Consider the following 72,089-nt stretch of genomic DNA (forward strand, 5'->3'; position numbering starts at 1 on the left):
CAGCGTGGTCCAACTACTTTTAACTTACGGGCCACTTTACAAAAACGTGACAACATGCGGGCCATTTCCAATAAAATGATAGTGGGTGCGTAATCAAAATTGTTAAAGTTGTTAAAAATCGAAGTTGTTAAAATTAATAGCAAATTGAAATTTATTTCAAAGCTCTATCAGTGAGATGCCTGTGGTCGAGGTTTCTCTGATTCTATCGTTTCTACATCAATTTCAATGTTAGTGGTAGCAAGTCGGAGACTATCTTCCAATGTTTCGTCTATCGTTCGATTTCTGTTTTTAGGCTTGACTTGCTGAATTCTAGAAAATGTACTCTCACACATGTATGTGCTTCCAAACATTGAGTGCATTTTTAATGCAAAAATTTTCAGTTTGGGAAATCTATCCTTGCTGACTAATTTCCAGAAGCACTCTGAGGTTTCATTTTGCCCCTGCAAATTTAGGTTTAACACATTCATGTGCATTGTCATGTCTGTAAGGAAAGCAAGATTGCACAGGAAGTTTAGGTACATAAGGTACATATCAGCCTTTAACACTAGGTACATATCAGCCTTTAAGAAGCCCAGTTGTACTGACGAGACCTGATAGGTTGAAACAGTATAGGCCCTGCTGTCTACAACTTTGAATTAAATTTTTGACACTTTTTGTCCAAATGCTATCTACTTGTTCTAATTAAAATTACTTTCTGTAACATAAATACAAATTAAATCAATACTGTGAAAGCTCGCGGGCCGCAAAAATTCTATCCGCGGGCCTGTAGTTGGACCACGCTGACTAAATTATAGACCTTCTGTAATTTTTTTGATATTTTGTTATTCCCTTCAACATGAAACAATTGCAGGATTTCTTTGTAAATATTATTGGTAGGGGAAGACGAGGCAAAACGGGACACGGGGCAAAGCGGGACATCGCGATTTCTCACGTTTTGTATTCTTTGGCTCCCTCTAACGGAAGCACTAGTTAGGCAACTATAAACTGTATTTGCTGTGAAAAAATGGCGACTGGCAGAGCACAACGCGTGTCGTGAGGAAGCAAAATGTGTTTTGGCATGGTTTGTTATAAGAAAAAGATGGAAAAGTAGCTACCACATTCGTTAGCATAAGCGAATTTGTTGGTAGCTTGGTTTTTATCTTAGACATTGAGACAGTATTTGTTGGTAACAAAAGCAACTTTTACCTAAAACTTTACAGCTTTCAGCAGAGATGTTGTTTTCTAAAGGCTATACTTTGGGGCAAAGCGGGACAGCTTTATTAGGGCAAAGTGGGACAGTGCATTAGGGCAATATGAGACTCTAGAAGTCTAGATTGTATCTGTGGTTCTTCTGTTGATTGAATTTTTGTTTATAACTCTTTTAGCCTTCAAGATTGTAAAATACTTATCAGCATTCATTTATATTGTACCGGTAGGCCTACGCAATTTAATTCTGACAATGGTTCGTCGCTATAATAGAAAAACTGAAATAGGTAAATGGACGGATAAGCTATCAATATTAAGAATGCAATAGAAGATGTGAAAAGCAAGAAGTTGTCTTTGAGAGAAGCGGTTAAACAGTACCAAATCATGCAAAAATGAAGTGTCCCGCTTTGCCCCACGGCTGGGGCAAAGCGGGACATTTAAAAAAAAAAATCTTTTTTGATTTGTACTAGAACAGTAAAAAGATTCCGCTTGATCTTCGAACCAAATATGCTGACCAACTAAGGCTTTCGATTAAAAAAGAAATTAACTAAATCCAACCATCACTGTTGCTGAAATTACGTTTTTACGAAAAATGTCCCGCTTTGCCCCGTCTTCCCCTACAATACATGTTATTTAAGACTATTTTCAACCATACTTTGGTTTGTCCGAGATAGCCCCATACCTTGTCCGAAACTACCCCCTCATTGGGGTAGGTTTGAACAATTCAGTGATGTCAGCATTTTAGGAAAATTAGTAAAAAAAAACAAATTTTTGAGAAATCTATGCTGTGCACATTTTTTTTCAAGAAAGACATAGCTATAAGTTGACATAAAATTTAAGCTTCAAACAAGTTTAAAAAAATGTTTACGCCAAATTTCAAAAAAGTGTCCGAACCATCCTCTATCGCCAGTCTAGAATCACCATCGTAAGCAGAACCACTTCGAACACTAAGGTTCTGATTATTTGTCAGTGATTGAAGATATGTCAAGTTAGAAGTGATTACTCCATTCTTTGTTAAATGTGGCGTTAAATTTTATTAGTTTGAATTATTAAAAACAAAGGATTACCTTGAACGATTATAAGTGGTAGTTGCCAGAGAATTATTCCATTCACTAGGTGCAGCTGAATGGAAAGCAGTTCTGAATGCGTTGCTCAAGCGCACACCCCGAGAGTCGAACCAGCGACGCGTGATCTTGAGCCCGGCGTGTAACCACTCAGCTGACGGGGCGGACTATGGTAAATAGTAGGCCTATCATCAATCAGTATTCCTAATATTTCACTTGTCTGACAAATTTAATTTGTGTATTGTACAGCCGCATGCATAGAAAAGTCGAAACTATAAAATTGCGACATTGATAAACCAACATTGATAAAAAATAATGTCATGTCTACTGTAAAGGCATAAGACTCACACACATCCATAAGTTTTTGGGTACCTTTAGCACTTGGACTAAATACACACAAGTCATCTGCAAACATTAGGTCATACCGCCACCATTTGGTGTCACTGCGCAAGAAACTCTCATCGCGCGCTGCACTGCTCAAGCGCTGGCAGGCTTCAGCTGGGGGCGAGGGCTGACACTTTGCGTATAGCAGCCTTAGCTCTTGTCCACTCTTCAGCAGATTCACGACTTGTTAGATCTCATCAACCTAGTCAGCATTCGATAAAACGCTTTAATATCATGTAACTTATAACAGTCAATGATAATAAACAATTTATTTTAAACCAATCAATGTATTTGAATCAGTTGCAAAATTGCAATTGCATTTGATGAATGCAAAATAGCAGTACCATCAATTGACAGTGGTCAATAAATGTGAGTAAAAGACCGATGGGGTACTAAACTTAACGTATCGTCGAAAAGATGTGACCTACAAACTTTTAAAACTTAACAATAGTTTATTCGCAAGTCATTACAAAGTCAATGTAATCATCACATGTGACATTGTTTGCTATTGTATGCATGATTGAAAATTAACGTCTGTAGAGAACACAGTAAATTTTTATGTTTTTACACATAGAATTTTGAATTACAATTAACAAAAGTACTTTTTACATGCCAAAAATAAAATAATTTACGGCACGGTATAGATAAAACCCTACTCCAGAGCATTAAAAGCAAAAAAAATGTATTTCTAATTCCATTATGTTTATATATTTGCATTTACCAATACAATTAGCTATTTTACAGTATATCCAATCTACAGTAACATCTAGGCTACCAACGAATTTTTTTTTGCTAATATTACAGAACATTTAACAACTTGACTTTGTACACAAATCATAACTTTGGAAAAAAACATTCCTTGAAGTAAAGTAAGAAAATATTTCTATATCTCGATATTGGGTTAGGTGGGTTTTATCAGTTGACAATCATGTTGTTAAGGGCCATAGCGTAATTGGAACGAAAATGTAACCCCATAAATTTATTTGAATCAAAGTAGCCTAATGTGGCACAACGTTTCTAAAAACAACACTAAATACTTTTCCAGAAAACATTTCATCGTTGCATCTATTAAGTTTTCAGTTACACAACCGAGTGGTGTAAAAGCCTCTGTAGGACGTTCGGAAGTATAAAGGCTCGATACCCGTTTGGAAAGGTTTGATACCCGTTTGGAAAGGTTCGATACATGTTTGGAAAGGTTCGATACATGTTAGGTGCAGACGGAGAATCGCTCTTGCCTTTTGATCTACTTGAGCCATTTTTTTTTTTACTGACGATACTGACGAGCCCAGCCTCATGGGCGAAACACGGTGTCTATCGCTGTCAATTCTTGCTACAAATCGGTTGCCGAGAAACATATTGTTAATTGGATGGTCTGAATGGCTAGCGTGGAAGCTACACCGTTATGGTTGGCGAATCGCAGTTGCTCGCTGTACTAGTGAGTGCTCAGCCTTGTGCTGATAGCCGGGAAGAACGCCCCCTAAAAGGGCGGTGGGATGGCGCAGCGGATAAGGCACTCGCTTTTCAATCATGCAATCCTGGTTCGACTCCCGGCTTCAGCTGGTTGTTGAAAATCACCGCTCACCTCTACCCAGGGTGTAATAAATTGGGTGGGCGTAGTTGCTGAAGCAAAGGCGGCCGAGAGAAACGACCTGGCCTCCCAACTCTCGTTAGTGTCGAAGGCTTAGTATAATGAGAACCTTATCTTCTCATCCCTCGATGCTTGGCTCAAGTATGGGACTCACCTTTTGTACAAATACTTGAGCCAAATCTTCAACCATCGAGCTTTAACCATAAGTTTGAATATAACGACAACGATGAGAAGGTTCAGCACAGCTCCAAATTGTGGTTTTGTTTCGAAATTTATAATTGATGCAAGATTGTCTTTTACACTTTTACACGTTTTTTAAAATAATTGAGTTTGTGGTCGTTGTTAGAGGGCATCACATTTATTGACTTTGAGGTTTCATTGTTGTATACCCTTCCTCACCGTGACCAGCTGTTGCATCCTGTCAACATGTATCAATAATAAAATAATTAGCATATGATTTACACAGGGGTTGGACCATGAGTCTGTGTCATTCGGTACGTTTTTGGTAACAAAATATAAAAAGTATGCGTTTACACAAAAAAGGTGAAAACTTTACCCTACTAATTGTGGAGCTTTAAAGAAGTGCTGTGAATAGTCGATCAATTGGTACAAATCATGCCCAACTTAAATTGAACAAAACAAATTGCTATAAACATTTAAACAGCCTGACAAATTATAGTATTTCGGCCACTATCAAACGTGTTTTAAAACGCTGTAAAGGATTTCTTTGGTAGACATGGACACAGCTGGCAAGTTTTTGGACTTCATCTAAAAACCTCAAAGTCAAAAAACTATTATAATAACGGTTTAGGAATATTAGTTCAAATGGGATTTCTTTAAACATTCAGTAAGTTATCATTGATCTTTCGCAAAATAATAAACCAGTTTAAATCATTTGAGTACACAGCTCACATGTGAAAGGACCACGTTTTGATCAAAATGATTTGTTTTCCTGTGTTTGGAAGTGATTTCTTCATAGTTGTGTTCACCTAAAAAATGTGTTTATAAACAAAACAAAAAAAAGACCACGAAAGTTGACAAAAAAATGCTGTAATCACAATTTAGCATGCTAATGAAACAACATATTTCTCAAATATTCCATATTAATTGTTTGTAAAATATCTTACTTTTATGGTAGTTATTATACTCTCTAAAACCTTTTTAGAAGTTTTAGAGAGTAGTATTTATATTTGATGTAATTTGCTCTGCTTGGCTTTTTGCTTGGCATTGGGCACTTTTTGTAGTAATAATAGTATTTAGCGGTTACTTTCATGGTACCTACAGTATGTAATTATTATCTAAACTTTATTTCAATTGTTGCAAAAGTTTGGAAATTTGCAACTTACTCAATTGCAGTGAAATCAATAGACGAAGCTATGCTGATTAATTTAAAATACAACTGCCATCAACTAACTTATATTTCAAAGAATGTGTATTTTTTTTTAACTGCATTCAATGTGTTAGGGATTAATAACAAATATATGTTTGAACACATAACATTAATCATTATGAATCAATTTGAATACAGTTTGCCAGATGTTGTTTCAAATTTTACCTGTTTTTTGAGTTGGTGACAGATTATGGGAAGGTACTTGGGCTGCAATAGCCTATAAACGGGATGTAAATGTTGTCTTGTTAAATTTCAGCAAAAGTTTATTATAAAGATTTTATAATGCACTTGTCAATTTGCAGTTAAGTTTAAAGTTTACTAAACAACAAAATGAACATCTCGTCCTCAAACTGTAGACCTAATTGTAACCATATATCGGCCAATGCTTGTATAAAAAAGATATTGCAGCTTACCATAGATGTTTTCAAAGCTTTACGAAAATCAACATAACCGTCTTTATCTGAAATTAAACAAGTTCTTTTTTATCATTTTCGGTACGTTTTTATATTTATAAACTGAAAATTATATTGTACTTCATCACTTGATCAAGTGTACGCGCTCACCTTCTACGGCATAAGCATAAGCAGCATTGCTTGGATCATTTTCTGAAACATTCAATTTGGTGAAAATTTCAAGAATAATTTATAGAGTACCACGGCCTACTAGAACACGGCCAAATATGTTGCTATTTGAGGAAATTTCTAAGAGTCTGAATTGTTGCAATCATAGCTATGACAAACCTGTCATTTTCCCATTCCCAGAAGTATGTAAAATAAGCATTATTTGCATCTAGACATCTTTTTGGCTTGTTTTGCCGGAGATTTACATATGTATGTTAAGCACAATTTATGCAATAATAATGTAAACTATGTAAGACTTTCCAACTGCATCCTGGAGGTAGTCTTATCATACAGTCGTTAGGTTTTTTGTATAGCAGGATCTTTCGCCAAAAGCCATATTTTACTTTCAAAATTAAACTTGGCGAAAAACAAAACGAATTAAAATTTAAATTGGCACATCAAATGAACAACTTACAACATGGAATCCACAAAAAATCCCTGATATTTTAGATGAAACATGCAATTGTACCAAACGATACTACCTCCAGAGTGCAGTTGGAAAGTCTTAGATATTACATTATTATTGTGTAAACTGTGCTCAACGTACATGCCTAATCTCCAGTTAAACAAGCCAAACATATGTCTAGATGCAAATATTGCTTATTTAACTTACTTCTGGAAATGGGAAGATGACAGGTTTGTCATAGCTATGATTGTAACAATTCAGACTCTTAGAAATTTCCTCAAATAGCAACATATTTGGCCGTGTTCTAGTAGGTCATGAGAGTACGTTTTCTATTACAATAACAATACTACATATAGCCTAAATAACTTTACAATGATCAAATGAAAAGGTGCAAACACACCAATTATCTCTAATTACCTTTCATTTGGTTTGTTGCTTTTTTCTTGTGCAAAACCACACCAATAGCAACCAATAATATTACCAATACACCAACAGTCACACCCAATGTTATCGCGACAGTGTTGGTTGTTGGCCCATCAGATAGACCTTTTACAATGACATCAAAAGTAATGGTGTGATTGTAAGGTTCAACAGTGGATTGTAGATACAATGTGTAAGTTCCATTGTCACTTTGCGTCACCTGAATATATTTTAGAAACACTTGTTTTGTGGAAACAAAATGTCAATTCAAGTTACAATCTATCGTTGTGTAAATTACAATAAAACTCAACATGTCAGTATCGAACAACCTTGCCTGGTTTTATAGGCTATGTTCTAATAAGGCAATCGCATATCTACAAGTTTTCATGTAGTTTGGTTGTAACAGTAAGTTATATAGGCTACTCATGAACTGATGTGAAAATGAGAATAGTTCAAAAAGTACAATTTTTACATTCATAATATTCAGTCTCTCTTGATCAACCAGATCTGTTAGCTATGCTCACTGAAACATGAAATAAAGTTACGAAACAAACCGTAGCTTATTTTTTGTGAAAAATATTTAACTTTAAGACTGCTCTTGTTTATGTATTCTATCATAAAACCAATAAAACATACTACTCTGAAGTACCTTATAGTTTTAAAAGTACCTGATCTCTTACAAATAGAAATGTTTGAAAAAATCCATCATCAATTAAACTTCTGTATTCCACTTTAACTTCTAAAAACATCAATTACGTTGAAGATTAAATATCAAGCATATTTTGTTCTGTCAAACGTGTAATTGTCACGTGATTTCATTAGTATGGATAGTATAGGACTATAGGTGGATGAAATCATTGGTAAGTGTACATATTTTTAAGTTTGAGTCTTTTACTTTCCATAAGCATATCAGTATATCACTAAACTAACTCAATAATTTATACGTAAACACGTTGATGCTGTTTATTGCTAGATCTTGTTTGTTCTTTGTCAAAATCATTGCGTTTTACTAAAAAAAATTAGAGTAGACATCCGCTCCAAGACAAGAGAGCATGCTGATGATCGAGCATGCTTTTACTGGGGACAGGAATATTTCAGACACAATTTGATGTATCATGTTTCGATGATAACAGGCTGCAAGTAGCTTGGCATTGAAAGTCGTTGGCAATTCACTTATTCACAATGTTGTTTAGATAAGATCACAATTTTACCAAGGTGGATTAAGAACCGATGTGTCATGGACATGGTTTTCTTTGCTGCTTTAGTATTTAAAATTTGTTACCAGAATTGTTTTTGATCAAATATTTAAATTCAGCTTGAGGATTTGACATGAATGTGACGTCACACGATCCAGATTGGTCTAAATCCCAGAAACACAAAGTAGAAGTTTCTTGAAAAGGTGCATCTGAAATTAATGAATTAATTGAAAGTTCGATACTGTTTGTGTACCCAATGAAAGGCAAAGAATAATAATTTATGTACATTTTATATGCGACAAAAAACGACTTTCACTTTGCAAATGTGCACAATACTGTAAATTTTATTACACATCAAAATATTTAAACATTGCCTTACTTATACCCTACAACATCTATTTATTTCGTTTGTTTAACAATCAGCTTTTCTAATTAAAGTAATTTGCGTTCTTCTGGTGACTTTTTACTAGGTTACCTCCTGATGTTAAAGATGATAACTAGCTTTTTGTATTTCCGACGTTTCGTCAGTCAGCACGTCTAACTTTATCGAGGTGGCTAAAACAGGTCAACACAACCTGTTCAGCAACAGGTTGATTCTTGCTGCTTTACTTTATTCATTCTATCAGTATGTTTTTGTGTTATGCCATCTTTGCTGAACAGGTTGTGTTAACCTGTTTTAGCCACCTTGATAAAGTCAGTCGTGCTGACTGACGAATCGTCGGAAATACAAAAAGCTAGTTATCATCTTTAACATCATGAGGTAACCTAGTAAATAGTCACCAGTAGAACGCAAATTACTTTAATTATCAAATACCTGGTGAACAGTCTCTCTCTGTTTTTAATCAGCTTTTCTGCTATGTTTTATGGAGCTAAGTGTGTGATAAAGTGCTTGATCATCGTTTTAATCTGTTGTATTAACATTGCAAAAAGAATTAATATTTTTCAATAAAACGTTTAAAGTTCAAAATTTTCTCGCACTTTGCGTTGAACATTCTTATTGATTTTTATTTAATTGAGATGAAAGTTATGAGCCAAGTAAGTGCATAATAATAAAACACTGGAGTGTCGCTCTGAGAATTTTAACTTACATATAACATTAATGTGAATAGTTTTAGTGAAATGTCCAAATACATCATCTGTATCGCAAGAATAACTCCCAATGTCAAATGCACTCAATGAAGGAATATTCAAAACCGGACTTGAATGTATTGTCATGTTTGGATCAGTCCATACATACGTAGTGCTCAGTTCAGTGCCATAACTAATGCTGCAAGTAAGAGTCAAGTCTTCCTCTCGTCGAACAGTTAAAGTTTTGTTTTCGATGACGTTCATAGCATTGGTCAAGATTACATCTCCTGTTGGTTGAAAAAACAACATCTTAATGTAATTATGACATGGATAAGATTTTCTCTGGTTCTGGTTACTTAGGTTGTAACAAAAATATCACTGCATGCATTAACACAATAAGCTTACTTACAATAAAGTATTTTAAGCACGAGTGTCTTACAATAATAACATATTAGCTTTCATTTTGTCACCGAGTTGTAGAATTTTACATTTAATTTTTTTATGAGCTAGATTGCATCACACTATGTTAACAAACCCAGATATATATAAACTAACATTATTTAAGTTCAGTATATCTTGAAAAGTTAGTCCTATTCTAATAAGTAACAAAAGCTTAGTGTTTGGAGAAACTTATCTTCCTATTTCTCGAATCTCAGTAATTGAGAACAACACCACATTTACCGTAAATGACAATGTTTCGAGCAGAACTTGTCAGAGAGAAACTTCTTCAACGGACTAATAGCCTATGGCTACTGAGGTGCTTGCATTTCAAATATTATTGAATGCAATGGCGTACCTGGAGATATCTTTGTTAGATTGGTTATTTGCAAAATGAAAATAGTTTCACTTACTAATTTCTGGAACTATTGCAATGTTCTTTACTTTACTTCTACGAGATCCAGCATTGTTAACAGCCAAGCAAGACAACGAACCACCAACACTGAGAGGTTGACTTATGAAACATTCGTTGATAATGTTTGTGATGTTTTCACATTCACCAGAACAAATAGTGAATGCACATTGAGGTGTAGGATTGCCTTGACTTGAACAATTCATTGAAAGATTTTGATCAGATCTCAATAAATATCCACTGTCAATATCGATCATATATTTTGACAAAAAGACATTGTTGACCACAAGTGAGGAAATATCTGAAACAGTATTCAACGAGTGGTATGCAAATAAAAGTTTAATCAAACAAATGCAGCACTTTCAACAGTCAACAGTGCATCCTATACAATCCCTTTTGAACTTGGTGCAGAGAATGTTGATCATTGTCATGGTTGAACCTTGTTCTGCATAATAACTGTAACTGCAGCAAGTAAATTGTCAATTAATCGATCAACAGTCTTGTATCTGTAAAACTGTCAGCAATTTTATCTACCAATGATCTAGAAACTTAAACTATTCAATAGTTATCAAGTTAGATTCAGTTTTCGCTTTTCATACTTTCACACTTTCCTTCCCGATTTCTGGTAAGTGCTTTTTTTCTGCATTTTTTCAAGGTTTTTGAACCTTTTACGTTTTAGGATGTTGTTATGTTAGGCTACATTTAAATTAATTAAACATTCAGTTTAGAAAATAAAAAAATACTAATGAACATTTAGGGCAGCGGTCACCAACCTTTTTTGCATGCGGGCCACTTTGGCACTTAGGAGAGCTGTGGCGGGCTGCACTAATAAAATTTTAGGTAGGTTGACTCTTATGCTAGAAAAGAACGCATTTCGTACCCAGTGTCCAGCGTTATAATACATATTGTTAATATTTATCTTAGAATATCGCAGCAATAAAATTAGTCGAACAACGCTACTGTCAAGCCAAGCTCCTTTAACAACACTTTTGACTTCTTTAACAATGCCTAATAAACGAGGCCACTTGTTTTGCGCACTAATAGCCAGGCGAGCGGTTTCATCAGAATATTCATCGCCAAGCAAGAGTGGTGTTGTCACTTCGCTTCACAAAAGATATCTAGCCATTGACAGTTTCAGTAAACATAGAAATGTTTGACACATGGCAATACAGGCAACAATAGTGACCTGCAAACATATCAGCGAAAACTAGGCTCCAATAACAGGGAGAAAGAAACCAGGCACCATGAAATAAACGCTTGTGGATATCACCGAAAAAACGTTTCTATCGTAACCCATGAGCAGTGTTCCCTCTAAAAAAGCGATGAGTTGGTTTTTCATCCTTTTTGTGAGAGTCTATAAAATCGTCTTTCCTTGATTATTAGACAAATGTCACTTGCGGTGCTTATAAGCATGGCAAGAATTGTTGATTAGCAACATTTTGCAGTTCTAAGTTAAATATTTTCATAATACCAGAAAAATTCTTTAAATTTATATATAATATTATTCCAATTTATTATAAATTGAGTTGGCACACCGACCTATTTTGCCAACAAAAACTTGCATAAAGGAGCACTGCTCGTGAAACCCAATAACGGTGAAACGCACACTAGTGTTTACAGGACGTTTACAAACTTAAAATAAGCAACCCTTTGCTCACAGACATTTTTGAAATTCGAAAACAGACGTTTAAAGCAACCACTGGAACAGTGTGGCTGGACATCGTATTGGAATAACTTTAAACGACCCCTACCTAGAACTACAATTTGATTGGTCGGTTGGTGGAATCGTATGCAAAGCGAAAATATGCTTCCCAGAAAGTATTTTTTGCCTTTCTGCTGTTTAACTCTTCAAGAAAAGTATTTTTGGTTATACTTGTGCGCTGATACCTTCCGCGGGCCGCATGCGGCCCGCGAGCCGCCAGTTGGTGACCCCAGGTTTAGGGGAAAGAAAACCTATTTTCCTAAAAAGTCAGTTGTTTTTTTCAAATGAGTGGATGGGATGCATACACAGTGTTGTTTGAAATTCTGGAACGATGAAATCTTTTCTGGTTAGGAAATAAAAATACCCTCTAATTTTTTTGCCAATGTTAACCTACTGTTGATGTTTAATTTGGAATGTATATTGCGTAATAGCTTATCTAATTATTGTATGTAGGCTATATCAGAAAAAGCAGTAGCCCATGTATAAAAAAAAACAAAAAAACAGAAATGCACATTGGAATAGAAAACATGTCTTTGTTTGAAGCTCATGTTGTATGTATGTAACACACAAAGCTGTGATATTATAACTCACATTGGACATTGATGAGATAGTTTGGTGACCTTCCACTTTCCATAAACTTTTCCGTATATGGAGTCACAGCTTGACATGATACTTGCTTGTTGTTGTCTTCGGCTCGCAAGGAAAACGTGAATGAGCGTTCCTGTTGGTAGAGTATCACAAGCTATTCGTAAAGCTTAAGTTCAATTTTTACAAAGAAGCCAGCGGTGAACTGGTTGTTTAAACTCGTGACGCGACAATTTATCGAAAGACAACTTATCGAACGAAAGTTAATCGAAAGACAGTTTATCTAACGACAATTCATCGAAACGACAGTTCATCGAAACGACTGTTTATCGAAACGACAGTTCATCGACCGACTGTTTATCGAAACGACAGTTTATCGAACGACGAAGCACACATGCAATGGAATACTCAGGGGTTAGGGGTTAAGGGTTAGGGGTTAAGGGTTAGGGGTTAAGGGTTAGGGGTTAAGGGTTAGGGGTTAATAGTTAGGGGTTAGGGGTTAAGAGTTAGGGGCTAGGGGTTAGGGGCTAGGGGTTAAGGGTTAGGGGTTACAGATTAGGGGTTAGGGTTAGGTTTAGGGGTTAAGGGTTAGGGGTTAGGGGCTAGGAGTTAAGGGTTAGGGGTTAAGGGTTAGGGGTTAAAAGTTAGGGGTTAGGGGTTAAGGGTTAGGAGTTAAGGGTTAGGGGTTAAGGGTTAGGGGCTAAGGGTTAGGGGTTAGGGGTTAGGAGTTAAGGGTTAGGGGTTAGGATTAGGAGTTAGGGTTACGGTTAGGATTAGAGTTAGGGGTTAAAGGTTAGGGGTTAGAAGTTAGGGGTTAGGAGTTAGGGGTTAGGGTTAGGGTTAGTGGTTATAGTGGTTAGGGGTTAACGGTTAGGGGTTAGTAGTTAGGGGTTAGGGTTAGGTTTTAAGTTAGGGGTTAGGTTTTCGAATAACTGTCGTTCGATAAATTGTCGTTCGGTGAACAGTCGTTTCTATAAACTGTCGTTTCGATAAACAGTCGTTCGATTAATTGTCGTTCGATAAACTGTCGTTCGATAAACTGTCGTAGTACCGTTTAAACTATATTCAACATTAGCATTGTAAGTGTATAAATCCATTGGCAATGCAGGTCAACCAAAAAGGAAATCATTGTTGCTTATACTGAAACATTTTTATTCAACAACTACCTGTTGTCGTCCGACTTCCTTGCCATCCAAATAGAATGCAGTATTGGTTCCAATAGGAATGGCGTCAATGTACTCGCAGGTAACAGTAAAGTCATTTCCTTCAACTGCAGTGAAGTGCCCGTTTATTGTGGTTATCACAGGATTGGGAGCTGCAGTATCAAAATAACAAATTTTAGTCATACTTTATGACTAGAGAAAATAAATTTAATACAGTTATTTTGTAGTAAGAGTTTTGGACACAAAAGTGTGGTTTTAAAATCTTAATTTGGTAGGTCAATAAAAAGTCAATTTTTTATCGTTTGGTCACTTTTTCAATGTTTGATCTACAGCATGAAGCCAATTTTATATAATTGAAACGTCCAATTGAAATGTTTGACAAAAAACTGAAAAGCTGATACTTCAATTCTTGTTCATCACTCTCGACTTGTGCTTCTTTTAGCATCTTAACATTAGAAACACTGCAAAACAATTACGACATTTCTAGAATAATGACCTATTCAAAAATTAAAACAATTTAACTTATTTTAATTTTTGAATAGGTCATTATTCTAGAAATGTCGTAATTGTTTTGCAGTGTTTCTAATGTAAAGACACAGACCAGAAAGTAAAATAAGCGCCCGTTGGACACCGCTCAAGAGCATGTGGCTATGTCTTTGCAAGACACTGAAAGGCGTGCCGTGGATTGTGCATGGCGCCCCTTCGACAATAGCTCTTCATTTCTTTAGTGAAGATGAAGTGTAAGCTGCTCAAAGGAGAAATGCCAACGGGTCTTCCTAGGGCTATGGCCTGCTGAGCTTAAAATTGTGTCTTATTTCAACTCTTGTTCTTGGTAAACATGATGTTTTTTGTGGAGTTAATTTCCTTCAGATGAGCCTGATATAGTCCGAAGATTTCAATGTTTGTTTGTTGATTTAAAATTGTTTGTTCGTCGATGTTTAAAGGAAACAAATAGTTTCTTGAGTCAAATTTTTGTTAGGACAAAAAGTATTTTTTTTAATATTTTTCGGTCATTAAAAACTTGCTCTATTTATAACAGAACGAAAAACGACCCTGATAAATAAATTACAAGTTGCAATACATTACAATGAATTGCACAAGATTTAACAATTTATAAGAATAAAACCTTTCCAAAATAAAATAAATGCATTTCAACAAGCTTATAGGTTCAAGGCATCGGTAGTGAAATAATTTATTACCAAGTGACAATACGCCCTAGCGACCAACACAGATAAAGTCCAGATGTAGTTACAAAACTTCTACAAACCAATGGCTCACACTAAATTTCCTCGATTTTGAATGCAAAAAAGTTGTTCAAGTGCGAAACCCCATTGAAAAACCATGCGTAGGTGGAGAAGTATCATTGTAACATTAGGGTGTCTCGACTGAATATAAAATCGTCTCAAACGCTTTATCACATCGATTCACTGATCACCTTGAGCCTAAATATATTTGCTGCACTTGGAAGACATTTAGTTACTTTTTAGTAATTACCTGTCCAACATTGTAGATTATCCTGACCACTCCATTCAGCATTATATTGACAAGTAGTTTGGTCAGAAGTAGGCTGGCTTCTGTTTGAATAGAACAATCGTCCATTGTTAGAACAAGTGAATGTTCCAACGTCATTGTATCCTGCCGAGTTGGATTGAACAGTGACGTCATCTTCAAGTGTTTCGTAGCAATCTCATGAAAAAATAAAATAAATTGCACGTTTTGTTGCATTCAATATGGTTGATGCTGTTGTACAAATAATTGCCTATATTACTGAAATTTGTTGTTCCTAAATTTGATTGCAATGATGTAATAAAAAAAGTTTATATATTATGCTCAGCTTTAACCCCATTTTAATACGAGCTGTTTTCGCACGCGAAAAGGACGTCACGGGCTATTTTAGCCCCGTGCTAATTAATCGCTAATAACGGGAGCTATGAAAATCACAGAACCAAAATATTTTACAAGGTAATAGCCATGTGTATTGTGGATATAGAAATTGAATCTTTACTCAACTAATTTTTTGAAATAAAGTGTTTCAGATCAAAAAACGTCCGACTTCAAAATTGAAGTTTTTGAATTATAACTAAACTAAACAAAAAATTACTTGTGCTCATTAATATAAGGCATTTTTGAATGTTTGTACATTTTAAAGTAATTGCACTAACATTTATACTGCACTAACATTAACATATATATAACTACCGTTGCACGAAAATGTCTAGTCACCTGAGACGAAATGCTTATTGTGAAAGGCAGGAAGGTGGAAAAATGACCAGTTTAGGTTTTGAAAATTCGCAAAGGATAAAAACTAAAAGTCAAGAAATTTCACATTTCTGGCCTATTTCCTTCTGTGAATTATTTTACTAATAGAGTGGGGCGTCCTCATAAAACACCGTGTCGCTACAGATAGGGTTAAGCAACATTTAAACTTACTGAAAATTGAATGAGGCTGTTCACCAGGCATTAAATTAAATGATATGAGATGTTCTACTGGTGCAAATTAAGCGTGGATATCTATATCTATATCCATGCTAGACAGGTAGTCACTACCTGGTCTAGCCCCCTGAAGAAGTCAGTCGTGTCTGATTGACGAAACGTCGGAATAAAAGCAGATTGTCACTGTATACATCTTGTGATAGTTTAGCTTAATTTGCACCAGTAGAACATCTCATATCATTTAATTTAAACTTACTGTTATTTTAAAATAGCTGTTTGGTTTTAGCAGGCAGAATATCAAAGCCACATCTACTGACTCAGAAACCGGTCCTTAAACCATTAAAACACCAACAAGTTTCTCTGTTATTGATTCTGAACCAGTGAAGTCGAATCATCAACCTACTGTAGTTCAATTTTGCTTGACCATTGTTTGAGACTTTGTGGCTAAGGGCAAATATTTTTTTAACTCCAGATGCTTGGTTTGCTTTCAAATGTGTCAAATGATACTACTACTGGCTGTGTTAAAAACACATAAATCACAAATCAAAATAGTTATCTCATTACTAGGGCGATTTTTTTGTAACCTAAAAAATTCAAAAAATGACTTTATTTTTGCGAAAAAGTAACCAAAAAGTCACTTTATTTAACAAAAACAAGAAAGCGAAAGAAAAAGCAGCAATTCAACATAAAAAACATTTAAATTAACTTCAATTGTGCTCAAATTATAGTTGCACATTCAAATTACACATATGTAATGTTTTAAATTCTCCGGCAGAAAGTTTCTGTCAATCAAACACTTTAGCTGTTGTAGGGAAAACAAGTGGTTAAATATAGTTAACACAATTTGTTTCATCGAAACAATTACTTCACGTTTACGAGTTTTTAGGAATACACTCGATACGAACAAGCATGGGTTTGTGCAAACCTAAAATCCGTACCATAATAGAAGATATATAAAATGTCTTGGCATTAGGCCTACATAGAATATAAATTCATCTCTACAGTAGCGATGAAAGATAAATAAATAAGGAAATTGGGCAAAAAAGTATGCAAAATAAAGTGACCTAACAAATGAAAAATAACCTAAAAACACAAAAAGTGATTTTTGGTAACTTTATAACTTCTTAAATATTGACCCCACAACCATGAAATTTTGGTTCTACATTTCTTTTGTTGATTGGTACAACTAAAAAAAAGTAAATTTAGTGACAAAAAATCGCCCTACTCATTACGTTCGAGCAAAAAGTTTTTGATCCCACTGGTTTTATGCATTAAGATAGTACCCGCACTATTCAAGTTGAACAAAATATCTTAAACTTGGATGCAGCAGGCTACTTCACAAATCTGTTTACAATTTTTTATGTAGATGTCAATCTTCAAAAAATTGTTACATGAATATTTTCTGCAGTTCTGACGCTTTTGTCAAATTGTTGCATTTCAGTGGTGCCATTCGCAGTTTACTGGTTGACAATTCTCCGCAACAACATTTATCTGTTAACTGGGTTATTGTGTTTATTACTTGTGTTGTTTGTTTTGTTTATCTCATGTTTAGTAGTAAATATGATTTACTGATCTGACGCAAATAAATAATAAATAAAAAGAAAAATATTTTTGTCACATATTCTTGTGGATGTTTATCCAAATGTTATTGTCACAATCAAAATCGATTCTGTTACGAGGACAACTAGGCTATAAGCAGATAAAATTTAGAAAATTTTTAAAAGTATAACTTCAATTGCTGTGATAAATTGTTATTGATTAAATTTTAAACGTGAGGGTAACTGTTTTAAAATCTATCTTCAACAAATTCTTATTTTTTTTCACTGTGTAATTACTTTCTTTGCAGGAAATGCCAATGGAGAGAAAAAATCTTCAATAAAGCTTTCGCAATGAACATATCTTTTACAAATCTCATGGTAACCTAATTACCATGAGCCGTTATATGTGGAAGGGCGACTATCGGTAGTCTTAAAAAATCACCTTCGTAAGCAGAACCGCTTCGAACACTAAGATTCAGGATAGTTGTTGGTGATTGAAGATGTCAAGTTAGAAAGGATCACTCCAATGTTTGTTAAATGTGGCGTTAAATTTTATTAGTTTGAATTATTAAAAACAAAGAATTACCTTGAACGATTATAAGCGGAAGCGCGACCACAACCGGAAAAGCGCCTCCAAATGGATCTGCATTGGTTCGAACACTAAGATTCAGGTTAGTTGTCAGTGGTTGAAGATAAGTCAAGTTAGAAGTGATCACTCCATTGTTCTCAACACAAGATTGTGTTTCATTGATTGATGATCTTGGAACGCATCCGATAGAATAGACGTAAAACTGTGGAACGTCGCTGTTGTCTGCATATGTGTTTATCCATTGATAACTTGCAAAAACTTCTTTTTCAAACTGAGCTGTCACAACAAGACCCAGATAACCAGTCGCTAATGGATTGGTTGGTAATGGAAGGTTTGTTTTAATTGTTGGAAGTGAAATTCCACCTAAACAAAACAATAATAGTTGAAAACCATGTACCACCTTCAACGCGACAATGTAAAGGAAATTATTCATTTGTCATTCTTATCGTAATCAGCTTTACAGTATGTAAAGTCGCTAAATACTTAGATTATGTGAACGGTGAAACAAGAGTATAATCTAATCTAGTGTATGTGTTCGCTTTCAAATATATCCTGTGACTTGCCAGTTGCTAGAACAAGCTTACACTTGTTTTGATAGTTGTCGAAACGACGTATTTTTAACAGCAGTAAACGAGTTAGACTCAGATACACAGACAGACTTTTATTGTTGATACTATTAATTCCATTAGGTTGACTAAAATCAATTAATTAATTTTGCAATGTTTTCATAAATAATTTTTCATAAATGTTTTCATAATGCATACACCTTCATCAGGGGCTCCTAGAGGGGAGAAGGAAGTCGGGCAACTTTCCCCCCTAGCATAACATTGTATCGAAAAAACAAGTAGTTTTTTGTTTTTTCACGTTTGAAGAGTGCCCATTTTTGCTCTTAAAATGAAAATGTATGAACGTAAAAATGAATAAATTTTTGAGTGAAATGTTTCAATATTTTTCGATCATTGCAGATGCTTCAATCAAGAACAAATCGTTTTCGTGTTGGTTTGTTTTTGAATCTTTATCTTCGGAATTTCGCATACTTGTAGAGGCTCTTGACGCAGGGCCGGTCACAGAGATTGGCAGTGTGAAGTTTTCCGATTGTTGAAGTGTTGTTGCGGGGAAATTATTCCGTTCACTAAGGTGCCGCTGAATGGTGAGCAGTCTTTAACGTGCATTGCTGAAGCGCACACCCCGAGAGTCGAACTTGCGCCGCGTGATCTTGAGCCTGGCGCGTAACCACTGAGCTAACGGAGCGGATAAATTGAATACAGCGGACGCATTGAGCTAGGTTATGCTAAATCTGTTGTATTTCCAGACGTTTAATATAAAATAAACAATAATAATTGTAGCGATAGCCAACCAAGTGAGAAAATCATTTACCTCTTGTTACTTACTGATTGAGTGTATAAAATCAACGCAATATATAGTAAGAAAGAAACCCAAAACAATCAACTGAGGAACGTGGTACAGAACGCTCAATTGATTACACGCGCAGTGCGGTGGTAATCAATTCCAACGTCTGTACCAGAAAACGCTGAACGGTGATTATGTAGTGACGCTGGTCACGAGTTACATATATTCAACGTAAATAAAATGACGACTATAACACCTCCCTGATAATTTTTATACACAAAGAAAAATATGAATAAGACACCGAATTAAACAATAAAACTCAAAGTCGGAAACGAGCCGGAGGTCTGCGGCGACGGCTCGACCTTCGTGGGTTGTGTGGCCCGAATTCCGGTACAGTCGGTGTGTCGTCCGAATCCGTTCGAGCTGAGGTGGAGACAGGGGAGGAGTCGACTGTTGGTGCAGGAGTTTCTCCCGGCTCTTGGTCCTCCGATGATGCATAGCGAGGTTGCAGTTGGTCCATATGGCGCATCCACGTCGGACCATGTGGCAGCAGACGTACCAGGAAGATTCGGCTACCCTGTCGCTTAATCACCTCGGCTGGAACCCAACGAGGATCCTGGCTCCGTCGTGGAGTGAATGATAGCGCGTAACAGGGATCTCCCGGTTTGAAATGCCGTTTTGTACCTTCGGAGGCGTCCGTGTTGTGAGGGTTTTGTCGGGGTACCACTTGAGACGGTGTGGGGAGAAGCGTGTCGATCTTGGTTCGAATCTGACGATTGTTGAGTAATTGGCTTGGAGAGTAGCCACTCGGAGTGGGCGTGCGTCGATACTGCTGTAGGAATTCCAAGACTGCTTGTTTCGGGGGTAGGGAAGATTTTCGAAGTGCTTGCTTGAACGTACGTACGAGGCGCTCCGCCGCTCCATTGGTTTCCGGATGGTAAGGTGCACCCGTGATGCGTACCATACCCCTCTCCTTACAGAAAGTTTGGAATTCTGTGGATTTAAAAGTAGTAGCATTATCGGTAACTACAGTATGGGGATAGCCGAAATGAGCAAAATCTTCTTCTAGCAGGTTGCTAGTAGCTGTTGACGATAAGGAAGTAGTAGCATGAATACATGGGTATTTAGAAAAAGCATCAATGCTGAGTAACCAATGGTAACCCATGAATTCTACCGCATGATCTATGTGCAAGCGACTCCACGGTGCTTCTGGAACCGTCCATGATTGGACCTGGGTTTTAGATTGCGGTTGATATTCGCCACAGGTACTGCACTTGTGACAAAGTTCCGCTATGTCTCGATCGATGTTTGGCCAGTAGACGGACGTCCTTGCCAACTGCTTCATTCTCTCAATGCCGAAATGTCCTTCATGAAGCAACTGAAGGACGGAAGGACGAAGTTTGGAAGGGATGACCACTCTGGAACCGTAAAGTAGACATCCGTAACAAGTAGAAAGAGAGTCTGCGTACTTACGGAACGGTTCGACCGGGTCTTGTGGAGAAGACTTGGCCGGCCATCCTTCATGAATGAAACGCATTACCGTGGAAATGATAGGATCTTTAGAAGATTCTTTACGCAGTGAGGCGGCATTTGGGGTCTGGACCTGCAAATCCAAAGCATCGATAGCACAGACGATGTCAATGTCATCCGCACTTTCCTCTTCATCGAAGACTTTATCCCCTCCTGCTGGTAAGCGACTCAAAGCATCAGCGTTTTGATGATCCTTTGTCTTCCTGTACTCAATAGTGTATGTAAATTGCGACAAAAAGAGTGCCCAACGAGCCAAACGATTTGCTGCCAAAGAAGGTGTCGATTTGGTCGGGCCAAAAAGACTAAGCAATGGTTTATGATCTGTGACCAAAATGAATGATCTACCAAAAAGATATTGATAGAATTTCTTTAGCGCAAAAATTATCGACAAAGCCTCTTTCTGAATTTGACTATAGTTTCTCTGAGAGGCTGTTAATACTTTTGAAACGTTTGCTATAGGCCGTTCTGTGCCATCTGGGTAACGGTGAAACAAAGTAGCACCGATGCCCACACTAGAAGCATCACATGCGATACCTACCGGAAGTGACGCATTGAAATGTGTAAGAACCTCATCAGTAGATAGATGATGCTTCAACTGAGCAAAAGAGTTTTCCTCTTGTTTTCCCCATCTTCAAGGAATGTCCTTTTTCGTGAGATGGTATAGTGGTTCTGCTACAGTAGAAGCGTTCAACGGTAGAAACTTCGAATAAAATTGTAAGGAACCTAAAAACGAACGAAGAGAAGATACGTCAGTGGGGGCAGACATCTCCAGTACGGCGTTTACCTTGGGACCTTTGGAGATGCCCTGCCTGGACAAAATGTGTCCGAGATACTCTACCTGAGGTTGTGCAAACTTACACTTGTCTTTCCTACACCTCAGGCCTTTTGAGTGAAGTCGATCGAGGAGCCGTCTAAGATTCTGGAGATGCTCCTCAGCAGTAGTGCCACTGACAAGAATGTCGTCTAGGTAGACTGCAACCCCTGGAAGGTCTGCTGTAAGGTCGTCCATGATCTTCTGAAAATAACCTGGAGCAAAAGATATACCAAAAGGTAAAACATTTTGTAAAAGTACGCCACGGTGAGTGCTTAATGCGAGTCGTTTTCGACTGTCAGGACCAAGTCGAATCTGATTGTAGGCATCAGCCAAGTCTATCTTGCTGAAACCGTACCCACCACCCAACTTTTGCATTAAGTCTTCTGGTAAGGGTAACGGGTGACGATGGGTCTCCAGGGAAGGGTTCGCCGTGACTGAATAATCGCCACATATGCGTAACTTGGCCTTCGCTTCTGAAGAGTTTGAAGGCTTACGGACTGGAACAACCGGTGTGCCCCAATCGCAAAACTGAACTGGTGTCCATACACCACGTGCAATGCCCGAATCATAGGCTTGTGCTAAGTCCTCCTTTAGCGCGAAAGGTACAGGCCTAGGTTTGAAAAAAACAGGTTTAGCATCAGACTTAAAATCTATGTCTAGTTCATAATCTCGTAAGCACCCGAGTTCAGGCTTAAAAACATCTTTGAACTCGTCACATAAGAGGGAGCATGCTTTTTCCAGACTCTTATCAGGCTTGTCGTATGACTGGATACTCTGTAAAGTAGAATAGTTAGACAGAAGGAATTTATCGATAGAAATTCCTAAAGACGAGATTGCATCACGACCTAGTAAGTTTAGTCCCTTGACTGTCGTGACTACAAAAGGAATATTATCTGACCTTCCCGTGGAAGGACAAGTTACCTGGGCCGTGAAAGAACCCGTGATTGGTACTAGATGCTTGGTAGCAGATTGGAACTGCGACACTGGTGCTTGCAATTGAGGTGCGCCTACCCGAGTCCAGACGTCGTTGGAAAGGAAATTTCCATTTGTAGCAGTGTCCAGTTCTAAGTGTGTGGTTACCGAATTAATGGAGATCGGTACTTCCAACTTTGAATTTCGAGGTTTTCTGCAAGAACTAGAAAGCATGTTAATTTCCTCGATACAATTTACCTTAGAGGCTTAGAAGGTTTGAACTGTCTAGCTTTCTTTCGACAAACACTCTGTAAATGTCCCGTAATATTGCAGAAATGGCAAGTGGCTTTCTTAAACCTACAGTCATTGGCGTTGTGGTTGGAATTACCACAGCGATAGCATTCTTTATTTTTAGAAGAAAAGAAAGTACCTGTAAGTTGCCTAGTTTTTAGAGGTTTGCTGATGGTCCTTACTTTCGCAACTGGTGCTGGTGGAGTGCCGTAAACAGTTTCTTTGGCCACCTTGGCTGCCTTTTCGGTTTCTGATGCAACCTCCACCGCACGTTTGAAAGTAAGTTCATCAGCTCTGATTTTGAATAACGCCTTAAGCACCGCCTCGTTACCTATTGAACAAATAAAACGAGTACGTAAAGCTTCGTCCAATGGATTTGAAATGGACGAGAAGTCACAGGTGGCAGCTGCCTGGCGCATGCGGATGGCTAGTTCTTGAGCTGTTTCACCGGGCTTGCGCTTCATTTCGCTCCAGAAACGGAATCGCTCCCTCACGATGAAGCGTTTTGGGTCGAATTGTTGAGCTATGTAATTTGTAATTTCCGTCATGGTGAGATCGTTGACTTCTTTTGGGTTTGTTTCCTGCGCAGCCAAATTTGTTAACATTTTGTAGATTGTAGGTGATTGATTGGTGAGAAAAACCTGCGGCATTTTGTCTTGTGCGACTGAATGTGCAGCTACAAAGGTGTTAAACCTCTTCCAATAGTCTGCCCACAATTCAGTGGTGGCATCGAACGTTACGAATTTAGGTAAAGATACCTGCTGTTGTATTGTTGTTGGTTGTGGTCTTGAAGTTTGGGCTCGCATTTCTCGTAGTTGTTCCATGAGTAGTTTCGTCTGATCTTGGTGACGTTGTTCTTGTTCTCGGTGACGTTCTTCTTGTCTGGCAATTTGCTCCTTGGTTTGGCGTTCTTGGTTGGCAATTCGTTGTTGCAGGACTTCGATCAGCTTCTCCATGTTTCTAAAATCCTGTAGAAATTCTGTAAAGATCCTGCCGACGACGCCAGTTAAATGTCTGTTGTATTTCCAGACGTTTAATATAAAATAAACAATAATAATTGTAGCGATAGCCAACCAAGTGAGAAAACCATTTACCTCTTGTTACTTACTAATAATGATAATGTTATGGTTTTATTTATTGTCGCTCTACAACAGCTAAGGTCTTTTAGCGACAGGGCTCATTTATAGTTTGTATCAGGTTTACGATGTTATCACATTATTACCCGACTCATTCTCACTGCGCTATGCAAGAAAGAACACAATCGGTACCGTTTTTAAAGTCTTCGGTTTGACCCGACCTGGAATCGATCTCAGATCTACCAGCACCAGAGCCGAAGGCGAAACCACTCGGCCACTGAGCTGGTTTGTTACTTACTGATTGAGTGTATGAAATCAACGCAATATATAGTAAGAAAGAAACGCAAAGCAATCAACTGAGGAACGTGGTACAGAACGCTCAATTGATTACACGCGCAGTGCGGTGGTAATCAATTCCAACGTCTGTACCAGAAAACGCTGAACGGTGATTATGTAGTGACGCTGGTCACGAGTTACATACATTCAACGTAAATAAAATGACGACTATAACAAAATCGCTAAAATCTGGCCTAAAATCTGCTGCTGTTAAACCAATGCTGGCCTGTCACGTGGAATTGTCAAAGGGAGGAGGTCGTTATCACCGACCCAAAAACGGCCTTTGCAGGTTTCCACACAACAAACAAACAAAAATGTGTCACAGCTAACAAGGTCATCAGCAAACACGCTCGCACTGCCCAAACATTAGATACTGTAGGTGGGGTACTCTCAGCAGCCCTAGATGTTCACACCGCGAATCCAACATTCAGGACATCCATCACTTGGTCAAGGATGGAGTGCTCAACCACCAAATGAGTGCCGTATATAAAGAAACACATAGCGTCAAAGGAACCGCATATGAGAGGTTCACACCATACAACCGCAGGCCTACTACAACTTTTTCTAGACAAAATAGTGAGCAACAATAGCACTTTTTCTGCAAGTGTAGAGTGATTTTTGTTGATTTTCACAGTGAAAATTTTTTTTCTTAACGATGCATGGTTAAAATTTGAACTTCAGAGGAATTCAATTGTGTACGCTGAGAAAAGTAACCCCAGTTCAGCTTAAAGCATATGATGCAACACATGATACAAATTGGTTGCTTTTATTTTTGCTGAAAATTGTTTTTCTGAAGCCCATTTTTCGTATTGTTTCCCGACCGGTCCTGATTTCTCTCGGAGGCCCTGACCTTCAAACGAAAGATGGTGAAAAGTGTTTTTTCAAAAATACTTCACTTAATCGTTGAGTTGCACGATGTAAATTATTCCTTCATCTTAGCGTTATAAATATCCCTTAGCTTTTTTCTATCCAAACGTTAGATAATAAGGTGTAAATTGTAATAACGTAATTGTTTTAAAATGCTCAAAGAGTTACTTTATTGAGGAAGCTCACCTTTTATGCTTGATGTTAAAAGCAAAACACATATCATTTGCCACATTATCAATTAATGAAACAACTTCAACTATTTCCTAAAAGTTTGTTTGAAATCTTTTTAAAACAGTTGTTGCGCATATAACCTAATGAATACTGTTCTGAACCATATATATCAACTGTCCCTTCCTTACATTTACAAGATATTTTGAGCTACGATTCGAATAGCACGAGCCATTGTTAGTTTTGTATCGTCCCTTGAATGATTCAACTTTGAATCGAACCAAGATCAATCAGCACTTGAACCAAAAGCAATATTTACTATTCAGATTGTTTTCTCCAGTTGTATGGCCTGAACCAAGCACTGACGGCTTCATTTGAACAAACGTGCTGTCTAAGTTTGGACAATAGATTCCCTTGTCATTGAATTGTTTTTGATATGTTTGCCATTGTTCGTAATTGTTCACTGATGTAGAACAGATCAACGTTGCTGTTGTCCGCATATGTGTTTATCCATTAATAGTTAGTAAAATGTTCTTTTTCAAATTGTGTTCTTACAATAAGACCAGGGTAATTGGTTGCTAATGTAATTGTTGGTGATGGAAGAATTGTTTCAAATTGTGTTCTTACAATAAGACCAGGGTAATTGGTTGCTAATGTAATTGTTGGTGATGGAAGAATTGCTTTAATGGTTGGAAGTGAAAGTAAAGTACCCATGAAAAAAAAATTGGTTGTTTTCAAAAATTTCCCAAAATCAAACAACAAATAATACTCATGGTAGTTGCAGTCTGTTTTTTGTTTTGTTATTGCTGTATTATGCCATAAAAAGGCACTTAACCCTTTGCTTTTCAACGTTTTTTTGGAAGTTAACTACTCAAGGGGGGGCCGTTTTTGGATCAAATTCAATCAGCTGTTACGTGTGATCCGCTGATGCTATTTCAACAGAAGTTGCACTGGTGTGAAAAAAAATCATTTGTCTATAAGTTTGAAAAGTCATTATTCTAAAATTTTATATGTTAAACTTGATATTTCAACTTTTGCAAAGGTACCCAAAAACGACAATTTTGACTTATCTTGCCGCTGTGTAATTACCGTGCTAATCCGATTTCATGCAAAGTTTTGTAGAACAAAGAGCTTGATCGGCCGCACACTGTAAATGAAAAAGGTTCGTTTAGGGTTCTTTTAGGGTTCTTTTTTCGAGAAAAACCTTAGGCTTAGGGTTCTTTTAACAAAAAAGGTTCTTTATTGCAAAAAGAACCCTTTGCTTGCCAAAAGAACCCTAAGCCTAGGGGTCTTTTTCGGAACTTGTTTCGAAAAAGGTTCGTTTAGGGTTCTTTTTTCGATAAAAACCCTAGGTTTAGGGTTCTTTTAACAACAAAGGTTCTTTATTGCAAAAAGAACCTTTTGCTTGCCAAAACAACCCTAAGCCTAGGGTTCTTTTTCGGAACTTGTTTCGAAAAAGGTTCGTTTAGGGTCCTTTTTTCGAGAAAAACCCTAGGTTTAGGGTTCTTTTAACAACAAAGGTTCTTTATTCCAAAAAGAACCCTTTGCTTGCCAAAAGAACCCTAAGCCTAGGGTTCTTTTTCGGAACTTGTTTCGAAAAGAACCCTGCAGAAAGGTTCTTTTCGAAAAGGTTTTTTGAACCTTTCTTTGAGATTCTTTTAGCAACAACACTGTAAACGAAAAAGGCTCTAAAAAGAACCTATAAGGGAGCTACTGGGAATGGGGGTTCTTTTTAAGAAAAAAACCTTTGGGGGTTCTTGAAAGAACCCTGTATATTGAAAGAACCCTGTATTTGAAAGAACCCTGTAGAACCTATTGGTTCTTTCAAGAACCCCCAAAGGTTTTTTTTCTTAAAAAGAACCTTTTTTGAGGTACTATAATGAACCGGCTGAAGGTTCGATAAAATACCTTTCAGGGCTTTTTCTTATTTAGTACCTTTTTGAGGTACTATTATGAACCTTCGATAAAATACCTCTCAGGTTTTTTCTTATTTAGTACCTTTTTGAGGTACTATTATGAACCTTCTGAAGGTTCGATAAAATACCTTTCAATTTTTTTTTTTATTTAGTACCTTTTTGAGGTACTATTATGAACCTTCTGAACGTTCGATAAAATACCTTTCAGGGTTTTTTCGTATTTAGTACCTTTTTGAGGTACCAACCTTAGAAAACGAAAAACGATGAAGCATCTTTATTCTTTACATAGGACGATAAACAATAATACAGACCACAACAACTACAAAAATTGCATAGGATGATCGATAGCTTTTAAAGAGCACAGAAAACATGCTTGTAACAACGAGATACCGGTACACGTTTTCTGATCTCCTAAAAATCTTCCGAGCATCCTGTATAATCACTGCCCATTACAATTTATTCACAAAACGCAATACCTTGCTTGTTACCTCCACATCTAAATGTAAAATGTGGGTAGACAAATAGACAAGGTATGCTTAATAGATTTGGGGTACTGGATGTTAAACACCCAGTAAGTACTCAACAGCACGGCCACAGCATCCACTAAATTATCCATGCCAATTACTTGACACCCTTTGACCATGACAGTGAAGCCATCTTCTTCTTCAAACTGTATAACCGGATATGTTGATTCTGACATTGGTGCATTACATTTTGGTGAAGGCAAGACTGTACAGTTTGTGCATGGGCAATCCGATATTGATGCAGTAACGTTTGATAAACGCAAAACTGTACAGCTGTGAAGAGAGAAGGCATATTGAGTGACCGACAATTCCAATCGACTGAACGAATGATGATGATGATTAAAACATAGTCTACACTCTACAACATTTGTAAAATGAGATGAAACGACACACGATTTTTGATTTGGTTTTTGTTTGTGCTTTTAATATGCTTGATGTGCATTAATTTAGGCTACTTTAATGTGCGTGTTAGACAATTTCACTTGCGCTGTAACTTTTGAGCTTTGGATTTGTGACTGTCTTTGAAATTATGAAATATTGAAATAAGCAATTTTAGAACGAATACAATACAAATCGACTTACCAATTACGAATCCTTTTTTCTTTTGGCGATCAGTGCAAGAGAGTGCAAAACAATAAAGAACGCATGACGAAATAAAGGAACACAAGTAGGCTAAACAAAAAACTAACGTAAAATTATCAAAACAACCTTGTGTTTTTATCGTTTTGTGTCGCTGTTCAGTCAAGCTTGAAATCGTCGTTTAGAAAACTTTTTTTTTCGTCTTCGTAAGCTGAAGGAAGCATTTGTGCGTCTCTTGACGTAATTTCTACTAGTTATCGTACGTTTACGGGTCAGACCAGTATGGGTCAAGCCAGTGCATGCGGTGACTACAACGCATTTCACAGTTTACGATAGTTAGATTAGTGTATAGACATAGAGTCAAGACATCTGCTGCTGCATTATATAAGATAGTATCAGTAATTATGCCAACTATCGAAGTGCAGAAATCAACTCGTGAAGATCTGTATGCTACAATTAGTTGGTAAGTTACGGTACTTTTCTTTATATTATTAATTATGTCGTACTTTGGCGATATACTGGTTAAAAGTTTGTATTCTAAGGATCCTCTCACGTCAGATTAATGTTCTCGTTTATTGTTTTGTGATTACGCAACGTGGTCTTCTTTATACAATAACAACAACTTTATACTTTGTAAAACTACAGTTAATTCTCTGTTTCTATTTACAATTTACAATATTGTCTTCAGAAACCGTCGCATCTGGATACCCGTCAATTGTCAATGTCTACTCTACTATAAACCTTATTACTGCAAACCTTGTATCTATGGTTGTGTGCGTGCTAATTGTTGTGTTTTACAGTTGGTTGGCGAGGTAGAAGATGCTTTCAACATTGAGCGTCATTTGAAACAATTGAGAGGGGAGATAGCGAAGGGGGAGAGCCGTCGCAACAACGGCTTGATTCGCGACCGAATGTTGCGCACTCGATCCACGTGTTTGCACAATGGGAACGAAATGTCGGTTGCGGATCTGCAAGCGAACTATCTGCCGTAAGGAACCGCTGTTTGGGTATGTTGAACATTACGTTCATTTTTATATATATACGGCACTATTTAAAGACTAAAACCAGTGTGACGTACTGGTTAGTAAGGTGACTGGGATCTAACTGACATCAGATATATCAGGCGACAACTATCAGGCGATCGCTGCTGTAACTTGTTTGCTCAGTGCAGTAAACTCACAGTATAAACACAGAAGCCTGATTAATTGACAAATATATTTCGCCTTTAAGGATTATTATCCAACTGACCCTGTATTTATACTATGAGTTTTAATATATCCTATATAGTGACAGAAATCGTGGATGTATGTGAGGGTTAATTTGAGGTTTTTGTCTTTGCAGATGATCGAAGAAATGAACAGTCTGGTGCAAAAAGATTGTGTTGAACTGCTCTCAGAAACTAGCCACCACCGTTTTTATCAGGACGTTAAAAAGCAGAAATTGCCGGCGGACATTCTGAACTTAACAGGTAACATAACTAAACTTGCATTTTCATTATATCAAGTTAAGTTTAAACTATCTTTTTTTGCTTGAGGAGAAGGGTTTACAATTGACGTCACCCAGCTTTTCACCCCCTCCTCCAATATCAACTTTCAGGTACCCTCCCCAGTTACAGGTTGACGTTGAACGCTCCCTAATTTGTAGTTCGTACAGTATGTTTAGCAACTATTAATTAATAGATAATAGTTCATTTTTTAGAGAAGAACTAGTTTAATCCAAGCTGGCTACTCACGGTACCGTCACTCTTTCATGAGAGTTATCATGGCTACATCACAACCAATGCAATAAGCATCAATTTTCAATGCATGCTTTGTTACGGCAATTGGTGATTATAATTAAGCTAATTAAGAATGTAAAAGTTGATTAAGAACATTACTGATGTCCTGCATGGCGAGCCATCGCACTTGATTGATAATCGCTAAATGTGATACCAAGTAAAAGGCTCTTGGTTGTGTGTCTCCCACCCATTGTAGGCTATTTGTTTGGTGAAGTGAATGTTGCTCAAAGCCTGCACTTGTGCTGGCCATCGAGTTGATATATATGCTTATTGTTTGTTATAGAATCCAGAATCAACATATCCGGTTATACAGTTTGAAGAAGAAGATGGCTTCACTGTCATGGTTGACGGGTGTCAAGTAATTGGCATGGATAATTTAGTGGATGCTGTGGCCGTGCTGATGAGTACTTACTGGGTGTTTAACATCCAGTACCCCAAATCCATTAAGCATACCTTGTCTTTTTTGTCTACCCACATTTTACATTTAGATGTGGAGGTAACAAGCAAAGTATTGCGTTTTGTGAATAAATTGTAATGGGCAGTGATTATACAGGATGCTCGGAAGGTATTTTGGAGATCAGAAAACGTGTACCGGTATCTCGTTGTTACAAGTACGTTTTCTGCGCTCTTTAAAAGCTATCGATCATCCTATATAATTTTTGTAGTTGTTGTGGTCTGTATTTTTTTATTGTCCTATGTAAAGAATAAAGATGCTTCATCGTTTTTCGTTTTCTTTACACTTGTTCATTTCTACAAAACACGATTTCTTGATAATCGTGTTTTGTGAAGGTATTTGCTTTGTAACCGTCTTTTTCAATAAAACCTTAAGCATCAGTTATAGCACTGTAAGTTTATCTAAAGGTATTTATTGGAACCATAGGAAGGTTGGTACCTCAAAAAGGTACTAAATAAGAAAAAAACCCTGAAAGATATTTTATCGAACGTTCAGAAGGTTCAGAATAGTACCTCAAAAAGGTACTAAATAAGAAAAAAACCTGAATGGTATTTTATCGAACTTTCAGAAGGTTCATTATAGTACCTCAAAAAGGCTCTTTTTAAGAAAAAACACCCTTTGGGAGTTATTGAAAGAACCCTGTATTGGTTCTTTCAAGAACCCCCTAAAGCAGACATGGGCAAACTACGGCCCGCGGGCCAAATCCGGCCCGCCGGCTCTTGTATTCTGGCCCGCCGGATGTTATCGACATGTTGCAAGTTTTATTATTGTGAAGTTTCAATAGGAGGATTAGATACCTCTTGTCTCTAAATAGCGATACAATGTAGAATGTAGAGCATTATGATGTCACAGGTACATTTGTGCGTCGCTTGACGCAACAGTGCTTTCTGCTTTTAACCAGTAATGTCTCGTTCTGTTGCTCAACACAACAAACAGTTTACCAGCCTCATTTTTTTAAAAAAAAATGAGGCTGGTAAACTGTTTGTTGTGTTGAGCAACAGAACGAGACTATAGATAAGAGACAGTCAACCGCTTCAAGTGGACAGTTTGCTGGGAGGTTCACTAAAAACAGAAAGTTTTATTAGTCAATTTAACCAGTAATGTACCATATTTCTTAGTTTAGTGTTTTTATCAACAGTTTCGTCAGTGTGGAATGCTAAGCGAAATAGACATTGCTAAGTTGTTAATAAATTATATTGTTAAAATGAGTGCAGCGAAGAAGCGTAAAGTCGATAGTGAGCGCAGAGTGTTCAAAAAGGAGTGGACGACGAAATACTTTTTTACCGAAGTGGGATCAACTGCGGTATGCCTTATTTGCCAAAAAAACGTTGCTGTTTTGAAAGAATACAACATCCGCCGCCATTTTGACACCAATCATGCAAACCATCATAGCAGCCTGTCAACTCAGCAAAGAAAGGACGTTTCTCAGAGATTAGTGGCAAATTTTCGGATTCAGCAAAGCACTCTTTTTCAGCAGAGTGCAGTTTCTGAGTCAATCACCAAGGCAAGTTTTTTACTGGCTTTCAAAATAGCACAAGCAAGCAAACCATTTTCCGATGGAGAATTTATCAAGCAGTGCATGGTAGAGACAGCAAGTCTCTTGTGTCCAGATGCAAAAAGCAAATATGAACAAATCAGTTTATCACGCAGAACTGTAACTCGCCGTATAGAACAAATTGATGAGCACTTAGCTAACGAGTTGAAAGGAAAAGCAGATTCTTTTGTATTTTATTCGTTAGCGCTGGACGAAAGTAATGACGTAAGAGACACGGCACAGCTTTTGATTTTCGTCAGAGGAATTAATGACAAGTTTGAGATAATAGAAGAACTTTTAGCAATGGAGTCGTTAAAAGGGACTACTCGAGGAGAGGACCTTTTTCTTAAAGTCACTAGTGTGATCGACAGGTTTAAATTACCATGGAACAAACTTACGAATGTCACCACTGATGGATCACCAAATTTGACAGGAAAAAATGTTGGACTGCTAAAAAGACTTCAAGATAAGATGAATGAGGAAAATGCTGGGGTGGATATAACTTTTTTGCACTGCATTATCCATCAGGAAGCCCTGTGTAAATCTGTACTGCAGCTCAATCATGTAGTGAAGGCAGTAGTAAAACTGATCAACTACATAAAAGGGAGAGGACTTCACCATCGCCAATTTATCAAGTTTCTTGAGGAAATTGATTCTGATCACCAGGACTTGCTTTATCATTCTCATGTGCGCTGGTTAAGCTTGGGTAAAGCATGTAAACGAGTCTGGAACCTTAAAGAGGCAATTACCTCATTTTTGAAGTCAATCGGGAAAGCTGATGAATTTCCTGAGCTGGAGGACAGAGATTGGCTCTGTGATTTTGCTTTTTCTGTCGATATATTAACACATATGAATGAGCTGAATGCAAAGCTGCAAGGGAAAGAACTCTTCGCTCACGATATGTACACAAGCGTTACGGCTTTCAAATCAAAATTGGCTTTATTCTCAGCACAAATGTCCAACAATTCTTTTGTTCATTTCCCCACATTACTGACGATGAAAGAAGCCCCTAAACATGCAAATAAATACAGCAAATCACTAAATGATTTGCACCACGAATTTTGCCGTAGATTTCTTGATTTCGAAAAACTCCAAAAACCATTTCAGATTATTTCGGCTCCACTTTCACAAGTCGCTGCAACAGCACCACAAGAACTGCAGTTGGAATTGATCGATCTTCAGAGTGACTACGTTTTAAAGGAGAAATTCGAAGCCCTGAAGCTAAATGAGTTTTACACATCGCTAAGCAACACCAGATTTCCAGAAATTCGAAAGGTGGCACAAAAAATGCTGGTATTGTTTGGTTCCACATATATTTGTGAACAGACGTTCAGCTTGATGAATTTTAACAAATCTAGCCACAGGTCTCAGCTGAGTGATGCGCACCTCAAATCTATCCTGACTATCGCCACAACCAAAATGATGCCAAATTTCGATGCTTTGGCAAAAAATAAAGCTTGACAATCCTGTCAGACGTCGTATTTAAATTCGATTTTGTTTTTTGGTTGTATTTTTCAGTTATTTGTTAATTTAATCTTCCGTTTTTTTTGTCCCTTTGTTATTCGTGTGACAAACTATATGTAAGTGGCGGCTCGATCACTTGGCCCGCCAGTCTAAGAACAAAATAATTTTGGCCCCTAATTCAAAAAGTGTGCCCACCCCTGCCCTAAAGGGTTCTTTTCTTAAAAAGAACCCCATTCGCAGTAGCTCCCTTATAGGTTCTTTCAAGAACCCCCTAAAGGGTTCTTTTCTTAAAAAGAACCCCATTCGCAGTAGCTCTCTTATAGGTTCTTTCAAGAACCCCCTAAAGGGTTCTTTTCTTAAAAAGAACCCCATTCGCAGTAGCTCCCTTATAGGTTCTTTCAAGAACCCCCTAAAGGGTTCTTTTCTTAAAAAGAACCCCATTCGCAGTAGCTCCCTTATAGGTTCTTTCAAGAATCCCCTGAAGGGTTCTTTTCTTAAAAAGAACCCCATTCGCAGTAGCTCCCTTATAGGTTCTTTTTCGAGCCTTTTTCGTTTACAGTGCACGAAGTGTGTGTGCGGTGTGCATACTCATTACATTGATAGAAATTTACGACTTGCGAGCAAATCTTATTGTAGGCTACTCATTAATTCTAAAATAGTTACAATCAGAGTAATATTGTTACACGAATTTGAAAAAAACAAAACTGTGTTTGTTGTTTTATATTTTTGTCCTAAACTAATGCTTTCCGAAACTCATGGCCAGCTTCTAGTTTTATGGAACCAAACTTCTCATAAGTAACACCTTAGCCTACTTGAATAGCTGTTTACATCTTCGTTTGTGTATTTTAGGTCTACACTCTATAATATTGAATTTGTAGTATGAACATTTTTAGCAGAGAGAAGACAATTGAACAAGCTGTTGAAATTATCTGAAATTTCTAAGTTCAAATTAGGCGCTTTTGGAATTGTGGATTTGTGTCAAGTCGCATCACAAATATCATGCAGGCCACATCATAAGTCATTTCGCTTACCGGTGTTTATAAACATGACTCATGAATTACATCCACTAAAAATACAGCATTTACATCAACAAAGCTAAGTTCGAAGCTCACTTTTTACTGAAGATTGTGTCAATCAATTTGAAAATGCATTTTTAGTCCGCCAGCGTCGAAACAATGCAACAGCGAAGTAAGGAACATGGGTAAACAAAAGAAATGTGAAATAAACCCGCAGTCAGCAAACCTACATTAATTTAACGTTTACAAATGTTGAATCAATGTAAAAGAACTGAATTGCTGACTGGGTCGTTATTGTTTGAAAGACAAAAAAAAGGCGTAAAGGCGACAAAACGATACAAAAGCAAGGCAGCGATTATGTTTCTGGCCAAAAAAAAAATTAACATTTCACTTCAAAGATAAAAATGATTACAACGAAGCTTCAAAATTTGTCGTAAAAATATTGCAGAGATACAGTAAACATAATCATTTTGTGCCAGATTGTGAGAAGACTTCCTAGATTCTTTTCAAACATTTGCAGGATTGCAAATTATTTTCTATAACTTTATATTGCCGAAAAATGGCTTCTTGGTTGAAAAAACGTGGCTACAATTCTATAAATAATTCTTAGGCCTGCTACATTGAAGTAATAAAATGTTTTTTTTTTAGTGATTTTGTCTGATGACGTTTTACAACATCCGAAAAGTAAAAAATAATAAAGGTGAATAATTTCACATAACCATGGTTTGTAAACGCTTCACAAAAATTATTGCACAGACTTTACTGTTAGACGTAAAACGTTTGTAAAAGAAAACTGTCGGGTTACGTATTTATAATGTTTATTGCGCTGTTATCGAGTTATAAACTGCCTTTGTTGTCTACCTTGGTGGTTGCCGGCCAGCTTAGAGCAGCATGCAAATTACGCGTTTATGGCATTTGCATCGTGTTATGATTCCCGCAAATTTCCCACAAGGTCTTTGTTTTTATCGTGATATTTTTGTGCCTTTTCTGTCCTAAACTTGAAGTCACTGTGCTCTACAATCCACATCGCTTTTTAGACTCAGTGTTCATTGAAAATCTTTTGTGTGGTGCATCATTTCAAGTAGTAGTATCTTCCCCTGAACTGTTACACAAACCGCCCAGAACCAGGTTGATTATGAATATTATAGCCGTTGAGTGGCCGTTATTGTATGTGTGGATTTATTAGATGTCTGACTAAATTCATGCCAAAGTCGAGCAAATTCTGCTTTCGGGATCCCTGCGGTTATTTACGGTATTTTTTGTTAATAAGTTTAGGCAGCATTTTTCCAAGATAAATGAAGACATCGGTATTGTTCGTCACTTAGATTTAATTTTCTCAGCATTGTTTATTCATTCTTTGATCCATTAGTTTATCCCACTTTTGGTATAATCGGATCGTTTATAAATGGCGGGTCTTCACAATAGCCGGCCTCTTATACATTGGCTCAACATATTCAGATGTTGAATCAATGATGAAAAAGCTGATTTGTTGTTTGTCTTATGTGATGCCGAGTATTATGCCTCATCTACATTACAAAATATTTTGTAGTGAAAACTAGGCATTATCATCTTAATTTTGCGCTCTTTGAAACAACACACAGTGCACCGTGAAACAAAAATGCAACACATAACAACAAGTAGGCGACATAAAGCCGCTAAGGGACATGTAGTCATCGAGTAAGCTGCTACGTGATCTCATAATTTTGAGTATACAGAATCTCACAATTACTGTTTGCAAAAACGCCATTTCTTCAGCTTCTTCTAAAAGCATTTGCTTTGATACATTTCCTCAATTGCAAGTTTTGCCAATGAGAGCATTTCCATAGAACGTTTATTTCGAAACTAGGTTTTTCGTGTCATTACCTAAGGGAAGATTTCTTATTGTAACGTTTTTTATTCGTCAATGGATATTTGCTGGTTGAAACAACTGTTTTGAATAGTTTGTGGCCTACATAGCATACTATTTTGATCGTGGATTGCTATTCTTCGTAGAGCTGATAACGCAAAAAACGTTTGCTATTATTGTTTCTAATTAACAACTTTGTGATCACTGGCGTTTCTTTTGTAATATAAGAAATAACGCGCTTTGTGCTATTGAGGTCAAACCAAACAAAGGAAAACAAGAGGATGTTTCTCTCTGCTCGCGCATATCGATGCACTAAGCAATTATGAGTTTATGGCTTGTTATCGCAATGTAATCCATTTCACGCTTTGCTGGAAGTTAGCTAAAAATAGCAAAAATTCACCAAAATCCTGAATTTACAAGAAAACTACACAACTTTCAGCATCAAATTTAATATCCTCAGATCCGCTTGGCAATTTTAGGAAAAGTCAAAAAAAACCAAGTGCATGGTGTTACTGTGCTTCAAGTAATCAAAGAAAATATGAGGGGGGGGCCAAATCTGGCCTCCCTTTGAGGAGCAAAGTGTTAACATCCAACTTTTGATCGTCTATTTTGGCTGTAGAGGTTTACAGTTTCACAAACGTATAGCCTACTGCATAATTTCTTTTTATTATAGGATTTTAATACGTAAGTCCATGTAATTGACACCTGAAAGAGTAGGATTATAATTTGCAATCTGAGAATTTAGATAGCTTACATATTGACAATAGTTTCACACCCTGTGTCCTTATGATTGCATGTAGTAATGCTCGTGGTTCCAGGATCATATTGTACCGACTGCTGTCTTATATTCGTCACCAGCCATTATTCTGCAGTGCAGTCCAACGTTATCATAATTCTACTGTTTAGCCTACTTTCAAGTTTTAATATTATTAGCATAATTCAACTGTTTCAAGTTTTATTAATTCATTTCCAATGCGTCTGGCAGCACTCCGGCGTATGAATATTTTGGTGATAAAACATACTAGCATGGCAATATTCGTTCCTTTTCAAATTGACACAACTTGGGATAGCACGTCCTTGTCTCGGCTATCTGATGACATCGACTTGTATGCTGGGTAATCAATAAAGAAACCCTTTTGGAGAAACAACAGTAGTGCTCTATCTATGTATACAGAATGTTAGCTTAGCCATATCTGTTACAATATAAATGTAATAAAAGCAATTTACTTACTTATAATTTGCTTGAAACAATTGAGTAAATATTATTCTCACTGAAAGTAACTAACTTTAAACTTAGTTTCAGTACAGAAATGTTTTTGGTGATAAAAAAAGTTCTTGCAACCATTGCGCTGAAACCTGCTCCGCTTCCATATTACTATAAAAGTGCAATTTATTACTCAAAGTGCAAGGGTTTGAAGGCACTTACCTTCTATCTTCCATGTTACAAACAAGCATACAATTGCAAACCGCATTTTACAACAAAACTACCAATTGTAAATTGATCCTGATGATTTACCTTTCAAAGAAAAAAACTAGTAAAAATGTCACCAGCAGTTTGCTATATGCTTGCTATCTTATATTTATATCCCTGCAAGTGCAACACTCTTTTGAACATCAATTGATTTATTTTTTTACAAAAAAATTCGAGCACATGAGATTACTCAATTTCTCTTCTTTTAACAAGCATTTACAAATTTTGATTCTACGATTAGTCTGGGAGCCTACGACATAAGATTTCACCCCATAAAGTACAAAAGGTTTGACCCCTTGAAGTTACTGGGGTCAACCATGTCACTCACAAAAAGTATGGAAGATTGACCGCACCGGGTGGATCTGGACCCTAAAGCTCCCTAAAAAGCCCAAAAAGGGGGTTAATTTCACCCCATAAGGTACATGGACCAAACTTGGTGAAAACGAAGTTCTATGTCAGGACATCACAAAAATATCAAATCTAACAATATTTTCAGGTGGAAAGGTGATGTAAGATGCCTTCAAAGTGACTTCCCTTAATGTGACCCCCTCGGAATGTTTATTTCACCCCATAAAGTACATGGACCAAACTTGGTCAAAATGAAGTCTTAGGTCAGGACATCACAAAAATATCAAATCTAACAATATTTTCAGGTGGAAAGGTGATGTAAGATGACTTCAAAGTGACTTCCCTTAATGTGACCCCCTCGGAAGGTGTATTTCATCCCATAAAGTACATGGACCAAACTTGGTCAAAATGAAGTCTTATGTCAGGACATCACAAAAATATCAAGTCTAACAATAGTTTTGGGAGGAAAGATGATGTAAGATGTCACCAAAGTGACCCCCAGGGGATTAATTGCACCCCATAAGGTAGGCTACATGGACTAAAGCAGGTTAAATCGAAGTCTTATTTCACGGCATAACCAAAATATCAAATCTAACAATATTTTCGGGTGAAAATGTGATGTAAGATGTCATCAAAGTAACCCCCTGAGGGTTTATTTCACCATAGAGTACATGGACCAAACGTGGTCAAAACGAAGTCTTATAGGACATCACAAAGTATCAAATCTAACAATACTCTCAATTGGGAAGGTGATAAAAGACCTACCCAAAAATGAATCTCCTCCTATAGTTTAATTTACTTCATCCCTTACTCGAACCAATCTTGGTGTAACGGAAGTGCTATGCCAGGACAGTAGCCTACGAATGGATTAAATCTAAAAATATTTTTATATAGGTTTTGGTGAAATACATTCACAAGTTGTCCCATGATGCATGAAATGGAACTACAGCCTACTTTACAAAAAGTTTTTGTATAAATCATATTCAGTCAATCGAAAAAAGGCAACAGGACATGACAATACATGGCTTTGTAACACCAAAAACAGAAAGTACATAAGAAGCATATAGGCTACACAGTAGCCAGAAAATTGATCCGAGATCTTGATACGACCACTAAATGTGGACTTAATCGAACAACTGACTATCCAAATCAAAACGTTTCGAAATGAATCATTTGGACCGTTATATCAGGCAGTAATGAACATTTTCCAGCTGCTACAATAAATAACCCAATAAACCCAATGTAGTAAATTTTTGTTTAATGCCATTTGCTTCATGTCTCCAATCAGTAATTGTAACTGTTCATTCATAAACAGAGATTGTTTGTGTAAATGTAAACGGTCGTTTCTTTATTCTTCATTGTCACTGCTGTCGCTTTCACTTTCTTCATCTTATTCTTCAGATTCATACAATTCTCCTGTAATATACAGAGATAAAGCAAGCTGTCTGCGATGTACCAGCCCCAAGCAATGTCTTGTAATTGGCCTAGGTTGCTATGGAACTTTTGATCCTTCATTAAAGATATGGATAGAAGCTGGCTTGCAAAGCAATAACACGCAGCGGTACATCAACATCAACCAGCTGCATACCGCACTTGGAGTGACGATTTGCAAGTGTTTACCTGCATATCATGCCTTTACAAATTCTGATTACACCTCGTCATTTAGCAGGAAAGGGAAAGTGCGGCCGCTGAAATTACTCCAAGGAAACCACGAAGCGCAGGCAGCTTTTAGCCAACTCGGACAAGACAAAGAAATTAGTGAAGACGCTATCATCGCAATAGAGAACTTTGTGTGTAACATGTACAAAAATAAGAAAATTAATTATGTCAACGAAGTCCGTTTACAAATGTTTTTAAACGGCTACAAACCCAAAAAAGAAAATGAAAGGATATCATGCGTACCAGAAGCTACTGTAGATAGTAGTACTCTACCATTTTGTTTACGAGTACTTCTCCACAAGACAAGGCGCACACATCTCATCACAAGATGGTGGTTATCTTCAACTAGAAGTGAACAAGCAGCAACGTCGCTGCTAGAGTATGGCTGGAAAGAAGAAGGAGGTTCTTATAAAGTGGTGTGGTTTGAAGGTAAAGGTATAAAGCATCTTTAGATGTCTCTGCGTGGAATCTGATCTCATCCAGGAAAGTCAAGAAGAAGGTAAACAGCATTGGATGTCGCTTGGGTTACCCTTTATAAATATAAAACTTTCTCCTGGTCTATCCGTCATTTAATTTCTTACTGTAAACATTAGCCAATAACTGGCTGTAATGTTTCGTTTTAGGAACCTATAACCAATAGTTTCTGCAATCTTGAGAAAAATGCCTGGGTGCACTAAATAACAAATAAATGTTGAACTTTTTCCAGTTAATAGTAAGTTGCAATGTTGCATTATTCGAAGAAAAATAGACGTCTGTAAAAGATAATAAAATTACTATTGTATGTTACGCATATCTGTAGTGCATGATAGCAAATGTTTCGTACAGTCTTTATTTCTCTGTATATAACAGGAGAATTGTATGAATCTGAAGAATAAGATGAAGAAAGTGAAAGCGACAGCAGTGACAATGAAGAATAAAGAAACGACCGTTTACATTTACACAAACAATCTCTGTTTATGAATGAACAGTTACAATAACTGATTGGAGACATGAAGCAAATGGCATTAAACAAAAATTTACTACATTGGGTTTATTGGGTTATTTATTGTAGCAGCTGGAAAATGTTCATTACAGCCTGAATTAACGTTCCAAATGATTCATTTCGAAACGTTTTGACTTGGATAGTCAGTTGTTCGATTAAGCCCACATTTAGTGGTCGTATCAAGATCTCGGATCAATTTTCTGGCTACTGTGTAGCCTATATGCTTCTTATGTACTTTCTGTTTTTGGTGTTACAATGCCATGTATTGTCATGTCCTGTTGCCTTTTTTCGATTGACTGAATATGATTTATACAAAAACTTTTTGTAAAGTAGGCTATAGTTCCATTTCATGCATCTTGGGACAGCTTGTGAATGTATTTCACCAAAACCTATATAAAAATATTTTTAAATTTAATCCATTCGTACTGTCCTGGCATAGCACTTCCGTTACACCAAGGTTGGTTCGAGTAAGGGATGAAGTAAATTAAACTATAGGAGGAGATTCACTTTTGGGTAGGTCTTTTTTCACCTTTCCAACTGAGAGTATTGTTACATTTGATATTTTGTGGTGCCCTGGCATAAGACTTCGTTTTGACCACGTTTGGTCCATGTACTCTATGGTGAAATAAACCCTCAGGGGGTCACTTTGATGACATCTTACATCACCTTTCCACTCGAAAATATTGTTAGATATGATATTTTTGTGATGTCCTGGCATAAGACTTCGTTTTGACCAAGTTTGGTCCATGTACTTTATGGGGTGAAATACACATTCCGAGGGGGTCACATTAAGGGAAGTCACTTTGAAGTCATCTTACATCACCTTTCCACCCGAAAATATTGTTTGATTTGATATTTTTGTGATGTCCTTACATAAGACTTCATTTTGACCAAGTTTGGTCCATGTACTTTATGGGGTGGAATAAACCTTCCAAGGGGGTCACATTAAGGGAAGTCACTTTGAAGGCATCTTACATCACCTTTCCACCCGAAAATATTGTTAGATTTGATATTTTTGTGATGTCCTGACATAAGACTTCGTTTTCACCAACTTTGGTCCATGTACCTTATGGGGTGAAATTAACTCCCTGGGGGGTCACTTTGGGGGGGTCTTACATCACCTTTCCACTCGAAAATATTGTTAGATTTGATATTTTTGTGATGTCCTGACGTAGAACTTCGTTTTCACCAAGTTTGGTCCATGTACCTTATGGGGTGAAATTAACCCCCTTTTTGGGCTTTTTAGGAGGCTCTAGGGTCCAGATCTACCCGGTGCGGTCAATCTTCCATACTTTTTGTGAGTGACATAATTGACCCCAGTAACTTCAAGGGGTCAAACCTTTTGTACCTTATGGGGTGAAATCTTCTGTCGTAGGCTCTCGGTCTAGATGAAATCTGCAATAAGTTATCTGCTTTCGCCAAATAGTAAGCACGTTACAAAGGACATCAGTTCGAAACCCATCGAGTGCGAGAGGTTATGTTTTTGACGAAGACATACAAGACATGGCAGAAAGTGAACGCATAAATGTAGCTTCTTTTACTCTTTGACTGACTTAATCTTGATCGTTTACCAATCGGACAATACCTTTAATGCATCAAAATTTTGTTATATCTGCAAAATAGCAGCATGCTTAATAGATATTATTCTCACTTGGAAAGTAAACTCACAAGAAAGCCTACGTGATAAATCTACCTTGTAGCTAACAGAAAAGGTTTACAACTTAATTGTTTTTTTTTTGTCAGTCAACTTTCCTAGGACAAACAAAAATATTAAAATTCACCTGATTATTATATGTGCTCAAGAAAACTATCATTCAGCCTGCACTAAGTTACTGAAGTCTGCACGTCATCCGATCAAACAAATCGAAATAATATATTTTTATGAATTTTTCAGCTGACTATGAATCTCTGCAACGTGTTTGCACAAACCACATGAGGGAAATTATTTTTATTGTTACGACCAGCTGCTTTGCTAACACATTTATTTTAGTAATTTTGTACATTATTTTAAATTCAGTCAATAAAGATTCATTCATGATTCATTCAATCAATCGAATCGAATTATGATTTGTATAAAACACTTTCACTTTACCAATTTACAATCAATGCATAGAATGAAAAACGATTAACAGTTTATTAGCCAGATATAAAGCCAACATTACTTTAGAAACTACACAGGTAGTATTTTGAGATGTTTTACTGAACGTAGTTGTCATTTTATAAGCATGTCGTGCAATTTGTTTGAAATGTAATTTGAATCAACTTTATCGCAATTAAAAAAGATTTATATTCGACTTCTACAAATTAGCTTGCTTAGTCTGAAAGGCCCAAACTACAATATTATAGAAATCGTAGTCAACAGTGTTATAGCCTACTGTACGGCAACCTCAGTCGCTTCTGTGCCACTGGCTTTCTGTTTGTCGGGCCACGCATATCTACGATGGCATAACACATGTTAGGCATAACACATGTAGTGTAAAGGCATAACACATGTTATGCCCTGAGACGCCACGCAATGGTAATTACGCAGCACTGTGCGCGTACCTGCCGTTGGGCGACGCAAGGACTGCTACGTGAGCGATGACTGAGGTTTTTGTGGTCATTCGAGACTAACCCAACATGGTGTCAGAAGTGAGATAAAATGTCGCATCAGATAATGTTACCAGATGCGTTTAACTGGCAACATAACGAGTGGGGCCAGTGGATTAAAAGATTCGAACGATATAGGCAAGCATCCCAATTAGCGTCGAAAGCTGAAAAAGTGCAAGTCAACTCTCTAGTCTATTTGCTAGGAAGCAAAGGCGAGGATGTGTTTTCTTCATTTAAGTTATTAGAGGCCGATTCGATCAACTACGACGTAGTCAAGGAACGCTTCAACAACCATTTCAAACTGCGCAATAACGTAATTTTCGAAAGAGCAGTGTTCAACCGCCGAGATCAACTGCCAAGCGAGCGCTTTAATGACTATGTTACTTCTCTGTATGGCATGATAGAAAAGTGTCAGTATGGCGCTATGTCTGATCAGCTACTGCGAGACAGACTCGTCGTAGGAATTACAAATAAGTCGCTGTCCGAACGCTTGCAAATGGACCCAGAGTTAACTTTACAAAAAGCTATCGACGCCGCACGACACGCAGAAAGCATTGCAGAGCAACAAGGTGAACTTCAAGGTAGAGCGGAGAAAAATTTCGACTACGTGGACGGGGTTGAAAGAAAACGTCGCAATAAGTTCTTCCCGAAGCGAGAATGCTGCCAACGATGTGGTAGAAATAAACATTACGAAAACGAAAAATGTCCAGCTGAATTCATTACTTGTTTTAAATGTTCAAAGATAGGCCACTTTGCAAGACAATGCCGCAGCAATAAATACCAGGAAGTCTCGTGGATATCAGCTGATAAAGTCGTAACTAGTTACGAAGAGGAAAAGACGTCTTACTTAGGTGAAATAAATGAACCTTCAACGAGTAATTGGACCGTGCCTATTAGAATTTACAACGACGTCATTGATTTTAAAGTAGATACAGGAGCGGATGTTACAGTTATACGAAAAACCTTAATTAAAGATTTCCAAAAACTTCAATTGGTAAAACCTGACCAAAGGTTAGAAGGACCCGATGGACAAACATTGAATATTGTCGGATACTTCGACTACTACGTATCCTACAAAAAACGTGCGGCATGGCAAAAAATTTATGTTACATATTCAGGTAGCAGAGCCTTGCTCGGAAAACCTGCCATAGAGGAATTAAATGTAGTTAAATTTGTGGATAATCTCGACCTAGAGTCAGATAAATACAAAAAGGCATTCCCATACTTGTTCGGAAAATTGGAAAAAAAAAGACTTTGACCGTCACCATGGAGCGAGACCGCTACCCACCCTCCATCCAGGTGATGAGGTGTTTGTTAGAGACAGCAGTGACACGCAGAAGGGGGTCGTGAGAAACGAGTATGACGCCAAACGGTCATACATCATAGACACCAATCAAGGAACATCAGTTCGTAGAAACCGCAGAGCATTGGTAAAAATACCACAGGCTGGTGAATTTGATATAAGTAGTAGGCCTAGCGTGAAATGTGAAATCTCTCATTCTATTGACAATCACTTAGTTAACAACGAAGCAAATACGGAGACCAGCGACGTCCAATCTACAAGAACAAGATCCGGCAGGATCTCAAAACCACCTGAACGCTTGGCATATTAACTGCTTACGTCTTGTGTTTTTTTTGGGGGGGAGATAATGTAGGACTATAGTTGTGTCTTATTAGTGCATATTGTTTTGATTTACCATATTTCCTTGAAAGTGTCTTACGATAGGAAAGTTGACAACGTTCCGCGAAGTTTCATGATTGTTTAACTTGCATACATGAGACTTGCTCACAAAAGCTTAACTGATCTTATTTAATACCGTACCCTATTATCTTCCCATGAACCGTGTGAAAACTTATTCTGTTTATTGTACTGTATTTGCAATGTGTGGTTATACATCTGTTTCTGTGTGATGTCTTTACAGTACCTCGATGCTTGGGCGGAGATGTAGTGTAAAGGCATAACACATGTTATGCCCTGAGACGCCACGCAATGGTAATTACGCAGCACTGTGCGCGTACCTGCCGTTGGGCGACGCAAGGACTGCTACGTGAGCGATGACTGAGGTTTTTGTGGTCATTCGAGACTAACCCAACAAGTTAGCTCCTCATAGTTTCAGACAAACTTTCTGCTGCCCTGTAGAGTTCACGAGGGGCTTCTACAATCCTAAGTTATGTGTTAGTTTTGAGAAAACCTTGCTTGGTTTAAAATGATTGTTCTTGCGGAATGCTTATATCCTAGAATAAAACCATCTTATTTCCTAGTAGTTTGCAGTCTACAGTATCGTTCTTGTCTCATTATTAATTTGCATGTGTACATTAGTCATGCTTTAGTTATAAATAAAAACTACGGATATCATATTATTTCCTAGCATTCTGGTTTTAGTTTCTCATGTCAGCTTCAGCATAGTGCTTCTATTAAGGTTATGAATCTAGTTTGTTTCCATTAGAGAGTAAGTTTCGATATATTATTTCTTCACTTCTAGTCCTACGACTGTACGCAGCTAAAACAAGTTTCGCATCCCGGTGTCTAGATATCTCTGGTTCAAATGTACTTACAAAACTTCTACAAACCAATGGCAAACACAAAAGTTGCTCGATTTTGAATACATTTCACTGATGGTGTGAAATAGATTCTCACTATTATCATTAAAGAATTGATCTTGAAGAGATGATTGTTGATTCTGCACTAGAAAAAATTAGGTGCATTGTACAATTATTTACAAAACGATGAGTGACTGGTGCAGCGGCTGCAACCCTATTATATCATAGTTCAAACAAACAACAAACGCTTATTTTCTATGTAGGCCTATAGGCTTAATATATTTTGTGTGATTTATGCAGCGCATTAGAGGAAAATGTAAATAAACTGAAACGAACTCAAAGTTTATGAAAGGCAATGGATTAACTAATAAAAAAATCAACTACAAAGTCTTAAATTTTGCTGCGGTTTCTATGCCAATTTTTACAATTTTATCACTAGTTGATGGTCGGATGTTTTAAAAATGATTTTGCTTCTCAATTTCTATGCTGTCGTCATTATAACTGTTCAAGCTACAGCATGTAAGTTAATTCACTATATAGTGCCAGCTCACGCTGCTGTTTCTATGATTAACTATGCTAATTTAAATGATGTAGCCTATTACGATTAATGTTTTTTGCGTAAATATACCCACATTGTGTACAAATACATGATACGGAAGGAAAAAGTTGGGCCCCCTTTAGAATACTTATTGCCCCCCTAGTGCTCCAAGCTAGTTACGGCCTGTGCTCAACCCACCAGGATACGCTACTGCTTTCCACCCTTTGTCCTTATGATTGCATATGGTGATGCTCATGGTCTCATGACCATATAAATGTAATAAAAAGCAATTTATTCACTTAAAATTTGCTTGAAACAATTGGGTAAATACTATTCTCACTGAAAGTAACTACCTTTAAACTTGGTTTTAGTACAGAAATGCGTTTGGTGAAAACAAAGTTCTTGCAACCATTGCGCTAAAAACTGCCCTGCTTCCATATTACTACAAAAGTGCGATTTATTGCTCGAACTGCAAATGTTTTGAAGGCACTTAACTTCTATTTTCCATGTTAAAAACAAGCACACAATTACAAACTGCATTTTACAACAAAACCACCAATTGTAAATTATTCCTGAACATCTTTCAAAGAACAAAAAATGGTAAAATTTTATCAGAAGTTTGCTTTGTGCTTGCTATCTTATATTTATATCCCTGCCACACCCTTTTAAACATCAATTGATTTAATTTTTTATCGGGCACACAAAGGACGTCAGTTCGAAACCCATCGAGTGCGAGAGGTTATGTTTTAGACGAAGACATAAAAGACATGTCAGAAAGTGGACGCAAAAGATTTTCTTCCTTTCCTCTCAACTTAACTGCTACTTGATTTAATCTTAATCGTTTACCAATCGGACAAAAGCTCTAATGCATTAAAATTTTGTTGTATGTGTAAAATAGCGCTTAATTGATAGTTAAGATTAGTTAAGATAGTTAAGATTCTCACTTGAAAAATATATTCACTGGAAAGCCTCGTACGTTTCAATGTGCGTTCTAAACCAGGGGTGTGCAACCTTTGTTACAGGAGGGCTAGATATAGACTAAACTAAATTACCGTACTAAACTAAATTACCGTACCAGACTAAACTAAATCACCATATAAACATGTTTCGCGGGCCGCACACAATTCAAATTGGCACATCTTCGCGGGCCACATAATTTTTCTTCGCGGGCCGCACGTTGCACACCCCTGTTTTAAACAATCTTGCGTGCGACACAACCGAGTTTCTGAAAAAAATTGGCATATTTTAAATGAGATTTGTGTAAAGGTCGCTTTGAAACCTTTCTTGACATTAAGTAAATTTATGTCATCTAAAAGACGCTTTGAAGCAAATCTCAGGTTTAGTGCACCTAGTATCTGGTAGTAGTAGTAGTCCAGTTTTAATCTGGTGTTGTCCCCGTTACCGAGGGTGGCCGGATTCACCTCCAATTGCCGCAATCGTCTTCACACTCTGCCTCCACATTTATCTGTCTACTCTAACGCGTCCTCTCTTGTCAAACCAATCTTGCTGCTTTCCTCCTCAACTTGTCTTTTTCACGTTTTCTTGGGTCTTCCTTGTTTTCAACGACTGTTCCAGACAATTGTTCACCAAATCAAACGTCATATAAAACCGTTCAGGTCTACTGAATCTTAGCGTATTAGGTAAGGGAACGTTCAAATATTACGTAACGCTTTTTTTCCGAATTTTTGACCCCCCCCCTCCCCCATGTAACGCCAACGTAACGCTTTTTTCAGTCCCCTTCTCCCCCATGTAACGCTTTTTCACTACGAATTCAGCACAAAAAACTACCATTCCGTACTCGAAAGCGTTACGTAACGTTTTGCTTGAACCCCCTCCCCCCCGATGTGACGCTAACATAACGCTTTGCATAACCCCCCCCCCCTCCCCCTCGAAGGCGTTACGTAATATTTGAACGTTCCCTAATGGGATATTTCTAAAAAATGAGCAGATTGCAGAATCGTTTGCAAGACCTGTAAAACATTGCAGCTGCAGCATAACATTACATCATCGTTAAATCTTTAATTACTTGAACAGGTGTAAGCCAAACTTGAACAGTACTTGAATAACTTATCATTGCTTATCATTATTACGTCACAGTAACTGCTTACGTGCGTTTGAAATATCGTAATTTATTCTCGTCATTTTAAAATTGTTGCTTGAAGAAGTTGGTCGCATATTCAACGATTTGCTTAGTGCTTGCCAGCTGGACGAAATTTCCGTCTTTTATCCAAGTAATTTGCATTGTAGTGACAAGTTTAGTGGTGTATCGCGTTGCAACTCAATTTCGACAGCCTTGGGCTATTTTCACAAAAATACAATTCTCGAATAGACGTTTTCGGATGAGTGTTTCTTTTCGGTCATTACATACAGACGAACGGATCCCGGAACTTTATGTTACAATTTTCCCACGAAGAGATTATGGTTTTCCGCTGTGACCAACGACCTTCCACTTGCAACTCCAGCGCTCTTAAAACATCCTCTTCATCCCTTCTCAAAACATGCCCATACCACCTCACTCCATTCGCTTTCGCCATCTTATCAACATTCTCATTTAACCCAAAATGCATTCACTGATAGTGATAGTGAATGCCTTTTTTCCCAACTGTAATGGAAATTATCATGGTGAATTACAAGTGCAAGTTGTCAGCTTTCGAAAAGACGAGGAATTAAAAAAGAAGTAGCTCCATGTTATCAAACGTAAAGATTTTGTTCCAACAAAGTCTAGTCGAGTATCTCAACTTATTTTTTCAACTTGTATGAACAGAAAATCAGTCCTTTTTTGAAATGTCTGCAAACGTTGAATCAATGTGAAAAAACAATCGATTTGTCGTCTGGGAAGTAATGTTTGACTGCTGAACCGTTTAGTTTGACTGTTTGAAATAAATCCAATTGATAAATAACGGCATTGTTTTCTCTTTTTTGATTAAGGTCTTACGAAATTTTCTAGTAATTCTCCCTAGACTCCAACATGTTTTCGATGTTGAAAAGATGCTAAAGTCATAGAAAGGATCAGGCACTAAGGTACTTCCTCTATGGGCCATCACAAATCTAAAACTTCAACGAATCATTAAATGACATATCACGATCACAAATCTAAAACTTCAACGAATCATTAAATGACATAAAACTCCCAAGTTTGTGCTCGATGTCAATCTTTATTGACTTCGAGCAAAAACTTGGGAGTTTTATGTCATTTAATGTTTTCGATGTCTTAATATGCTCCCTGTAGGTCAGCACAGAAATAGCTTTTCAAAAGGGCGACTTGGCAAAAGAAACAACCACTTTTAAGTTTACGCTTGAATAGAGTTGTCTGCTTGTTTAGATATAGATTAATTGTTCGAAACAGTGTTGATGCCTTTTTGAGCCAGCAAATGTTTTCTTTTTGCAGCGTTTTTACATTGTCAGATGCTTGTTCGTTGTTTTCTCTTAGCAGACTGCTGAGCTGTTAGCTGGATTACAGCTTTCACAAATGCCTGAACTACAAAATGAGGAGTATATGAAGAAGCTCAGTGAATTTGCCAAAAATTGATGATCACGTTTTTCCATTGCATGTAAATTCCATATCCACATTGGAGAGTGTATTACAATTGTTGTAATTGTCTTCTGAAAACTGTAGGCTACCTTTCCAAGTAAAAGTGAATTTGTATCAAAGTGCAAGCTTGTTATTAGTATTTTAATGTGTATTAAAGGTTGTTTAAATTATGAAAATGTTATTTGGTTTATTTGTCAAGAACTAACTTTAATGACACAAAAGCGACCGGTTTATTCACCAGACTTTTTAATATTTTCGACATTATTTGATAATGTTTCACCACGAGCTTACAGATATATTCATGAAGAAGAAAGTTGCCTTTTGCCAAGCTATTCAACAATTCGAAGATTATTTTTATCCTGTGTTATGTGTCCTTCTCTTGAGCAGGAAGAAAACTCAAATACTTCGTTGGGTGACAAAGAAAACTGCACTCACTGCGGACACCATTAGTTGATTTTTTAGTCGTCCGTTGAGTCAACTCTGTTAATAAAGCGGTTGACTTTGTCATAAAGAAACTGCTAGGTCAAGCAGCGCTGGTTCGGATCTCAAAGAGTGCGCTTGAGCAACGCATTTCAAGCATAGCTCTTTATTCAACTGCACCTAGTAGATAGAATAATTCAAAAACAACAACACTTCAACAATCAACAAGCGGGAACTTCACTCTAGCATTCTCGATGACTGGGCCGTCGGTGGTTCAAAGCGTCCGTGGTTCAAAGCTTCTACAAGTATGCGAAACTGGCAAGCATAATCTGCAAAGAAGCTTTCTAAATCCGAGGATAAAGGTTTGTAGGGACCCCGGACCCGTGATGAATATCCATTGTTTTCAACCTTGTGCAAAGTGTTTTTTTCCTATAACTTAATATTTGCGCTACTCAAAAACTCACTTGTTGTGAACAAAGATACGTAATAACTGATAAATCGTTTTCCACTCAATAACTCAACTGTAGCTTTTACCAGGATTCTGATCAATAGCGATTGATCGCTTTCAATTTTCTCCGCTTTATCTATACGTTACATGACGTCAAAATTGGTGATTTCATCAACATTAAGTTCTAAGGAATAGCGTCAACTTCAAGTTGTTGTGAAGTAACAACTATTCAATATCTCTGCAATTCACCTCTATGACGAATCCTACATGAGTTCACCCTTGTTGTTCTACAATCGCAAACATATTGTTGAAATTTGCCAATTTTAAATTACGTAATTACTTGCCTTATATTTCAATTTGAAAGGGCTTTATATAGCCTACCTCCACACAAACAAGTTTTGCCAGATAACATATAATTCTTATTTCCAAATTCAAAATCTATTCATTCTAAAAAACGCCAATTCAAAAATTGGTGTTCTAAATTCTGCGATTCCAACTCACGAATAAAGAAATTCTTTGAGACTCATTTTGTTACTTCTGTGTCATCGAAGCATAGTTACGCCAGCAGCGGTTCTGCTGTCATCAAGGGTTATTAAAATTTCTATAAAAAAAACTAAGACCCCTGCAGATTCAAACCAATCTTGCAGAGTTTGACATTCCACAAACGACAAAATATTAAAACGGCAAATGCCATAAACTCGCCTTCGAGGATGTTTGCACTTGTTCTTCATCCAAGAGCTGCTAATTCATTTGGTGAATGTCAGATCAGTGCCGGTCTTTGGGGTGTGCAAACCGTGCGATCGCACAGTGCCCGCAAATTAGGGGGCCCGCAATTTACTCAGAAAATGCAGTAATCCGAAAAATGCCAAAGAAAACATGATCTTATCCTTTTGCTATGCCACCGGACAACATCATTTTACAGTATTAGTGATTTCTCTGACCACAATTTTTTTTTCATAAACGCGAAATATTTTTCTTCACCCACTCTCTAATTCTGAATATATATATTTTTTGGTGGTAGGATCATTTCTAGATACTTGCGTCTACTTTACAAAAAAATAATTTCAGCTGAAAACTGCAACAACTTTAAACATACCGACGAAAATCGTGATTGAGAGCAAGGATTTTGCGGTTTACAGAAAAATCCCTAATGCGTAATGCGCAGTTGGGGAAATTCGTGGATACTACAAATCTTTCAATTGCATGTTTATTTTGGAATAAATTTAATTACATTTGACATGGTTAGTTTTTGCACACCTACTGAATATTTTCAGATAGTTTCATCTGAAAAAAAAAAACACCAAGCCTTGGCATAATGGATCCCAAAAACGATGTTGGTTCATAGGACAATATAAACTACCACGGGATTTGCAATTCTCCCAATTCTTATTCATTTAGTGCAGAAATATCAATCCAAACATTTTAAAGACTTGGGAACAATAGTCGACATCCGAAATTTACTAATCAAATTAAAATCAACAACACAGCAGAAGAAACACGAAAACAACACTGAAAAGGTTTTCAAACATCTTGATTCGCTCTGCGTGACTAAAACTCTATCAGGCTTAAACAACCATAGATGTGAAATCAGGTCTTGCATGCCAAATTTAAAAAATCTAACCAGTAACCACTTGCCTACCTTTCTTGCTAACGAATTTACACCAGCTAGCAATATTCAGACATTTGTAAGTTTGCCTCCGGCTCTGAACAGTGAACACCCTCACACTAACCTGTGTAATATAGCCTACATGTTTAAATAAGTTTCTACATTCTCCAATGCATATATCTGAATTATATCTGCATCCTAGGCAAAGGCTACTCTTCATTATACTTCCTTATCCTTTCCATGACCAGATCAAACCCGATATGCCAAAGGCATGGTTGTCTTGCGCAGTCTTAAAATTTCCCAAACCGCAAAACTTACCATCTCCATCTACCGGTTGCTTTTTTGAACTTTTATTTGTCACATGGCGCTAAAGCAGTGGTTTTTAACCGGGGGGGCGCGCCGTCTCCAGGGGGGCGTGAAGCATCTCTCAGTGGGGGCGCGAGCTCTACAACAATTTCAATTTTTTTTTAAATACTTTTTTTTAATTTTTTTAATTACATTTTTGTTCAAATTGCTTTTTTACAGTTTTATTTACTTAATGCTCGATCACCTTACTTAATATTACCGGTACTAATGGCCTGTTTTATTTGCTTTTAATGCTGGATTGCTTTTTTACATTTAATGCTCGATCCCCTTATCAAGTCACATGAGTGCTTAGCTCAGTGGCCTATCCCCAGCCTAGTTGCAGTCTAAATGCAATTTTTTTGGTGTGATACTTATTTAAAATCTAGGGGGGCGCGAGGCACATGACCATTATTGAAAGGGGGCTTGATAGAAAAAAGGTTAAGAACCACTGTGCTAGAGTATTACTTCTCAATTCCATTGATGTTTTACTGGTCATTCTTGGCTCACCAGAAGAAAATTTACAGCAAAGTTCTAAAGTGCAGACGGTCAGAAAGTTTTCAATTTGATTTGGAAAAGGTTTTTGGGCCTAAGTCAAACATTTGCTGATTGTTGAAATTAGAAAAGCGATTTTGGTCTAATTTTTAGTGCAGAAATAGTGATAACAATTTTCTTACCTGTGCCATTTCAGTTTTTGAGTTTAAACAAACATTACTGTAGCCTGTTTATTTTGAAATTCGTGTTTCGGGTTATTTTACTAAATATTCGTGGTTAGGGAAATCACATATAATATTCATATACAAATTTTTGTTGAACATGCTCTCAGAATGCACCAAATTCAAAGTAATTTTTCAAAAATTTCTGGGGGAGACCCCCCGCCGCTGGGTGTTGCCTTCGGCGAACACGCCGTCAGGCTTCGCCCGCCGGCCATCAAAACCCCTCTTTCAAAATACCTAGCTACGCTACTGAATTGGATCATTGTCATTGGGGCCTGCAAAGCATATTACGCATAGGGCCCGAAATACCCTAAGACCGGCACTGGTCAGATGATATCAATTGGTTGTTAAACCACTTCTTTCACTGCGTGGCCAAATGGTGAGACTGCTTATAAGGACAGCGGTTCTCAACCGGTGGGCAATAGCTCACTAGTGGGCCATGGAAAGATTTTGAGGTGGGCCACAGACCTATTTAAAAATTTGCCAGAGTTATTGAAAAATTTAGTTTCATTTGTGTTAGGCCTACTATGGTTAATTTTACACTTGTGTATTTTTTTTTTTGATTGTAGCAACAATGAATGGTGCTGTTGTAATTTGCTGCAGAATGGTAATTTCCATTCTAATTAATGGTATAATAATTTTGGTGGCGTAATGTAGGTGTAGCCTAATCAATGCCGTCTGTTGCATAATATACGAACGTTAATTTTAAGCAACTAAGGGAGCCACTTGGCTCCGTTTGGAGAAATTTTAAACTTAAAGAGAGGAATAATCGTGTTGAAAGGAATTGGGAAGAAATGTAAATTTCTCTAAATAATGTATTGAAATGGTTAATTTATTTATGACTGAGCACATAGTTGTAGAGATCAACGTCGAGTTTACTTTATGATGTAATAGACCACCTTGTAATTACCATCAAGTCATAGCCTAACCCTAACTAAATGCGGTAGCCTACTGAAATTTGTGCAGATCTGTTTTTAGTTTTTTTTGTGAGTTATTGTGGGGAGAAATTGACAATAGTTGTGTCTTTCAAAGAAGGAATACGGCATTAATGTTGAGAACCACTGTAACTACAAGTTGGTCAATAACGTTCAGGAGCACGCATCTCATTGATGCATCCTGTTATAATCTGTTTTGGAACATTTTCTTCTGTTTTTTTTTGTTTTTAAATCTATTCTGCAGCTTTTTTCTTGCATAAACAATTAATGGGCCATAAGAATTCTTGTGCAACGAAAATGGGCCACGAAAGAAAAATGGTTGAAAACCACTGGCCTAGGACGTCAGTTCAATTGAGAACTCTCGAGAACATGAGGCTACGTATTCAGGGCCGTTGACAGGATTTCTCGGGCCCGGTACCAATTTATTTTCGGGCCCCCTTCGGCCTTCATCGACTATGTTATGAAAATAAAGGTTGTGTACAAACTTTTATTGATGTCGTTTAAGCATGGTCATTTAACAAATCTTGCGCAATCTTAAAATTTCTTGAACCGCAAAACTTACTATCTCTATCTAGCGGTTGCTTTTTTGAACTTTTATTTGTCACATGGCGCTAGAGTATTTTAGGCTCACCAGAAGAGAATTTACAGCAAAGGTAGTGCAGACAGTCAAAAAGTTTTCAATTTGATTTGGGAAAGGTGTTTGGGCCTCGATCAAACATTTGCTGATTGCTGCAATCTGAAAAGCGGTTTTGTGCAGTTTTTAGTGCAGTGCAATGCAATTTTTAGTGCAGAAACAGGGATAGCAATCTTCTTACCTGTGCCATTTCAGTTTGAGTTTAAACAAATATTAACCTGTTTATGTTGAAATTCGTGTTTCGGGTAATATTCATGGTTAGGGAAATCACTATACTAGACTAAACTAAATTCTTATTTTACTGTTTGGTGGCTGAAGTGGCTATTTGACCACCAGAAAGCTGAAGTGCAGTGCTGTGTTAAGCCCTTTGTGGGCCCCCGGGGCCAAAATAATTTTGAGCCCCTTATTGGCAAGCAGACTTATGATAATATAGTGTGTATGTTAACTGCACTGATATGGAAAGGTGGTTAACTTCACTAGAGTTTCTCACCAGTTGAGAAAACAATACAAATGTAAATAAGAGCAAACACAGGTCTATCAAGTCATAGCTACACCTTTGCTTGCAATGAAAGCCAAAAGTGTTAACGATTTCTAAACATACTGGCAACGGTCATGAAGCGTATGGGTCATTCAACCCAGATCTTATATCACACAGTAGAAGCCGGTATCAAAATTTGACATGCTTATCACATTGAGTTCATACAATTTTTTACATCGGACAAGAATTGACAAAATTATGAGAATTTTAAATTGGTTACCTACATTTGGAAGCAATTTTTTCCAAAAATTACAATTGGCATTTGAAATTTCACTAACCTATTATTTTTAAATGTATATATAATTATATAGCCATAACATAGCAAAACAGTTTAGAAGTGCAAAAAAAAAGTGAATTCACAAATGCTTTAACAAACAACATTTTAACACTTTCACCAAGTGGTAATTATGTTTTGCCTTATAGGATCGCCGAGGTGGAGGCTGACTTGGTGACCTCATAAGGTCTTTCGCTTCTTTCCTATCTCACTTTTATGTAATGTACCACTTGTACCAGTGCATTTGATGTGATATTTTGTGAAAAAAAATAAACCAGTGATTGATTGATTAAACCACTCACCTATACAATACTTTCAAAAAGCTAACAAGTACCCAATCAAAATGCTAACATGAAAACTCAAGTGTACTCAAATGTGCATAATCAGGAACTTAAGTACGATAAAAACAAAAGTTTACCAATCTAGTGATATACTTTCAATTCACAACAGAACAGTGTTAATCCATAACAGTACAGAATGGCGTACATGGTTTATTAACTAGGCCTACTCACACAAGATACACTATTATTAGAAACCTGTTGTTAATCATGCTATATTTCACTAAAACATTTTTTTTATTAATTGCTTTATTTTTGGAACATCGTGGTTGCTGAATTTAAGAAGCACAATTATTATGAGCAGCAGTTGCTGTAATCTAACTGTTGAATTAACTTTTCTACATGTAATTATTTTTTCATATGCAAACACCATTGGTCATGCTAAAAACAGTTGTTATTGAAATGGTGCATGAGTGCTGACTGCTGACTTATGTAGATGAAGTTTAATAACTTCATCACATGTTGCAACTACTTCACAGGAATCACAGCATACATAAGAAAATTACTATGATCTTTAACAAAACGGAGCAATATTTACAGTGTAACACTAGTTAATAGGTTTCTAGGTAAGGTCTAACAGCTTCATCACTCACTGACAACTTTGCAGTACTCAGAAATCCTTCATAGGTTACTGGTGCTTAATGAAATGTTATAATGCTTACTGCACAATACCGGCTAACTACTACCTAGTTAAACTTTTATAACTTCATAAACAATCATCAACCCAGCAGTGTACAGAACACAGCAGAAATATAACTAATAGTAAACACAGGTCTATCAAGTTATAGCTTCATCTTTGCTTGGAATGAAAGAAATGAAACATAAAGCAGCAACGATTTGAAATCACAAACAAAATACTGGCAACTGTCATAAAATACTTATTATACTGGTATCTAAATGTAATATGCTGGTTACACTTGCTGATAGCTACCTCTGTAAAGTCAGGGATATTTATAATTGCGAGATTGTAAATGCTAAAAATGAAATGCTAATTAATCTATGAGAAATGCTATTTTGTTTACTGTTCACAATTTTTTAGCAATAAACAAAATATGACTGCACAAATGGAATAGGCTACAAATAAGACAAACATTTTTATGGCCTACAGTTAAAGGCAGGTTAATTGATTATAAAATATATACCTATTACACTACTCAATGTTCGCTTATTACTTGCTAACCTTTGACTTTGAGGTCAGTTTTTGAATTGTTTGTCTTACTTTTGGTGGTCGTTCTTAAGCTTGTGGCCTGCTGGTCACTTTATCTGGTTCTTACCACAGCAATTAAAGACATGGGTAAAGATCGCATTAAATGCTTCATGGTTTCTGGTACATTCAAGGTTTAACATTTGGCTCAACATAACTTTTGAAAAAAAAAAACTATGCAAAGAGCTTGGAGAAAAACATTCCCTTGTTTGGAACATCTGCAAAACTTTTGCAGCACGTCTGCACCATTGCTAATCATAGTAAACGAATGTATTCCAATTGCAATAACGGCAAAGCAAAGTTTGCTAGGTTCTGACAAACCTCCATGTTCAGCCTTTTCAAAGAATTCCTCTTTGAGAGTTTTGTTTATCTGAAATGTTCAAAGCAAGAATGTCGGTAGTTCAAACAAGACATCTTCTTTATGAAATGCTGAATGAAATCTTGGTACATAGCAAGGTTATGTACACCATTCTAGAACTAGATTACCGGTTGTAAACCAGTAACATTCACTTTGAAGTAAAGCTTAAGAAAACAAAACACCCTGTAAAACCAAAACGTTAAGCTAAAAGTGCAACAGCCTTAATGCAGCTTCTGACACTTCAAAAAATACTTTTACCTTGCAAGTTATACCGGTAGATGTAGAAAAAATATTTTATTGTTAAATGGGATATCAATAGACCAACCATACTTTAAGCTAGTCCAGTATTACAAAAAGTATTTCATGTGTCTTGTTTACTTATTGGCAGACTTCAAAATCAATCGTACCTGACTCTTAAAGTTTATGCTAACGAGAAGCTAACCTACGCACAAAACATGAACGCTTTCACCTTATGCTAAAGAAAGGTTTCAATCTATGCTTTTGCAAAATTTAGACAAGGCATTGCAATTAAGTTATGCAAATGTCTTATATAATTTGCCCATTTATGACAATCATTTTAAAATGAGCTGTCTACTTCGTGGTTTAACCTATAACAGTAGCACACAAAGTATGGTGACCCTACCACTACCAGTGTATAAAGCGGTTTCAGTTCAACAGTTGCCAATTCCAAAGTTTTACCACAAAATACGAAAAAATAAACAACCAAAATAATTAGAACACATTTATCTTAAACACACCTTTGTAGGAATTGGGCCTGTCTTGATTTCAAGTATTCAATTGCAACCAACCTGTTTTATTTCAAACACAGGTAATTTTACTAATGTTGTCACATTTTAACTTTTCAAGATAATGTGGTTTTTAGAGATGTTTTGGTATAAGGGCCCAGCATCTCATTAGTACCGGACCTAAATTATCTTGTCAATGAACAAGTAGGCTACACGCAGTAAACTTTAACAACTAAAAAACAGATTGTTACTGAAACACAAAAGTCAATTACCTGTGGGCCCCCTGAAATTTTATCACAAAATAACGACCAAGATAATGTGGTGATTTTAGAGATATTTTGATATAAGGGCCCAGGCCCAGCATCTCATTGGTATCGGACCTAAATTATCTTCTCAATGGAAGTACACACAGTAAACTTTAGCAGCTAAAAAACATGTTGTCACTGACACGCAAAAGTCTATTACTAGTAGGCCCCCTGAGATGGTGGGCCCAGTACCCAGAAGGGGGCCCGGTACTTTACCATCTGACGGTTGAAATAGCAGTTTTAACCTCTGATGGCAATTCCTTCAGATCTGATTATATTAAGATCTTGATTATGTTTGAAGTCGCGGGGAATTTTTAAAATCCGGGCCCCTTAAATATTCCGGGCCCGGGTCCAAAAGTACCACCTAGACCCCCCTGTCAACGCCCCTGTACGTATTGGCAAAACAGTTAATGGCATGCTTGAAAAAGGAGATTAGCTTGTTTGCTTTCCTGGATACGAGAGGAACATAAAGCAGAATTAAAAATGTTTCTGTCATGTAAACTCATCCTTGTGCCTTGCACTTCGAACCGATAGATACTCTATCCTGTTGAAAGTTAGTGAAGTTAGTCGTATTGAGCAGGGCCGTTGAGAGGATAAATTGTGCTGGTAGCCTACGAAGCCCTAGCCGCAAAATGTGCGGCATGTAAGAGAAAAAAATGAAGAATAAGGTTTCATTGAAGCAAGAATTGATTCCAGAGTGTGATAGGCAAGGATTAGATAAAGTTTTGGAAGATTTTCCTACAGCAAACTAAGACACCTTCGTAATAAACATAACTGCGCTAATCCAACACACTACATCGCCTTTGAAAAAAAGTGGTATTTTATACCAATCCTTGGGACCCTAATATCAAATTGGGCCTTGATCCAAATGCACAGTACACTTTGGACCCGATATGCCTAAAGTTCTTCGCATGAGGCCAATGAAACGTTACAATATCTCCGATAGCCTACAAATTATAACGTTGAGGCAATATCCTTCAAACAGCGACTGACATGACGATCCAATTGTGATGATCGAACTGCTAAATGGTTAGTTTCAAATCTTTATCTTCGCACTCACAAAGCCTTTGATAGGTTATTCATGGCAGTTACATCGAACTACTACTGTAGTTTTCCGATACTTAGGGTAACTTTAAAATAAGACAAACAAAGCATTTGGTTTGGTCGCTAGTGTTTGTAACTTTGCAAGCAATCACTCAATAGTCCCTGTTGCATTGTTTTTGAATGTTATAACAGTAATAAAAAAGTGGTTTGAGGAAACGACATAACGCGCAGCTACAGTATGTGCCACACTCAAAATTAAGCACTGTGGTTCAGTCTCGGGTTGTGCGCTTGAGCAACGCGTTTCACGAGTGTTCTCCATTCAGCGGCAGCTCGTGGGTAGAATAATTCCCAGGCAACAACACCAACAAACCATGCAAACTTCACTCTGCCAATCTCGGTAACCTGCGTCAGTGACTCAAAGCTGAAATTTTAGACTTCAATCAAACATCAGATAGCACATTGTATTGCTAACAATGCCGAATAAACTTCAAACGAGATCACAATGTTAATCTTCAACCGCCGTATCAAATTTTGACTGTTGATATCAATTGCACTATGAGCAGTATCATCTTGCATAATATTATTTTTGATTTTCTTTCTGCAGTAAATGGAGACTCATTCCAAATCATCCGGATAAGGTGGATACGTGTATTCAAACGTGTCCTGTGTGTGACATAATAGAACACGAGTTAGCACATTTACACTCGAGGCCAGTTAAGCCATTAAAAAAATAGGTCAACAGCAGTAGGTTTACGTCAGTTTAGCTATTACTGAGCATGCGAGCAGTGATTTTCAACCGATGTTCTATGGTGTTTCGTGCAAGACAATCAGGTATTAGGTAAAAAGTGTTGCCTCTCACGTGATGCACCATTCTCATCGCGGTGAGGCTCTGTTACTTAAAAAACTGAGGTCGAGTTTATTGTTTTTCTACAAAACTTTTTTTTCTGAGTTTGTTTTTAGTGTTCTGCGAAATTTTATTCAATACCAAACGTGTTTCGTGGCATACCGGAGTTGAAAAACAATGCTCTGGACTAGTAAACTCTAGTTTGGAGATAAAAATCTTGCACGATGCTCAAAAGGCGTCGGTTCGGCACTTTTTGAAAGCAGGCGGCTGTTATGTTAAAAATAAACACAAATTAACTTTCTTGCTTTCCAGTTCAATTAAACTATAACTTAAAATCTAAAATACTGAACCATCAGACATTACTTGATGAAAAAACGAGAGAACCCTCACCTTCCCACACATCGATACCAAAGCATTGTCTGCATCAATGTATTTAAGTATATCTTCTTTCGAACACATCACAGTGGCTTCTCGCTGTTCGGCAGACAACATCTTGCTTATAAGTTTCCACATAGCATTGAGAAGACTGGGCAGATTATAAATGATCATTCGCCCTGCAATAGCAAGTGAAGAAAATCTTTCAATTTAGGTTGGTAAAGCCACTGAAATATTTTTTTAAGCTATGTTTTGTTTAAGTAAGTCTATATGTGCGATTTAGTTCAACACATTAATGAATGTGTGTATGTATAAGATGGGTTTATTTGTTGTTGTAAATTCAGTTGTTCACATCTTTCAATTGCTAGCTTGTGACGACATCACCTTAAGACACACACAAACACCAAGAGCGAGAGACCATTTGTTACATGCTTTGGATTCATACAAACAATGGCTAGAATATTACAAGCAACAAGCACACGTTTGTGACATCACACCGCCTTCTGTCACATTATATACTCACGAAGAAGGCTAGGAAAGTAACTCATGAAGCATTCGATGACAAAACTGACAAAGCCCATGTCTGAATCCATCATGGAAGAGCCTGTTGTGTCCATCACAAAGGTAATTGCTTCCCCTGGTCTTTTTCGCTGAATTCGCTCCAACCAGAATACGAGAAGTTTCATGTTCAATTCTTTCTCTTTCTTGGTCATCTTTCCAGCGCGTAAAACCACTGAAAAGAGCAATATTTGTAGACACTGTTATTGTGGAGCCGACTCGGTTGAAGCACACCCAGGGCTTTTCTAAGTAGGCAAGTAGACTAAAGTTTTCTGAAAAAAGTGATCATCCAATGAAATGGTCACGCTACACCGCAGGTGAGATGTAGAGAAAAGAGAAGAGCATTAGAAATACCATGAAAATACATCTAACTATTGACATCATTGCCTTTAGTTTAAATATCTTGTTATAGAAATTGTCTTGAATTGTTAAATGTTTCTAACTGCAACCATGCTGCAACAAACACTTGGAATCTTTCAAACTTTTGCAAGCTATTATAACGTCATAAACTTACTGACTCTAGTTCCATCTATTGCTCGTCCTCTCAGAAATACAAGACCTCTTTTCAACATTTCATCTAAATCCTTATCAGTGATATCTGGAAAATTAAAAGATGCATTTCAATGTATGTTGGTTGTCCTGCACAAGTAGGCCTACATTCCCAGCAAATGAAGATTTTAAAGTTGTCAAGTTATACTAACAACAAGGACATTGTTGCTATTGTCCAAAGAGCAACGTGTTCAGTAAGAAATAAACTTAGAAAAAACAAAGTGGTTACCTCAAACTTTTTTAGTTTAACAGTTATTAAGTTAATTTTGACAGTTACAGTTCACCGTTTATTTTCGATTCATTCCTCCAGGCAAAGCACTTGAGAACCATTTTAACGCAATCTTCTTCTGTCTTGCTCCATTGGATGAATAGAGCAGCATACTGATCGTCATTCATCAGTCTATCAACATCCCGCTGATCCACGGGTTGTTTGGAAGCTTAAAATGAAAGAGCGTGTTTACAAGTACGTTTAGAGTGAACTGTGTTTCAAGCGAGTCGCCTACTGTGTGCATTGCGCAGTAGCTGCTGCAGCTCTACATCAGCCCTGCACAACATACAACACAATGCGGTCCGTAAACCCTATTCTTGGGGAGTGGGGCCAGTGAAAGGATTCAAATATATCATAATTATTCCACAATTACATTTCGTAATAACAATTTTGGCTCACTAACTCGATTTAAAATAAATAAACTTTAAATACAAAAATAAGATTGTATTGTACACTCCTTCGGCGGACACCTTTAGGACAATCGGTTTCATTTTTACCAATGTGAATAACAACTGCTATCCAATAGTCACTTTATAGAAACAATTTCTGTATGCGGCCTGCGAATTAGTTTTTTATTGCGGCTTTTGTACCATTTAAAGTTGTACAGATTTGCTCTACATTAACCGCTGTATAGGCTCTGGTTAAATGTCGAATGGTGTCAGATAGGCCTATAAAATAAAAGCCGCCATGCAGGGTAGCCATATAGATTCATTCAAAATGTTAATACGACTATTACAACTGTAGTGAACTATAGATAAAAAAAGCTATCACACAAATCACCTTTCAAAGGAGCTTCTATATTTTTTCTCAGAGCAACGATGTCTTCTGGGTTTGCCTTCCTTATGGGTATAGCAGACATTCTTGACAGCAAACTGGTATTTCAGAATTCAATAATTAAAACCTCTACATGAGAAACACAAAAGGTTTTACTTTATTTCAAATTTTGTCAAAAGCGCTCCAAGGAAAATTTAACTACTAGCTACAATACGCAATAGCCGACGTCAGCACCCGGAAATCGAAAAACTTTGCCAGGTTTAAAACTTGAATTATCAATTATTTGTGGCACAGCATGGCTGAAACCAGAAACTACAATAAATGCAAAACATGAAACATGAATTAAAACAAGGTGGAAAAGATAATCTTCTTTCCTAGTAAAGTCAATTTATTTTGTTTCAACAGCGCCATATATTAACAAACAAGCAGAATAAATGTAATTGTCAAAACAATGCATTGTACAACTGCTGATTAGATTATGGCGTAATCAGGATGGTAGCGAAAGATCATAAGCAGTCATCTAGTCCTACAAGCTAAAGCTCCCGCTCACTAAATCGTCTCAATACCAACGTAGTCGCTTGGTAGTTGGAGTGTTGGCCTCTGCAGTGCTGCAATAGATTGGGTCAATACTGAAACCTGACAAATTTCGTATCTTCGCCTCCCCACTCTTCTTTGCGTTCAGTGTGGAGGAACACGTGACCAAGCGTCAACCATAGATCCACTATTGCTTCCCTCATGTCATTATTACCTAATAGAAAGAACGCATACTTGACAGGGTGCAGGAAGATGAGCTTCCTATAACCATGTCCATATCGCAATCGGCTGCATAGCTGAGTGGCTAGTTGCCGGGTACGATACTTCAAAGAGCGCCGATTCGACATCGCTCAAAATCAAGCGGCTGCGTTTTCGGCAAGGCAGTCCTCTCTCTGTAAGTATCATAGCTGATTCAGCCCTCGATGAACAATGATGTTCCAGTTGGATCGATCTCATGCGCCTTGCCAAAGTTTAACAGGATGTTTGTTGTATGCTTGAAAATTATGTAGAAATATAAATCTTTTAGCTCGTCTTGGTCGTCTTCAAAGTAGCCTATGTTACAACTCAAAGATAAATCTTCGATTGCGCCTTGCCTTATGATGTGGCCCAAAAACTTCAGCTGCCGCAACTCCATAAATCTCAGTAGACTATCGGTCGCTCCTGGTCCATCAACTGGAGAACTGCTTTATTAGTCTGAAAAGCTGTTACAACTAGAGCTTATATCTCAGACAGAAAAGAGGCTTCTTTCATTTACGTTGATCTAACGTCAGCGATAGACATGTAGACATAACAACGCTCGATGAACACACAACCCATTGGCTGCTGCGCCTGGATATAACTTGACCTGTCGCGGCCTCAAACGCAAGAAGGTCAGCGACGGTTGAATAAAACCTAAGTTTGCTAAAGTGACTGAGAACTCACAGCCTAGCTTGTGACAACTGACAACACATTCATGATATTGAATCAATGTCAAACATGAAGCAGGAGGCCTACTTGTGTAACAATCCCATATTATCAGCCACATCACAATTTGATGGATTGTTGTTTGGAAGAGATTATAGCCTGCGTGACTCATTATATCAAAGTATTTTAGTGTTTCTTAACCAAGTAGTAATTTCATGAAAAAACGAGTCTATTGATGAATTGGAAATACGTGCGAAGCGTGGCCAGAAGACTGCACAAAGAATTGTTGTTTTATCCCCAAATCACCTATCGGGGCTTCGCAATTAAGAATATCGTGTGTAAATTGTTAGGTTACTTTTTATATGCCGGAACTTTTGTAAAGATATCGGACTTACTCATAATTCACTCGAAGGATATCACATCTGAGTCAGATTAAATTAATTAAGTGCAGAATGATAAATTATATAAATTTTCGTACAGTAGGCTACTTGCAATTATTTCATTGGTCAACAAAACGCATATGTGGCCCTATTTGATTATTTCATTGGCTAGACCAGACATATAAGCGGGTGTTTGCTTGCCAGAGTTCAGTTGGGTTTTAGTTGAACCAACTCAGATGCGCGGCGGGCATCGACACATGCTTATATGGCTGGTCCTAACTACTTTGTGTCAGGCTATTTCTATGTATTAAAATATTATTAATCAGTGTAACTTAAATTATAATATGTGTTGTGGTCTTGTCCAGAAAAGTTTAGCCAGAGCAACAATCAGAACTCGCGAACTATTTGAATAAACTCAAAATCCCGATTTAGTTAGCTTAAGTAATTTACCGTACGCTGATCGAACTATACAATATTGATATGTGCACTCTAGGCGACATGTGGGTGTCATACTTGTACACCTAATGATGCAAACCTAATTATCCAACTGTCTCTGATTTTCTAAGACATATACAGTAGCCTCTAACTTAATTTGTTACATTTTTGCAACACTGTGCAAGTCTACACATGAATAACTTTGAAACAAGATATTTGCGGTCTCTTGTCACACCAACAGCTAAACGCACGTTGTGCTGTGTTTCTACACGTGTTTTTGCGATAGGCAGCTGAATCAGCTGCTGTCTTGCCAAACTACAGCACTGCCTTCAACAACAAAAGTGCCTGTGGCAAAGTGGGCAGCCGGTTAGTCTCGAGCACACATACCGTTCAGTCAGTAAACAATTCTTTTTACACTGATTTAACGTCTATTGGGGATAAATAAATCTAAAAAAGGATTCGCTGAATGGGAGTTTCTCAAGCTTGACTGCTTTGCATTAAAAAAAACAAGAAATCCGAACTGAGCTGTGACTCTGTGAGCGCAAAAACATTCTATCCATTAGAACTGTCACTGCCCAACCCAAGGTCTTTGTCACACATTAGCTACCATGTCTGCAGACATTGAATCAATGTAAAAATGATTAAAATACAAGTCTAGCAATGTAAAATGTGCGACGTTTGCTGGCTGGAAGACAACGTAACTTTTGTTCTGATCATCTTGCAGCAGTCTTGCAAACGCTGCAGAATCCAGGAAATCGCTTTCTGTCACGATTATCGACTTCGAGTGAGCAATTGAAACCAATAATTTCTAAAACTAACTTCTTTTTCAAAGCAAACATTGCTCTGTGATGGAATAAGACGCTTTGCCACCAGACAATGAATATCTGTCATTGTTTCAACGGTTTGCAACAATACATTCAGTGGTCATGGTTGACTGAGGTTGTACTGAACTCTGATCTTCGCTATTTTGTGTCGACTAGCAAATTTGGAGGCCTTGACAATTGCTTGAGACAACCGAATCAGCAATTATTACGTAACACTTGTAAGTAGATTATACAACAGCCTAATGTGTTGGTACACATTAATCAGATAGTGGTGACATCGCTGCTTGTATGCAAGATAATAAAGTTATTCATTATTGTATAATAATTGAAACAAAACAATCATTGCTGTTGTTGAACTGTATCAGAACCACCAGAAGTAAAAACCTACTTTGTTGGCGGTCAGTAGCGTACGCAGGAGGGGGGGGGGGTTTACATGTCGATTTTTTAACGTTGTTGTGATTGTATATTGCAAACATGTTGTTGTTGAAGAGTGGTCTTGGTTAGCAGGGTCGTATTAACCGCCCTCGTACCCCCAGGAGGGGTCACGGCTGTTTAAGGGCCCGCTTATTTCAGTTGTTTAATGTTTTTTGACTATTTGAAATAAAGAAATGTTGTAAATATTGCTACAAAAGCTCGATATTCAATATCTTAAATCACCCAAGGCCCTGTTTACCGCTTTCAAAACCCCAGTTAATGGAACCACATCTCTGTTTAAGGGCCCACCTATTATATTCATACTTTAATCGCGGTTTTCAAGCGTTTTGTGAACACGGACCTCTGAATGGATCATCATGCCTGCGTCATGCTTTTCAAATTAATTTCTGAATAAAGAATTTGAAAAATCATTTTAAATTTTAGTGCATTAGATGAATTGTCGGACATTTTTAAAACGTTTTGCTTATCCCTTGGGGTCCATAGGACCTAGGTTTGGAATTCAATTAAATTTTCTGCTAAAAATCAACTGTTTTGAGTGGCATGACATCTCAAAGTCAAATTAACAACTTCACATCTCTTTATCGTAGGCTTATGATAAACTTTTCACAACGTACGCGAGAATCATAATCAGTTTTTATTGAATAATTAACCTGCTAAATCATTACTGATCGAGTTTTGATCAGTTTTTGGCTGCTTCGCGGATTGAGGTTTGTTACCAGAGAATAACAAGAACCCACGCGCGTTTCGTTGAATACACGCCCAGACAGCAAAATCAGTCATTTTTACATTAATTCAACGTCTGCATGTAAAAATGACGCATTTTGCTGTCTGGGTGGTTGGCTAATTGGTTTAACAGACATAGAAAGATATTGAGATAGCCCACTTGAGAATACCGAAAGCTTAACAAGATACTGTATTTAGAATTTAAATAACAACCTGCCAGGTAATATGTAATTATTCTGACGTCTCAATTGACGGAAGAAAGCGGAATCGTTTTGGAAAAACGATTAGAAAACATCACAATTAATGTGATTCAGCATCTCAGTATCTTGTATTCGTTCAGCCTGTTCTTACCTAAGCAAAACATGTTCAACTAGATATCAACAGCTCCATTTAATTTATTATGATGACATATGGGGTACAAGAGCAAAAGTTATCATACTGAAAAAACTTCATGCAAAGATTAAATTTACATTCAGCATCGTGTTGAAACATTATGTACATTGAAACCAATTTATTTGCATCATTTTGTTTAACATTTACCACAATGAGACGTTGCGACACCAATGTGTGAGGTCATAATTTAGCAACATTGCTCACAATCAGCTTGAGCAAATAAAGCTCCGTCTGTCGTCTCCACTTGATTAAATCGCTGGTTTCTCTTTCTTTGCTTTGGACTTTTCCTGCCACTCTGGTTTGTGTCGATCGTCATGCTTCATTGCTCTTGCTATGCTTCAGCAGTTTCATTATTGACGTTAAAATCTTTGCATGCTTATCCACACGGACATATTAACTATTGTTGTTATGCAAGTTCTGCATTGTTATGTAAAACCTAGTCACGGTATTGTGAATCGCTTACATGCTGTGCAAGGCATGTGCAGGCTAAACATTTTTGCAATTAAAATCAACATGAACTTTGCAAACTTTTGACTTGATCAAGCTGACATCAAACTACATTGGACCTTGCACAAAACTTATCCAACCGTGTTGATGAGCAACTTCAAAGTAGTTTGCGTGCCAATCAGTAACAGTTTGCCAATGTTGTCTGTGTCCTATATATTTATGGTCTTTCAGTGTAAACCGGGAAAAATCTTCAAGTCTCAAACCTCTTGGTAGACTTAATTACCACTGCTTACGGTGCAGTCAATCATAGGGCATTGCTCCTTAAATTGCATCAAGTTATCAAAAACACACAATTACTCAACCTTTCATTCACTTCTTACAAATAGACGAATTTTTGTTGAGATGAGTAGTCGCAAAAGCCATAGGAGAATCCAACGGAATGACTTACCCCAAGGCTCTGTCCTTGCACCTATTCAGCATCTATAATTATACGGTACTAATGATTAATGAACAACCAAAGTTACCCAATATAGTGTAGCCCACACTGTTTCATTTATGCGGACAACCACTGCCAGGCTACCCCATCAAAAAACTTTTCTGTGATGAAAAAGACCTAAACCGTTTGTCTGTAACCTAAATTTTGACCAAGATTTATTTTTATACAATGAATTCTCTCATATTTGCCCTGTAGGCTACTGGTCACTTGTGTAAGTTGCCTACACTACACTGCTTTCATATTATTTTGCGGTGCAGTGTGAGGGCCGAAATTTGCTTTGCAGTGCGCAGGGCCGGATTTAGCTGATGGGGGGCCCGGGGCACTTTTAGATCGGGGGGCCCCCCTGCAAAAAAAATTTTTGCTCCTACGGCGCGAAAAACCACCTCTGCATCTACAGTAGCATCAATCCAGCACTGCACAGCATTTTGCAGAAACTTCAAAGGCTAAAAGGAAGAAAAAATAACACAAAATCACATTTTGTTCCACGTAAGGGGGCCCTTCAAAAGTCGGGGGGCCCGGGGCACCTGCCCCCTCCGCCCCCCCCTAAATCCGGGCCTGGCAGTGCGGGCAGCGAACAGATTTTTTCTGCCCGCAACATCACTACCTGTTATCATCCAGATCCAGACAACAGCCTAAAGTAGCGACCTTGTGTTCAAAATATAGCAGAGATCAACATGATTTAAATCCTACCGAATTTGACGTCAGAAAATGTTCCCTGGCAGCCAGCGTATCCTAGATTGTTAGGGCTAGGGAATACATTTGGATAACGTAGGTTGGATTCCCACCACTGTCAACTCTTTTTTTCTTCTGTAATTATCTGATCAACTCTCTGGTGCTAGAAGAGTCGTAATTGGACGGTAGCCACTTAAAATCATGTTTTGGTTGGTTCATGCCTAGCGTACAAGCCAGGCCCGTAATTGCCGGGGGGGCTTGGGGGGGCAATGCCCCCCAAGCTCAAAGTAAAAACTCTGCCAGGCAAGCTACATTTGGTTTTCCAATTCCAAATGAGTAGCCTACGGTAATCCCAGACCCAAGACTTTCTATATTTAATTTTTTTTGATTCTCATATGTCACTTTGTACAATTATCTTGCTTGTAATTTTGTAGTTGTTATGTACTGGTGGGGTAATAGTTATAGGGTTATTCCAGACAGATTGCACGATAATGATTTTTAAATTTGGGTGAGTTTTTTTGGCAAGGCATCTCAGGTAAAAGCAATTACAATGGAGTAAGATGCTGGTTTTGGAAATATTGTCCATGAATATCTCTTAAAAACAAATAAATCAACATTGGTATCAGCTTGGATAGCTGTTAGTGTTTTTTGACGTTTACTGCCGAATATTACACCCCAAAGGGGATAAATTGGTTTGGTGGAGACCTGTACCAAGCAAAGTCACGAGGGTCATTCCTGACAAAGTTGTGTGTTAAAAATATTGCATCCAGTGGCGTAGCCAAGGGGGGGGGGATTGGGGATTACCAGTGATGGGCATTATCGGCGATAATTTATCGGCGATAAATTTTTATCGCTTATCGTTATCGCTTAATTATTTTTTCAGTTATCGTTTATCGTTATCGCCAAAGGCAATATTTGATTATCGCCGATAATTAATCGCCGATAAATTTTATTTCGGATCAACACACAAGTGGAAAGAACATGAAAAGTAATATTTTTACTAGCCACCTAGTTCATGAAACTAAAATTAAAACCAGTTCTTCTTCAGTACCTGAAGTGTGTGTGCACAGGTCGTTGTCATGGGAGGGGCACGCCCCCTGCTGCGGCGGCCCTGACAACACAATAATTTTTAGAGTTGCAAATTGCAATGCAATGACATGCATGCAACAAGTCTCTTGTTGTTTTGCTGCAATCGGCAATCGCGAGTGAATTTTACAATTAAAATGTAAGCGCACATGCGGTACAGATTCCTTTGAAGCGAAGCGAAAGAAATTGGCAAGTGGTTTATGAAAGTGTCGCAATACGAGGCCGCTTTTACATCGGAAACATGGTCTTTCGCGCCACCATCACTAAAACAAGTCATTGCAGAATATGATATTGCTTGAAGCATTTGACATGCAGACCGACATCACACTTTTTGCATCTTGTAGCAGTTTTTGCATGACAATAGATTACTGATAAAACTGATAAATTTTCAAGCATTTTGCGTTTTTTGGAATTTTTTCAATTATTGCTGACTTTGCTGTAAACAGCCCGTAGAAAGCAAAATACAAAGTTTGGAATTTTTTATGGTATTTTCATTTGATTTAATTATTTTGCCTACTGCACGTAAGCGGCAGTGTAACTCAATTGATAAAAGCATCCAACTGGTATCTGAAGGTATAATTATAAGCACGGCGGTTACCTCAGTGGTTTGATTCTGGATCAAGAGGTTGAAGATTCGATACCTACTGCCGCTGTTGCGATTCTATTCATGCATAACTTACAAAAAGTTTTGTCCCTTTACAGTATATTATGTTCGATTTTTCGCCATGTTGATGAAAACAGTTCGTGCTGCATGGGATGGGGCAGCGCTAATCAAGAAAAAAAAAATTATCGTTATCGGACATTATCGGCGATAATTTATCGTTTATCGTTATCGCTTAACTTTTTTTTGATTTATCGTTTATCGTTATCGCTTTAGGCATTTTTCGTTTATCGATTATCGTTATCGCTTAACTCAAAAATGAGTTATCGCGCCCAACACTGGGGATTACAACCCCCCCCCCCCCCTTTGGCACCTGTGATGCTTTCAGTCTAAAAAGAAATTGCCTAATTTTAAGCAAAACTGCATTAAAAGAGCGAGTTTTGTCAATACCAAACATTCAAACATCTCAGCCAGGATTTAGCAACAAGAAAACATAGAGACTTAGCTTTATTTCCGAAAAATGCCGAAGAAAACATGATCTTATTCTTTGGCTATGCCACCGGACAGCACAATTTTGCAGGAATATTCA

At 37.4% G+C, this 72,089-nt stretch overlaps 3 protein-coding genes, 2 long non-coding RNA genes and 1 pseudogene across 5 annotated transcripts; 3 read left to right on the top strand and 3 right to left on the bottom strand.

Moving 5' to 3' along the window:
• Positions 1–2,625: 2,625 nt before the first annotated feature.
• Positions 2,626–6,051, bottom strand: LOC145772643 (uncharacterized). The gene is made up of 5 exons (XR_014289305.1): positions 6,025–6,051; positions 5,777–5,828; positions 5,134–5,210; positions 4,376–4,639; positions 2,626–2,835 (listed from the first exon to the last, which is right to left on the bottom strand). It is a non-coding gene; the product is annotated as an uncharacterized LOC145772643 (long non-coding RNA).
• Positions 6,052–6,071: 20 nt separating this feature from the next.
• On the bottom strand, positions 6,072–9,493 carry LOC145772641 (uncharacterized). The gene is made up of 5 exons (XM_082584510.1): positions 9,342–9,493; positions 8,340–8,462; positions 7,726–7,796; positions 7,055–7,277; positions 6,072–6,216 (listed from the first exon to the last, which is right to left on the bottom strand). Exons 1-5 carry the CDS (start codon positions 9,466–9,468, stop codon positions 6,149–6,151), a joined length of 612 nt encoding a protein of 203 aa, XP_082440636.1. The 5' UTR covers positions 9,469–9,493; the 3' UTR covers positions 6,072–6,148.
• A 19,862-nt stretch (positions 9,494–29,355) lies between these two features.
• LOC145771490 (uncharacterized) lies at positions 29,356–30,827 on the top strand. The gene is made up of 3 exons (XR_014289238.1): positions 29,356–29,551; positions 29,886–30,012; positions 30,605–30,827. It is a non-coding gene; the product is annotated as an uncharacterized LOC145771490 (long non-coding RNA).
• Positions 30,828–31,979: 1,152 nt separating this feature from the next.
• Positions 31,980–33,770, top strand: LOC145771795 (general transcription factor II-I repeat domain-containing protein 2 pseudogene; annotated as a pseudogene).
• A 9,966-nt stretch (positions 33,771–43,736) lies between these two features.
• Positions 43,737–44,942, top strand: LOC145771796 (uncharacterized). Its single transcript, XM_082583527.1, has one exon. It carries the CDS (start codon positions 43,737–43,739, stop codon positions 44,940–44,942), a length of 1,206 nt encoding a protein of 401 aa, XP_082439653.1.
• Positions 44,943–60,650: 15,708 nt separating this feature from the next.
• On the bottom strand, positions 60,651–63,721 carry LOC145772669 (motile sperm domain-containing protein 2-like). The gene is made up of 6 exons (XM_082584539.1): positions 63,578–63,721; positions 62,814–62,966; positions 62,495–62,578; positions 61,946–62,155; positions 61,438–61,601; positions 60,651–60,866 (listed from the first exon to the last, which is right to left on the bottom strand). Exons 1-6 carry the CDS (start codon positions 63,654–63,656, stop codon positions 60,819–60,821), a joined length of 738 nt encoding a protein of 245 aa, XP_082440665.1. The 5' UTR covers positions 63,657–63,721; the 3' UTR covers positions 60,651–60,818.
• Positions 63,722–72,089: the final 8,368 nt, after the last annotated feature.

Source organism: Aplidium turbinatum, chromosome 6 (genome assembly GCF_918807975.1).
Source record: "Aplidium turbinatum chromosome 6, kaAplTurb1.1, whole genome shotgun sequence".
NCBI lineage: Eukaryota > Metazoa > Chordata > Ascidiacea > Aplousobranchia > Polyclinidae > Aplidium > Aplidium turbinatum.

Bases quoted from the DNA above. Each gene is read 5' to 3' on its own strand.
- LOC145772669 (XM_082584539.1), bottom strand. From the start codon at position 63,656: ATGTCTGCTATACCCATAAGGAAGGCAAACCCAGAAGACATCGTTGCT. The intron at 62,579-62,813 runs GTGAACTGTAAC...TTAATTTTCCAG, and splicing joins GAATGAATCGAAAATAAACG to ATATCACTGATAAGGATTTA. The intron at 60,867-61,437 runs GTGAGGGTTCTC...TGTCACACACAG, and splicing joins TGGTATCGATGTGTGGGAAG to GACACGTTTGAATACACGTA.
- LOC145772641 (XM_082584510.1), bottom strand. From the start codon at position 9,468: ATGACAATACATTCAAGTCCGGTTTTGAATATTCCTTCATTGAGTGCA. The intron at 8,463-9,341 runs GTAAGTTAAAAT...CATTAATTTCAG, and splicing joins TATTCACATTAATGTTATAT to ATGCACCTTTTCAAGAAACT. The intron at 7,797-8,339 runs GTAACAAATTTT...TGATGTTTTTAG, and splicing joins TTTGATCAAAAACAATTCTG to AAGTTAAAGTGGAATACAGA.
- LOC145771796 (XM_082583527.1), top strand. From the start codon at position 43,737: ATGTCGCATCAGATAATGTTACCAGATGCGTTTAACTGGCAACATAAC.